The 66,626-nt window shown below is 40.8% G+C and overlaps 4 protein-coding genes across 4 annotated transcripts; 2 read left to right on the top strand and 2 right to left on the bottom strand.

The window, feature by feature from the left end:
- Nucleotides 1-1,635: 1,635 nt before the first annotated feature.
- On the bottom strand, nucleotides 1,636-10,827 carry SAMD7 (sterile alpha motif domain containing 7). Its single transcript, XM_009280563.1, has 8 exons — nucleotides 10,725-10,827; nucleotides 9,885-10,011; nucleotides 9,607-9,743; nucleotides 8,397-8,475; nucleotides 5,165-5,844; nucleotides 3,730-3,851; nucleotides 2,846-2,956; nucleotides 1,636-1,908 (listed from the first exon to the last, which is right to left on the bottom strand). The coding sequence occupies exons 1-8, from the start codon at nucleotides 10,825-10,827 to the stop codon at nucleotides 1,636-1,638; spliced, it is 1,632 nt and encodes a 543-aa protein (XP_009278838.1).
- An 18,413-nt stretch (nucleotides 10,828-29,240) lies between these two features.
- Nucleotides 29,241-42,119, top strand: LRRC31 (leucine rich repeat containing 31). The gene is made up of 10 exons (XM_009280545.1): nucleotides 29,241-29,253; nucleotides 30,941-31,198; nucleotides 32,466-32,615; nucleotides 33,015-33,182; nucleotides 35,656-35,823; nucleotides 36,705-36,872; nucleotides 37,641-37,808; nucleotides 38,926-39,093; nucleotides 40,293-40,460; nucleotides 41,643-42,119. The coding sequence occupies exons 1-10, from the start codon at nucleotides 29,241-29,243 to the stop codon at nucleotides 41,960-41,962; spliced, it is 1,749 nt and encodes a 582-aa protein (XP_009278820.1). The 3' UTR covers nucleotides 41,963-42,119.
- Nucleotides 42,120-45,751: 3,632 nt separating this feature from the next.
- LRRIQ4 (leucine rich repeats and IQ motif containing 4) lies at nucleotides 45,752-50,577 on the bottom strand. Its single transcript, XM_009280561.2, is given in 7 exon segments — nucleotides 45,752-45,967; nucleotides 46,991-47,126; nucleotides 47,128-47,185; nucleotides 47,906-48,044; nucleotides 48,372-48,545; nucleotides 49,473-50,175; nucleotides 50,177-50,577. Coding segments are annotated over 7 exon segments (1,827 nt in total).
- A 1,718-nt stretch (nucleotides 50,578-52,295) lies between these two features.
- Nucleotides 52,296-62,187, top strand: LRRC34 (leucine rich repeat containing 34). The gene is made up of 10 exons (XM_009280543.1): nucleotides 52,296-52,411; nucleotides 53,322-53,446; nucleotides 53,605-53,669; nucleotides 54,449-54,532; nucleotides 56,121-56,249; nucleotides 58,022-58,117; nucleotides 59,711-59,865; nucleotides 59,957-60,112; nucleotides 61,572-61,698; nucleotides 61,984-62,187. The coding sequence occupies exons 1-10, from the start codon at nucleotides 52,296-52,298 to the stop codon at nucleotides 62,185-62,187; spliced, it is 1,257 nt and encodes a 418-aa protein (XP_009278818.1).
- Nucleotides 62,188-66,626: the final 4,439 nt, after the last annotated feature.

The following is a 66,626-nucleotide window of genomic DNA, read 5'->3' as shown; positions in this document are numbered from 1 at the left end:
GATAGACGCACGCACCCCAACCCTGCCGTAACTGGTGTCAGTGGCAGTTTTCAGTGAAAGCAGAATTAGGCTCTACTCCTTTTACAGAAAGACTTTGCTAGTTCAGAAAAGGAGTACTGTAGATATTTGCCCTTCTTCTCAAGGCTGCAAAGTTTGGACAGTATAGTAAGATGAACATCTTAAGTTGCTGTTGCAAACATCTAAGCACATATTATCTACTGCACAAATATACCAAAGATATAAAATAACTTATCTCAGGCTGAAGTAAAAGAACAGGTGCCCACAGTCTAAAATATGAAAATACTCCCTCTCCTCATGTGTCTAGACGCTCACCATCTAAACAGCAGTGTCCCTCTTGGCTTTTAAGTACTTGAGGCCACACAAACGGAACTAAGGGGAGAGAATCTAAAGTAGCAATATACAGCAGATCCACAATCAACCCACCCTCAATTTACAGAAATTAATTTTATCAAAAATATTTGTGTGTCCTTTGGAGTAAAGAAGTGTTCTTGCAAGAAGGAGAGTGGAAGATGGCACTGTAGTATACGGACTTCCAAAGCCTAAGTCGAAGACCAGTGTGTGACCAAACCCCTAAAGAGGGAACAAAGCTAATTCATACAGCAATCATAATAAAATGCTGGGGATTTATCCCTAGCTAAAAACTCTATTTTGTGGTTCTTGTTTGCTGTGAGGTAATGAATCATCAGTAGCAGAAGTGAGGGGAAACCGTATTTTTACGGAGAAAAGGGAGGTTTCAGGCTAAAATTGATGGCCTCTTCCAAAATGAAGAACACTGAGCATGCTGCTGAGTGAAGGGCTTTCCATGGCTTGCCCAGGTGAGCTGAGGGGAAGGATGCTGCAGCAGAGGTTGGCAGGAACCAGGTGGCTTTGAGCCTGCTGCCTGCAGGAACGTTACTGTCCCAGTGACTGGTCTTCGTGGCGGAGCCTGCTGATGCTTCCTCCTAACCTCAGCTCAGCTCAGCTGTGCCATCACGCAAAGCAAATTCAAACCCCATCAATAAGAATGCCTCAGAATAATTAAAATTGCTGTTACACACGCAATATTTTCATGTCCAGGGTTTAATCCGTGTATCTCATCTATACCCTGTATACCCTTCCCAGGCACTTAGAAAGGCTTAGTTTTAAAATAGCAATGGAATTAACTCAAATTGCTGAGTCTAGGGTATATTTCTTTATATTCTGCAGGTAATTCCATACTCTCCCAATGAATTCCATATAAATTTTCTGTATAAATTCTGTTCAACAGAAGCAGAAGTCAGCTATGTGTGGAAGCTGTAACTTTTCCTTGTAGTTTCTCAGCAGGAACACACTGTAAGACAGCGCACTCTAAGTCTGACAGATTTCAGTGATCACACTGGACTTCAGTGAAAAATCAAATGTACCTGTTAACTGTACTGGTATTCTTTTCAATGAATTGCACTTGAAAGTAATTGCACTAACATGCAGTTGCATTTTTTAAATGCTTTTCAGATACCATACTTCCTCATGCTACATTTGCAGCTTATTTCATTCAGTCGCAGTCGCACAGAGGTTTCAGGCTGTAGCTATCTTCTCAAACACTTTGTAACTAGAGGTTCCTGTATTATTAAAAACATTTTATGTCCTCGACTCAGCTTAACTTTTCTGAAAAGTGATCATCTGGAAGTCAGCCTGAGATCCAGCTGTGTCACATGGATTTTCCCTGCTTTCTGAAACGATCTGTTCCACTGCTTTTGAAGTTTCTGGGTCCTGAGAGCAGGGACTATCCAGCATATCACCACTGCTATTGCAGTGAAGAGGGGAGGCTATGTCAGAGGGCTGATCTGAGGGTTTGCCTGGAGCAGGTGGCAGGGGCACGGGCAGAGGAAGATTCATCATGTAGAACACATTGCCCAGACGTCGAGACACCTTTAAAGACAAAAGCACAATTGCAGCAATTGCTTCTTGAGATAGTGTTAAAGCCATTAAAGATCAAGGCTGACTGTCGTGTAGCAATGCCAGGGACATCCAGGAGATCCCAGCCATCTCAAAGGGTTATCGATGGTGAGCAAAAGTGAAAAAAATCCTCTTTCATTTTCCCCCTCTCATGTTTTTCTAGGCCCAGGTTCTCGTGGAAGGAGCTTGGCAATACTCAGCTTGGGAAACGGCCCAGTGTGCTGGGCCTGACAGCAGGTTCTTCTTGCTCTCTAGGTGCTGTAGCACCCATGGGACAGAGGGGAGGCAAACTGCCAGCCAGGAGCGGGGAAGGTGCATTTAATGGGAGAAGAGTAAGAGACAGCAAGGGGTTAAAGAAAAGGAAAAGAACTGGGCAACAATAGAAACACACAGAAAGTTGATATTACTGGATGAAATTAAGAGCAGAAAACTTTAAACATAGAGGGACAGCCTGCCCGTGAAACATATAAGATTGTATTCCCAGAAAGGCTGTAGAAACCTCTACTTGGTATGTTTTAAAAGTCAGGTTGGAGCAAAAGCAAGTATGTATCCGAGCAGTTCTTACCAGCTGGGAAGAGAAAAGATGAGTGAAACTGAATTAATTCATCAAACAAGTCTTTTCCATTTCCAACCTCAGCCTAGTCTCCAGTGTTGTGGTATCCTAACTCCACTTTAAGTGTCTCAAACTGTCAGTCCTAACCTCCCCTTAGTGTCTCCCTGCAGGCTGTTGTAACACACAGAGAAACAAAAGCAAACTATGCTGGAGTAATTTCTGTTCTCCTAATATTATGGTAGTTACCTTATGAGTGAGAAAAAATGTGTTTTAGTTTGGAAAAACTTCATCCTGTTAGCTTCTGACTCTTTCACATCTCTGTGACTTGCCATTTTGTCATACATTTAATGATCATACCTGAGAGCGGATTTTTAATGCTGGTCCGAGTTTTAATCCCATTGTATCCAGGAGATGTTCCTCTGTTAGCAGTGGGAGGGTTTCTCCATCAATAGCGTGGTCTTTAAATATCTTACGAAATGATAAAACACATCATGGTGTGCTAAAACAAACTTCACTGGTTATTTTTTATTCTTAATCCTGAGGCATAGACAATAAAAGGAGGAAATAATAATTTTAGTGTTTTATCTTCATGTTTGTCTCTTAACTGCAGCGTGAGGTCTCTTGTTTAGGTGTGTGGGTATCAGTACATTTGCCTGTAGCTTATCTACTTGTTCTTGGCAAGTGGGAACTTTGTAATGTTTCAATGTTACTTAGCTGGTTTTTTTTTAGGAAGTGAGCAACCTGCTACCAATGAAAGAATAGTGTTGAACTTATTAAGGCTTTACCAGGAATATACAAGATTTCAACCTCTTTGTTTGCATTTCTAATGATATTTCATTTTTCAAATGGAATGATGCCAGTAAGAGCTCAGGGGCAGTAGGTGGGTTATACCAATATCTAAGAATGCAAAATTGCTTTAATCTGCATTAAAATTGTCCAGGGCATGTGGAGTGAAAAACTTAAGATACTTTTCTTATACTGTTGTTTTGCTGCTCGTCCTCCTGGTATGTGTCATGACCAATGACTCCAGATTGCAGCAGAAGTGCATGTAACCTCTCAGAGCATGGACTGCCTTTCCTTTCAAGAAGCAAGTGGCTTCCTATGTTGAAACACAATGAAAACTACTATTATGTTTGTAACTTTGTGACAACCAGTTAACCTCTAGCATTTACATTTGCTTGATGACCTTTAAATCTAGATGGTACTAAAGACCTGAAAATGTGATGAATGTTTATAATCACCTGGGCATAATCTGAACAGCCTGGGAGGCTAATGATGAAGTTGTATACATCATCAACAGTCCACTTGCGAATGTCTTCAATGGAAGAAATGTCTTCTCCATTCAGTATCAGGCCATGTGCTCCTTTGAGGAGGAAACACAAATGTTATGTTTGTAGGACTTTGCGGCCAAATCAATAGGAAATGACTGCTAACATGAGCATTTTTACACTTCTCCAGAACTTAATATATTAACAGCAGTGTGTAGCCACAGAGAGATACAGGAGTCCTAGACACCAAAATCACCAGATAGTCAGTAGTAGCTGATTCTGGAGCATTTTCTTTTGGTGGCTTCTTTTGTTTACTGCTGACACTGTACGTACCAGTCACTACACATACAAATCATACTGCAGTATTTTCTCTAATGAGTACATTATCCAATGCTTTTGATTCTTTAGACTTTACTGTTATTTTAACTTTACTAATATTTCAGTAGAACAGAACCAAGCCTTTGCTAGCCCATAGTGCCTACTGTGAGTTAGAAGGACTGTAGAAAAGTTATGGGCAGAAGAGAGAGGCTAGCTCACCATTTCATTCACCAGTTTTATTTTAATTGAAATTCCTTTTGCAGATAGAAAATGAATATTTAATGTGCATTATATATTTTTCAGTGATACAGTATGTCTTTGGTAGATGATCCTGGACAAACACCCCAGCCTGTTCTCATTTCAGGTAATGGGAAGTTTTGTAGGGCTCATCTGCTGGCACTGGTGCATTTAACAAGAGCTGCAAAGCTTTAGAAACAATGATTCTTGCACAGTGTCTGGAGAGGTCTGTGTCTTACGCTCTGTTCTTGGGGAGGTCAAGTCTCAGGGATAAGTTTGTTCCTAAATGAGTGCAACTTCTAAGGGGATTCCTTGTCCTGTTTGACACACACTGGGATTATGATAAGTATATTGTGTGCTGCTCCATTTCCCCCTGACTGCCAGAAGGAGAGGAGATTGAACAGAATTGCAGAGAAACTCAAAGTGCTGCTAACTTGACGGCTTAGGGGTGACAAGTGTTTTGTACACAGGGACTGATATAAACACAGGATGACATCCTACAAAGGTATAGTGCATGGCACAGAGCATTGAAACAGTCAGGAGGCTGCTTTGTGACTTTTTGCTGTGCAATTGCATTGTCCTGCAAAGTAAAGCACTGCTACCTAAGATGCTGAAACCTCCATTATGCCAGCAAGCAGCACAGTTTGCAGGTAGGGAAAACCACTCTTTACCTTTGCTGACTTGGATTTACCAAGTTATTACTGTTTGCAGCATATGAATTCTACATTTAGTTGCCGTGACTTTATCATACCAAAAATTTACTTAAAACAGAGGGAAGAAATAAGAGAGCAAATCAATAAAAATAAATAATATCAACATGCCACTCTAACTGTAATCTAGAGACTTCACAAACCTGAAGGTAGCAATGGGTTGCTGGGTACTGGAAATCCATATGGTAACGCTGAGAATGGGATTGCAGAAGGGTACATGTACTTGTCATCAAAAGCAGCACAGGAGCTATTAGATTCCTTCTCATTTGTGTTGCTGCAGCTGTTGGTTTCAGCAGAAATTTCATGAGTAGCACAGTTTTTTCTCAAGCCTTGTTCAAACTCTTTACAGTTTTTGGCAACTGCAGATGGCTCAGTCTGGTTTTTGCTTTGTTCATGTTTGTTTGGTGTCTCCACCTCTGCTTCTTTCTTGTCTTCTTTCTCATCGTCCGCTGCAGCTGAAGCAGGGTCCGTAGTTTTGTCATCAGCTTGGTTCTTTGTGCCATTGGCACTACACTCTGCAGTTTTGTGATTTCCAGCTCTTCTCCCTGGTCGACGTCCCCTCTCCCTTTGCAAAGTGCTGACTGGAGGGTATGGGCTGGTTGCCATGAGCATAGCGTTGCCATGAATTTCATCAAGGGTGGTACGATGAACATATAAGTCGCTGGGAAGATGGCCTTCAGGTAGTCTGTGCCTGCCACGGAAAGCAATGGGACTAGCTGGCATCCCATGGTAAAGGAAGGGTGCTTCCAGGCCCAGTAGCCCTTTCCGATGAGCTTTCTCCATTTCTTTTTGCTGAAAAATAGCACTCATCTCCATTTCCATTCTAAGAGACACAAAGAGCACAAGAAGTTAGGGAAGCTCAGTTCCTTCATCACCTCTTTTTTTCAGTGGCAAATTAAAACTCAGATAGTTGAATAGGTAAGAGTACTGCTTTTCTTCTCTCTCCCCTGTATTGCTATGTGTGAGAGGTCACAGACTGCAGATGGAATGGCAAACCTGGCTATATTTAATGTGCTGCCAGATACATATAATAAACTAAAAGGAAGAGAAAATATATCTTCCATTTGATGCCTCTGGATAATATTTCAGACAAAAAAAGTGTTATTTGTATATTGGCAATTCAGGTATTATTACAGTGATTATGCTCACTTGGGATTTGGAAAATTGTCTCCAGGGTCATAAGGGTCAAAGATTAAAAAAAATAAGTGATTTACATTACCAATCAGAAAATTATACTGAAAACTGGAAAATGGCAGTGATATTGTAAGTGATAAAGAACTAGAATTATATTATCTATGGAACCTGTGCATACATTCAGAGTAAGCTAATATGAGTAAGTCTCTTGAGTAACTCTCCATAGTGCCTGGCACTGGAGTATGGCTCTGAGAGTGTGAAAGGGTGAGAGCCTGCTGGTCTGTGTTCAACCAGTCTTCCTGCTGGTAGATAAAGGTAACGCTCCAGGGTCTGTGCCAGCTTCCTGCCACTGGTATAGTGGGTAGGAGGGCTTACTAGTGAGATATGGAGGATACAAGGAGTAGTATGTGTCTCCATTGTACCAACCTTTGCTAGCATCAGCTTTCCCTGGAGCCAAGCTAGTGATCAAACAGAAAGCTATAGCTTCTAGAGCTCCACAGCTTCAGCTGGAGCTGAGAGATGTGAGCCAGTCTACCGGACACAAACCAGAAAAGGTTCAGCCTGCCTTCCTTGCTTTGAGGAGCTTTCAGTGGGACTTCCACATTCTTCTTTGGAAAAGGGCTTGTGAGGGCAGGCAAGTCTTTAAAGTGCACCAAGGTAGCTTTCTTAACAGTGCAATGGGGATAACAGGTCAGAAAGTGTCTGACTTTTAGGAGACTTCTCATTAATGTAAAATTGTCAGGAAAACAGTTTGGGCAAAAGGTACCTATTCAGATGATTGTTGTGAGGAGGAATTAGTTGATCACTCCATAACATTCAGGGCTGCTTCTCTGCCCTCTTTTCATCTTTGCAACAACCTCTGAATTACTAGTTTTCTGCTTTCAGAGATCCAATGGAAGTGTTTTGTCTATGTACCATGTCCTTGTACATCTTGCCCAATATGTCATTATTCACACACAGCTCTTGAGGTGGAGATAAACAGCAAAGAGCGTTACATTCCTGACTACTCCTCCAGATAAGATAGTCTGCTCCTCTGAGGACCGGCAGACGGGGATCACTAAGCTTTGGTATGAGGCAGAGTCCCTTGGAGAACAAGGATTTGGGCCCAGGTGCTCAGCAGCCCAGCTGCAGCAAGTGCAGGAGATTGTTTGCCAGCACCTGATTTCTATAAAGGGTAAAAGGAGCCAGTGCAGCTCTAAAGGTGACATATGCTGCAGAAAGCAATGTGAGTGGAAATTGCCAGGATGGCAAAAGACTGGGATAAAAGGTTATCTCATGGATTTAGGCTGAGCTCTTTTATGTTGGGGTTTTCCTGGGTTTGGTGGATTGAGGGAAGAGCTTGAACAGGTAGGATTAACTCTGATGTGGTTGAGAGAATATGTGCTGGCCTTGCTTGCTGCTAGCTATTTTACTTGTTTTTCTCAGGGTTTTTGCCATGTGGCAGGAGCTATATGAAATGCATTGTTGATGCAAATCTTGTGCTTGGAGGAGTTCAGTAATCAAGCTTTGCTGAATAAAGAGCTCAAACCACTTCTGTCATAATTCTCTTGAGATGCCTACTCAGAATTTACCTGTTCTTTGCTCTTAGTCTTACTGTGTGAGGGGTGCTGCCACCCAGTACTGTGCTGAAGCCCAGTGCAGGTGTGGTTGAGATTAGAGTTCCTCTATGAAAATGGTGTGGCTGTGAGGCAGGGCACTGGTGGTTACTTAACCAGCTACTGATTACACTGAAACTGGTACAAAAAACTGGACTCTCTATAGTCACCCTGACATTCAGACTATTTGGTTAAACTAGGAAAGCTGTCCACCTTGGTAGGGTGGAGATGTAGCTAATCATCCCAATGGACCAGCTGTAGGGGCTTAAAATGTGTGTGTGATAGCACACAGCTGTAAAGTTTCAATTTGTTTCCGACTTTCTGTAACTTCAGCGTGTTTGGATCCAGAGTTCAAGGGCTGGGGCTGAAGTTTATAGCTTGTTTGTTTCTTTAACCAAGCTGAAGGGTTTGTTTCTTTTTATTATATTATTTTAAGCCTAAAAGCAGAATAGGGGCAAGCAGAAAGCTCAGTAGCTTCAGACCTTCAGAGATAATTGAGGACCCTCTGCTTCTCTGGGGGATTTGAAAAAGTATCTCAATCACTATAAATAAAAACCCACAAAAAGTCTGTGACTTAATCATTTCTATCTGCCTTTGCTGCCCTAATCCTGGCATGCACCTCAGAGCAAAACTTACTATTGATTACCTGGCAATGTTTTGCTTTTGAACCAAATCCTGTCTTCTGGCCACAGCTTCCATGGATTCTGGTTGCAGAAAGCTATATCCTTAAAGGGAAGGGGGGAAAAATAATCTTTTAAAACTCATTTGTTTCCTCAAACTAATACACAAACCCCAAAGCAATGCAGAGACACTTTAAAAGGCTTTTTAAGACTTCAACTATGTGCTTCGCCAGGAAGCTGATATGACTTCAAGTTAAATCCTATTTGTGTTCATTGCTTTGGTGGGAATATGTAGTAGAAACGTGAAGTCTGGCATCAGGTGTTTGCAGGATCTGATCTGTAGTTAGGTATACCTGCCATTATCCATAAAGGAAAGAGACAGTAGGGTGGTTTTATTTGGTGACTTTTTGTCTTTGAAGTACATATAGCTGCTCAGAAAATAATAATCAACAGTTAAGCAAAGCAAACCTGCTCCTTCAAGACTGTTTCCAGCCTAGATGCCATGTAATTTTAAATTACATTTCCTCTTGAGGGAATCTTTTATTTGAGATCCACATTAGTGGGGGAAAGCTGAAGCCAGAAATTCGTGTTTATAGATCTATGTGGCATCAAGAATTTATTCACTCATCTCAAAGAAGGAGCTTTAAGATATAACCTCTTCCTATATGGTGATATGTAAATTTATGTGCAGCATGACATGCATGCCACAGTTGTGTTGCCATGCTGTGATATCCAGCCTTCCCCTTAGAGCTGCGCCCTGTAATTTTGAGCCTTTATTAAAAGGACTTGTAGTTGCCTTACATGAGTAAAGTGGCATGTGATATTATGATTAAAGAATATGATCAGTAAAGTAGTCTTTTAAAACAGCCAATGCTCATACATGAGCAAGAGTTAAATGTAACAAGAAGTGTAGTGGATTGGACTCCTTTGTTTAGCTACAGCCTTCTGTTTGGGTGTGAAAATGCTTGAAAAATACAAAAGGAAAAGGCGAAAAGACAAACATGCAAATGATTTTGAAAACAGTGTACTTAAAAGCTAAAATGGATGTGTTTAGACTTAAACTGGCACAGTTTAGAATCCCTGGTAGGCAGACTGCCTCCTTTTAGTGAGACTTTTTTTCCAAAGAAAATAAACTGTTACTGACACTACTGATAAACCTATGAAAAACTAGTAGGTGCAGTTTGCTTTCTCACTTACATGCTATCACTTTTCAGGATGCAGACAGTGCTTCATTACCTGGGCCTGGGTAAACACGGTTGGACAGTATGTTCGGCATGTTTGCATGCTGTGGGACTGTGGGTCCAAGGTGGGACGCTATATGGATTTGTCTTGGGTCAGCTGATGCCATCATTTCAGTTGAAGGTAACAGATCTCTGAGAGGAAAAAAATACATTCAGATATGCAAAGGACATTGTTTAGTTAAGAATAATCTAAGGTCTTTATACACTCAGGTACAGCACATGCACAGTTATTCTTTAACTGCAGTGTTATAATAGAGAAATGGTGCAAAATACCTGTCTACCAGTCGAGGCTCAAACTGGGAGGGAATCGCCTGCATTCTCTGCTGGCCTGCGCCCATTAGCTGAGGGTTTACTGCCATCAACTGATTTCTCATTAGCATCTCTTGCCGCTGCCGCAGTTCTGACACAAAGCATATACAGTTCTGTTGTCAAGGTAGCAAGCGATTCTGCAGACAGAATCACTTTCTAACTTTACCAGAAAAAAATAGGGTTTTTTTCCTCAAGTGCCAGCATTTTAGTATGAGTTAGCAAATCACACCTTTTTTTTTTTAATAGCAACAACTAAAAAAGAAGACATTTCCACTGCCACCTTAACCACGTTGTTTAAATAATGTAGTAACTGCAGTAAAAATAAACAGGATGTGCACAGTAAAGGGTACCAAAGGACAATTTACAATCAACAATAATTCATATATCACTATTAAACAGAATGTTATGTTCTCTGCTTGAGAGAGTTTTCATTTCTAGTACGGTTTTATTTTTAGAAAAATCTTATTAGCTGGAACCTGCCTTGTCATGAGACAGCAGCTCTAGAAAGAAGAGCCTGTGGTGGTGAGCCAGAACATCATGATGTCCAGCTATGGCTTTTGTTGCTGAGTTCCTGTGTGACCTTGACTCTCCAGATGCTTAGCATCTCTTGATCAAATTCTGAATGCCAAGAATCCCCCATGTTAACTTTTAATTACCTTAAGAGAAATGTTTCTCCAGTTACTCCTAAGACGAACTTGAGATACCTTTAATGTCTTTAAAACCCGTTGCTGGCTATTTCTTGTACTTTGAACAGATACTAGCAATCCTATAACCAAATGCACAGTTAGCTTTCTTCCTGCTTACCTCCTGCTGCCATGCCACTTGCTAATCGGTATAAGTGCTTTTCTTCTAGTGTTCCTTGTTCCCCCAGGATAGACATTTTTCTCATGTGATCTCGTGGAGTCATGCTGCAACGAGACAGCAACAACTTTTCTGTTGTAAAGAACTGAATCAGCAGGCCCAAAGAAAAGAATAAGACGTTCAACAATGTAAGAAACAGAGCAGGTTATACAAGTTATTTCTCAGATAAGCAGGTAGTCCTGCCAGTCAGAGGTGTACCCTTCAGTGCTTGTGGATTATATCGGTTGCCATATAGAAACTTTCAGTTTTCTGGACAATGCAAATGTTGCCCTTGTTTATACTGAGTTGTTCGGTGTCCTTGGGTCTTACTATGCAAGGAAAGTCAGGATGTTGGGAAATATCAGCTGCTCAGAAGGACGTAATTAACCCAAAGTCTTTTGCCTGCAGCCCCTAGTATATCACAGCAGCCCTGAGAACAGTGACATGTGCTTCATACTCGGGAAGGCAGGTATCTTTGGTTTAATGTGGAATTGTAATAGTTTGGAGCCCTATCTACTGTAAACTAAGTGAAACAGATGGAAAGAAATGGTAGAAATAAGCTGTTCCAAATGACATTGGCCCCTTAAGACTGCCAAATGAAGTATAAAAGGTAAAAGAACATGCTTTGTTGTGATGAAAACAGTGATAAAAACAGCTAGGCTCAGATTAATTATCCATATATGTACAGGTAAATAAAGCCAGATGAAGAGTAGAAATCTAGACTAAAAACTAATACACTACAAATGCATAGTTGCATAGCTGTAGTGTCATTGAGGTGGATTGCGTCAGCAGATTTCTAAGTCTGTCCAAAGAAGCAGGTGACTAGATTACAAATGATCCTGATACCAGAGGAATGAGTAACCACAGTATGCTGTGCTCAGGATTTTGGGGGAACGATCTACAGCAGGATTATTTGTGCAGATAGGTCATAAAGGAAATTAGTCCTGTAAGCCACAGCCTGGATGTTAAAAAGCTATCCTATGTGGGAGGCTTTTAATTGAGGGGTCGGCAGACGCAGCAGGCTAGCTTAAAGGCAGCAAGGGCATCTGTACATTCATTTCAAACTAGATTTGCACAGCAAATGATTGATTTTTTTTTTTTTAAAGTTAGTTGAAGTTAAGGAGTTGAATTTTCTTCCCCATTAGCTCTGACAAAATGGATTCTTTCTCTCTTCTGAAAGATGGTAGATGTAATGCTTAAGTGTTCTCATCCTGTAGATAGAGAGTTACAGCTCCATGAGTTCAGCCGGCATTTGGTATAGATAACAGTGAGGGACACCTTAGAAATACAAAGAGAGAAGCACAGAGAATCTGCCAAAGCCAAGAGAGCTCAAGTGAATTATGCCTTTCTGAACCTTTCCATGAAAGCCAGCAAACAGGAATCATTGAGAAACAAGATCTAAGAAACAGAGGACTGACTGTGTTGCTAAGGGCAGCAGACTCCTCTCTGCTGGGTCTAGTTTGGGACGTGAATCTCATGGCAGGGAAACCATCACTGACAAATTCTCTGACAGCAGCTACCTTCCATTTCAGCTGAGTGCTGACACCTGCTGAAGTCGTATTAATAATCACTCCACAAAGATGTGATCTCTGAAGCACAAATGGCCAAAACCATGCAGAGCTTTTGATGGTTTGACTTTTTATGGCTTACTTCCCAATTTGCCTTTAGCATGTTGTGATAAAGCTATTACGTTAAAATGCCAGCTTTCTCCGAGAACTCTAACTACCTTTTGCTCAGGTCTTTCTCATGTATTTTCACATTTATGCCAATCTTGCTTACTTTGCAGGCTGAAACATATTTTCATTTTTATACTATGTGGCCCCTGCTTCTAGCCTTACAAAGTCAACGCCTGTGATTAATGGTGTTGGCATGATAAAATCCAACTGTGGGACCAATTGTGCATATGTAACCACTGCAAAGGCAGTGGTGTTGTACAAGTACTAGTGAGATCAAATGCAGCTTGAGATGTTAGCATTGTTATGAGTACAAGACAGATCCAATTGGCAAGTGGTTTGTTTACCTTTAAACCAGCTACCTAGGATATGGAAGTTCCTTAGAAATAGTAAGCAGGAACAACCAAAATTCCCTTTTCACAGCCAGTCCTTCTCCAAAACAGAATCAAACTTTAAAAACTGTTCATTATCCAAAATTTGATGGAAGCCAAATCCTATATTTTGTTACCCAAGCCATTTATAAATTAATCATTATAACTCCTTTTATTGCCTTTGACCTACTGATGAGTTACAAAAAATTTTAAGGGAAAGCTATCAATCTAATTCACATGCTTCAGGAATTTACCATTTCCTTGATATGGTGAAGATACTTGGTCTCGGCCTCAAAATGAGTTTTCCAAAAGGTAGGCAAGTTAGTAATTTCAGCCATTCAGACTGAGAGTAGAGGCTATACTTGGACCACACCACTGGTATTCCTTCAAAATAAAAAGTTCTTTACATTTGTAAGTGTTGTAAATGCTAGATTCTGTGTTGGCCAAGATTCAGGTCTTCCTGGAAGCAGGAAGCCTGTCAAATCCAAGAACAGCACCATGTCCTTTGTTCTTGACATATGTATCTGAACATGTGCCACTGGACATGTTTCCATTTGCCTTTTTTTTTTTTTTTTTTTTTAGGATACTTTAGTCTTAAAGCGGTTTAGGGTGCTGGGTGCTTCATGAAGAGCATTTGAGCTGCCAAAGTGCTTCTGAGCTGCTAAAGCATTTTAAAGCTCAGTACTAAAGCGATTTAGTGCTGAACTAAACTTTACAGCAGCTCAAAAAATAGATGGCAACTGGGATGATGGTATTTGCCATACTGTATTGGTCCAGTGGTTTCCTTTCACGGATGAGTGGCCATGTATTAAATACTCTGGAAAATAAAGTTGCAATTTTAAACTTCATGCTAACCTCCTTACAGCCTGGCCTTTGGCCTTTGCCTGGTACACCTGACTAGAGAATATGAAGGTGCAAAGCAACCAGCAGAGGTCCAGAGAGACATAACAGAAAAAACAGGAGGTTTTAACCTTTTTATTCCAGTAAATCAGAAACAAAATTTCAAAAGCTAGTATTAACACTAACAAAGTTTTGTCTGTCAGATGACTGACAAGCTAAACCACTTTTGCTTTTTAAGATCTGCTAGAATGCTTCCATGCCCTGTTCTAATCACAGATGTGAATGAGCTTATTCTAGCAAAGCTGTCCCTGTGTGGGAAAAAGACATACAAGACACTTCTCTTTATCAGGCCTACCTAGAACTTCTACACTCCCCCAAATTACACCTGTGACTAAAATTATTTTATACAACTTTAAGTGTAGAATCATGGAAAACCCAGTGGGAAAAGACCCATCTATTCTGACCCAAATTCACCACCTCCACATGGGAACCCATATACCCTGCCTGTTCTGACAGACATCCATCAACAACCAAGTGGCAATAACTGTGGTTAGAAACCAGTAGCACCAGTATCGCTGTGGTGTTCTCTCTATAGTTTGTGCAGTTCCCAAAACAAGTCTGGATTTTGTGTTGGATGTGAAGTATGTTATACTGTCTGTTGACAGGTAGTCTCTCACATAGCCTCCTTTCAGAGCTGAAGCAGAAACTATTTAAGAACTTTCTTAAAATCTTTCTTTTAAAAAGTGAGGTTTTCTTTTAAATGCTAGCATTTTCACTGAATGTAGGGTACCGAATACAGCAGCATCTACAGTGGAGTTGATCCATATTTATTGATAGATTATTATCCATTAGATGACCGAGATTCACAGAGCATCACTTCAGGCAACATTCATTGCTTCGGGCAATGTGTATCACATAAGCAACTTATCCTTGCAAAGGTAGACGAGGTGGTCTGCTGGTTTGACACAGAAAAGATATAGTATTGAAAAAATCGTGGAATAATATGACTTGAAAGTTCATTGGTATCTTCTTCCACTAAAGCTGTAGCTTACCGCTTCCACTGACCCAGTTTTTGAATCATCATGAGCCAAAAGGCGGGTTTGATTCCTTAATGAGGTTTTCACTGGAGTTGCTTCATGAAGTCATTCTGTTTTTTTCACTGGTGTGCCAGTCGATCCTATCTAACTTACCTTGGATTTCTTCTCAGATACATAAAAATAACTCTGGTATTTGTGGTAAAAATGTTGAGATGTTATTTCCACCAGAATTCTAATCTACTTTCCCAAGTTGAATGTCAAAATATCAGTATGGTTTAAATTTAAGGACACATTTTGTATGTATATGTTATCTGCATTAAATTACTTGTTTATTTCCTCAAATTTCCTGTTCAGGGAGGTATTGAATTGATCAGGTAGGATAAACAGTTATCTTAATAACCTAATATAAAGACTTGTATGTAACCCTGTGTCAGGAGGAGATACTGAACTTGACTAATCTATGTTATTACATTTGGAAAAACACCTTTTTTGGTTACTTAGCTGGGGTTCTGACTTGCAGGTCAAATTTAGGGTACTTAAGGTTCATACTATTTTCATAACAACTAGCATATTAAAAACCAACATCAGCAAAAAAAGGTCTCTGAGGGAACAGGGAAAGTATACTTCTGATACATATATTAGCTGGGATTTGAGAGGAGCTCAAAATCTTGCATCAGGGTTCATATAAATTCATACACACCAGCTGTCCAGTGTTACATTCATATATGGCTCTTCTCTGATCCTATTGCACAAATCCTGGCTGTACAGCACATTACAGGGATGAAGGCAAGTTAATCTCTACCTTTAGAGTCTTACCCTTAGCAAACCCTTCTTGGCAGCAGGCAGAACCACTCACCCAGTACTAATTCTGTCTCAATTTATTAGATGAGAAGTGGCAAGACACGAACTTCATGAACCAGAAGCATTTGCAAATCTAATCATGCTATATGCAGTTTCAAAATGTCTATAGCAGTCTGTGTATCTATATTATTAATTGCATTGGCAAAATACAGTATTGTCTTATCTATAATATAGACTTGTTGGAAGACTTTTTTTTTTAGTTAAATGCATTAAGATTTCATTAACTAATACTGCTTTTATTTATAACAAACACATAGCATTAGCATTTTTTAAAAGCAATGTTCAGTATACCTTTGCAGTGGATCCACAGATTGTTTGGAAGAAGCTGAGTATTGTTTAAAATGCTCAGGCAAATCTGTGTTAGAGAAATCAGTTAAACATATAATATAAACGTGTATACATGCTTATGGGTGAAATACATGACGAAACTCATGCATAGTCTCATTTTCGTTCCCATTGGCTCCCTTTTTAGAAAAAGCTCTTCTAATTACTTCAGAAATCAGATGCTGTTTTAAAAAATAGACAAATATTCCAATATTATTAATACTCTAATGTTATTAACTGTAGTATCAAGGGTTCTTGCCCTAAATCTATGCTAAGAGTCATAAAACTAGAGATTGTACTTATTCAAGAACTCACAGTCGGCAAAATAAATGACTTTGGGAAAGCAAGAAAGCAATTATACTGACATTATGTCATATAGGAGCATGAAATGTGTCATCTTAATTGGGGTAAGGTACCATTGGAGAGGCTGTAGGGCTAAATTCTAATCCTAGATACGTGGGCACAGACTGCTCAGAGACTGAGATTAGAGTGTAATCCTAAAACTGGATTGAGAACGATACATTCCCTAAAGAAAGGAAAATAACTATATTTATACTGTGTGTGTCAGCCAGTAGAGTTTGCATTGCATGCCTTTACACTGAAATGAAGACATGGATGCTTCACCATTTTTGAGCTAGCTAATTGTTAAGATTGCAAGCAGCAAGGCACTTATATTTCTTTCAAATACACAGGTCTCAGGAAGAAATTAAGGCCTAGTATTGGCAAATTCAGTCCTTCAGGAACTAAGTTAGGTTCATAATAGGAGTTCATTCATCTTGTTCCCACCAGAATGGCTGAGGGCACAGGGAAACTGTTATTCCTGTGTGCTGCTAAGGCAACAGTCAGCTTAATGCATTGACTAAAACCAAAGGTGGAGATGCATTGTGCTGAGCACAAACACACAGCAAGAGCCCTCAAAGCCTACTAGGTGAGACAGACAGATGGTGGAGGAAAAAGAAGCAGTCCTGCCATTTGATATGGTGTTGGAGGCATAGAGATACAGGACAGTAAGCAGCTGAGGTGTGAATTGTGCTTAGCACTTCTCCCTCTCAGCTCGGTGCTGTAACCACAGGACCGGTTTCTGCAGAACCATAGTGCTAATATTATTCATTTGTATTTGTGGCGCACCCAAAGGCTCCAGCTGGGACCATGCTGAGTGCTTTAACTATGCTTTTTAAAAAACTAAGTAAAATAACTCATCAGCTACTAATGAAAATAATGGTTGTAGCAAAGCAAGTGTGTGTGTGCACACATATATGTGTATAAAATTGTACACCCACCCCGTATCCTGACAAACTGGTACATGGAGAAGCTGTTTACAAGGGATGAGTCTCTCTGTTACATCAGTTATATACACTGAGATAAAAGCATGATGTAATTTCTTTTCCGCGTGGATTTATTTCATAATTAGGGATGACATTTGAAACATTATCCTTTTGGCTTTGATTCTTTTAGAAGCCTAAAGATTGCAAAATGTGGCATAAGTGGGATCGTTTAAAGAGAAACTAAATTCTGTATTTTTTACTTTTTAATGATTTTTACTTTTAAGTCATAAAAAAGGAGTTTTTTCATTTTTTATTTTTAAATACTGGAAATGGAAGTCTTGGGATGGAAAGCTTTCTGACGATTGGAGAGCAAGGATGGTATTTCCAAATGAAGTACAGTTGAATTTTAGTGGGATTTGTGTCTCACTTTAACATGAAATACTAGTGCAAATGACAACACTCCCAGTGCCAAAAGAAACCAGGTAGTGGAAAGAGGAACGGGTTTTAGGAAGGCTATTTAAAACTATTTTTATTTAACAACTCTTTAACTTCACTGGCTAAATAAGAGTTTGAATCTAGAAAACTTGTACTGAATCCTCAGTACCTTCCCTTTTTAGTTAGGATATTAAATATTGAAGCAGTATCCCTTGGACTTCCCAAAATCCTCTGATAAAACAGAAAACTGCAATTGATGTGTCTTACACTACTAAGGTAAAACAAGATGGTGTGGGTTTTTATCATTAGTTGTTTCAGGTTAGGTTTCTTTATTACAAAGCAAAAGACAGCACACACTTATCTTAAAAAATATTTGCAGGTATATTAAAATATATGTAAGTCACAGATATCAGACACTAAAACCACTGTTATTTTCCAAACTCATATATGAAGTCACAAGTTTTAATACAAACTTTCTCTCCTTGTGAGATTAACACAAGAAATTGCACACCTGATCCTGTAAACAGACTCGGGAATCAGCATCTTGAACTGACTGAACATTTTCAGCTCCAGTTTGCAGGATCAGGCCATGATAAAATTGCTCCAGTCAGGATTGCCTCTCTCCCTCACTCTTTCCGTATCTCTGGGGCACCAGGGAGATAAGGAAATTCACATACTCTGTAACTGAGGAACTTGAAATTTTAGCTCCAAAGGCAATATAATAGTGCCCAAGCCTTTCTCAGTCTACAGTTAATTCCGCCCACATATTCAGATAATAACAAGATGTAAGGAACCCTCATCATGTTACGATATTATTTTTACAAAATATATCACACTGCATACATCGGTGTTCCACAAAGCTGCTAGCACTGGGATTTGTTACAATGGCTACGCACACAAGCAAAATTTTAATTAGGTGAATCTAATGTAGGTACATCAGACTAAAACAGCCAAATATATCTGTGTGATGATAGCCTTTATTAATTCTGACTGCACACTGATTTAGAAAATCCACTGCTCCAGGAAGTATCTGTAAAATATTGAGGTTTTTCTATTGTACTTTAAAAAGATAAATTAGCACAAAGATTAAGCTATACGTATTAACAACCAGTTAGCTTTTAAGAATATTTTGTTACAGTTAGACAAGACGGTGAAACATTTGTGCATGTGCATTAATCAACTCGATCTGTATCCAGAGTTTTCTAGAAAAATACTGAATATGCAATGACAAACATTCTTAAAGTAAAATCCTCCATTTGTGAAATAGATCTTTAAATGTTTCCAAAATGATCAAGCTTGTGTCGTAAAAAATCCAGTGTTTCAACCTGAATATGTAGGATTATTTACCCATAAGAATACATATAGCAGATTGCTGAGAAATCAGAACATAGTTAATCACATACTTTACTTTTTCTGTATCACCCCTGCCTATTCCTAACTTTACTCTCTGCAGTCCAGTGCTGCTCTTAAAGAAAAACACCATGAAGAAGTATGCTTTGATCTGTGCTGTTTCTATCGTGAGGTCTTTCCTATCAAAATCTGAAAAGTCATATACCTCTTGATATTGCTTAGCAGATGTTGCATTGCCATTTACATTAAAAATTAGCACATTTTATTTTTATTTCATGTATACTTACATCTATTGTGAAGACCTTAGCTTTGGGTAAAATGAAGACACCATGAACATCCAAGAGTATGTGCCTTCACTATAAGTCTTCCTTTCAAGCTGTCTCAGTAACGTGATTGGCAGCTTTTAAAACACATCAAGATTAACATGTCAAAAACTGCCTTAACTAACGCTGACTTTACCTTAAATACAAATTGAACTTATCTTGATTAGCCTTCATCCTGCTTCTGAGCCCTACCCACTCTGACATCACAAGCCCTTCTCCAATACCATCCCCTAACCAGTCTGTAAAAACATAATTACAAGAAGAGCACTACACTGATCTGATAAACCTATTTCACATTTAACCTGCTAAGCTGTTGTTAGCTTTTAAGATGCTTAATGCATTCACTTAAAATCTTCCTGTTCCAACAAGAAATATGAGAGAAGGTTAACAATTGCCTAGCTCTCACGCATTGTGTTACCTATTGATACTGATTTTTAGAAAGGCCGTACTTCTGACCGTTGGCAAGCAGTTACCCCAGAACCGTGTTACCCCAGAACTGTGTATCCAATTGGATTGGGGGGAACTAGAAGATGGAAATCCTGTTAAGCATATTGTGAGGCTAACACAGGGATCAGATGGTTATACTGCTCAAGCTGGCAATTTACTCTTTAATTCTCACTGTCAGTGAGTTAGCTCTCAGAACGAATGCCTAGTAATTAGCAGATTTTAAAATGTCAGGGAGTGGTTAGTTTCTTCTAATATCCATGTCAGCTGATGGGACGTCAGGGTTGATGTTTGTTAATCCCTTATTCACCTGCCTAAAGTTCATCAAGTGCTTGCTGCAACAACAAAAAATTGTCCCTCGTCCTCTCTCAAATGCTAACACAATGCCTAAACCTGGAAAAAATTGACTCATTCCTATTGAAAATCACCCTCAGGGAAGTGTTATCGTTAGCAAAGGGATGTAATTCTGCTATAGTTCAGCATGTCCTTACAGAAAACAAACTATTTTTTTTTATAATGTAACACAAAATACATATGTAGTATCTAATGTGGGATTATTTTTAATTTTTTTTTAAAGTGACTGTGACTCTCTAAATATTTTTGTTGTAAATGCTATCATGGCTATTTTGTTGCTGTCTGGACCTTCTTTATAAAGAAGAAAATCACACCCAGAATCATTGTTTAAAAAAAATTCCAATACTAGGTTTTAAAAATAATTTTAGGACTTCCTTTAAAAAAAAAAAAATTAAAGACCAGCTAAAATAACCCGAGAATAATTTTCCTGTGGTTGTCCAAATCTTTGCATGTGCAGGCAGACAAGGAATCAAAGGAGCATTCTAGGATTAAAGATAATTTTCAGCTTGTGTTCAGTCCACTCAGTCTGTAACTGCCTACAGAAGCCTGTGACTTGAAATGCAATGAGTAGATACAGTCTTGAAAAAAGTTCCTCTGCTGGGATTTTTCAAGATTGTCTAGATGAGGCTGAAGCAAATGCTTTGTGAGATATGGGGTTGCCCAAATAAATTAAAAGCAAAGTCTTGCATCAGCATCCATTTTTCATCAGATGTTTTAGTCCGTGTGAATCACATTTCAGGAAAACCACAAAAAGTTTAATACCAGGAAAAATTACTTCCTGAGGTAGAAACAAAACCAGCAATATAATAAGGATTTTTTTTTTTTTCCTGTTTTACCTAATGAGGGAAGTTTGGAGAGAGAGCATACTACTTCACAAGACCCCTGGCATCTAGCCTTTGGTTTCTGGCACAGAAGCAGGATTGCTGTGTGCTGTAGTGAAGTGTGACAACTACAATTCATGAAGATGCTTTAATGGTCCCTTCTCCAGAGAAGACCTAGTTGTTCTCGACTGGATTTCACAGGCATCAGGCAGGGGTGTATTTCCGCAGTGGTCTGCGTGTCTCTCAGCAGTCCTGTTTCTGCTGGTCATCTTCACCAATAAGAAAAATGGCAAAGCAGCAAAAGAGGGAGAGAGAGGGACATAGGAGATGAGTTATGAATAGAACAAAGCAACATACAGTATATCAAATTGATCTGGGCCTTGGTCTGTCAATTAGTATTACTGTTAGCTAAGGTGGTTTAGGACAGTGTAGTGCCACGTTATCCCCTTTGCACAGAGGGATCTGAGAGTGGGGAAACACCGACACTCAGATTCCTCTGTGCAAAGGGGATAACTGTAGCCTGATAGCTCCCACCCAGTATCTGGTGTTTGTAGCCTGAGCTACTGACACCAGATATAACTAATGTGAAAGATGGAGCTGGAGACACACCACCTTCTGTACACTCTTAACCAGACTTATTGCCTGGGGTTACCTCTATAGCAAGCAGTGCAGAAATCTCAAAACTGGAATTTACCCATCTGGTATAGGATGCCCCAAAAGAGTATCACTTCATCATAGACCACAAGGAGTTGGAAGAATGCTACCAAAAACCCAACAGTCTTTGGCAGTTTATGTACTATTCTAAAGCTGAACGAGGAGGCTCTCTTTCTCAATTCATTTCAAAAGAAATGGACACTACTGTCACATCTTTCACAATTCCTGAAGTGTCAGAAAGGGTTAGCAGTGTGGAATCAGCTCCATGAGCTCCAGATCTAGTCTTACCGTTGTCACCAGACATTTTGTCACCACTGATTTGGGTCAGAACTTTCTTTGTTCCCTTTTGACAAAATCAATGACAGACATGGCTCAGCTGATGGGATTTGTGGTCTTCAAAAACGGAAGGCAAAAAATTGTATTAGACAATTTTATTACAGTTCGAGAATTATGTTGTTTACCAAAATGCAATGCTGGAATGGATTTGTATAAGTAGAGAACCTGCTAAACTAGAGTCTAAGCAGGTTTTAATCCACTGTTTCTAAACAGTCTGTCCTAAGTGAGGAATCTGTGAAAGAGTTATAATCCTTATTTCTTCTCCTTATGAAGTTCACTGAAGCAAGATGCACTTCAATGGAGACTTATTTCTGTGTAATGAAATGAGCTGGACTGATACAGAACTTGGCAGATGGCTTCTTTATCACAGATCACCCTATCTTTTTCCAAAATGAAATCCGTGTTCAGACATATCAAATTCTTTAGCTAAATCTCACTTCCTTCCATGTTTCCCCCAAAACGTTTAAACTAGAAGAGTAGTGTGCCCACAACTGGCAGCATAAGTAAGGAACAGGGTGGTCTGATGGATGGGTTGGGAAGTCCGGGACCGGTAGGCTGCGAATCCCAAGAATGAGCTTGAACAAGAAATGGTGTCCTAGAATCCTGGGACTAGAAGCAATAACCAGATGCTGCGGTGGCACAGCTGGCTTAGAAACACACAGGAGTCTAAGCAGGTTTTAATCCACTGTTTCTAAACAGTCTGTCCTAAGTGAGGAATCTGTGAAAGAGTTATAATCCTTATTTCTTCTCCTTATGAAGTTCACTGAAGCAAGATGCACTTCAATGGAGACTTATTTATGAAATATGAAATGAGCTGGACTGATACAGAACTTGGCAGATGGCTTCTTTATCACCCTATCTTTTTCCAAAATGAAATCCGTGTTCAGACATATCAAATTCTTTAGCTAAATCTCACTTCCTTCCATGTTTCCCCCAAAACGTAAACTAGAAAAGAGTAGTGTGCCCACAACTGGCAGCATAAGTAAGGAACAGGGTGGTCTGATGGATGGGTTGGGAAGTCCGGGACCGGTAGGCTGCGAATCCCAAGAATGAGCTTGAACAAGAAATGGTGTCCTAGAATCCTGGGACTAGAAGCAATAACCAGATGCTGCGGTGGCACAGCTGGCTTAGAAACACACAGGACCTTGCCTTTGGGTCCACTCACAAGAAATTGAAAAATAACTAGAGAAGGGAATGGGCAAAGCTGTGTGTCAGTGTCACTGTAATCATCTGATGTCTGGGTATGTAGAATGTCCTTTAAGCTGTAGCAATCCTCGGGAGTTAAATTTTTTTTCCAATCCTCAGCCCTTTGCTTGGTTGCGGGGTAGATGCTCTAGTTCCTTCCTGAGTTGCAGGACACTCTGAAGAGGGAAGTGCCCAACTTTGGTGTTCACCTGTACTAAATACACACTGACAAGATAAGCAAACACTCACTGGAAAGGTAACAGGTTGTAGCACAATTGGCTGTTCAATGGAAAAACATTACATTTACCACAGCTCTTGAGAGAAGTTTGGAGAGACTAGGTGGATTACATAGCTGTCTCATTCCCAGTGGAAATCTGGGAATTAGTCAGAGGGAACTGGACCCAAAAAGGAACAAAACTGAAGCTACTGAATTTTACTTACCGTGGCTCATCTCAATTCCAAAATCCAATGAGTGAATCTAAGTGATGAAATATGGCTAACCATTAAGTTCCTTTGAAAATTAAATTGACCAAACATTGTATGTTGAAAGAAGACTGGATGTGTCCCTGAATCAAAATGTTTGGAAAGGTCTGGATTTAAAACCATACAAGTGGAGTTTTCAAAGACCTGATTTTTTATTTGGCTAACAGGACTTAAATGTTTTGGTCAAAATTTTCAAACTGGCCGCGTGCTGAAAGAGCAAATCAGTTGGTAAAATTGTATTACCATTTCCATGCACACACACCAGACATAATGGAAGCTGCACTCTACCATGTTTGTGTTATCTATGGAATTTCACTCTTTTCACTCTGGATGTGCCTTTTTACATTGGACTAATAATTAACAAAGCAAATGACAACACACACACACACTTATTATCTTTAATTAAACCATTTTATGGCATTTGTTCATATTTGCTTGTTTGGGGATTTTTTTTCATTAGCCTGTGTATGGATTTAGGGTATTTTTGGATGTGGAAAGGTGAATTGTGACTGCATTGGTATCGCATTCAAAAAGAAAACTGTTGAGTAAATACTCTTACTTGAACTAACTTTTGAAATAACAACTAGAAATACAGGGACTCAGATGCTTTCATTTAGGATGACCCTAAAAATGCTTTACAACCAGCTCATATATGAGCATAAACTTGCTCTCTCTGGCAACACATATTGAAGTTGAAGTTTCGCAGAATGCAATGGGGAGTTTTGCTGAACTATCCAGACCCATTGTACCAGATGGTACTGTATGGAAGTAACACTGATCCTTTGACTCCGATGATTTCTAATTAGGTTTCTAGTAATTAATATAGTTTGCAGGCCTTGCATGAACTCTGAAGATTACCCATTCATGTAAATGCTTAACTGAAAGGGGATTAATCCTGGCATAAGTTCAACCAAAAAGAATTTTCCGGCCTGAAAATCTTCTCCATCAGACTAATATATTGCAATAGAGAATGAAACATTAAGTTTGTATTTGTGTAGTTCCATTTAAAAAAAGAGTAGCTCAATATCAGAGTGTTAAAAATATCTGCATTGTGTATATAAATATACATTTGCTGTGATAGATCTTTTAGTCATGCTTTTTATGGAAATCAAAATGCATATTCAATATGAGATAGTAGTTGGGAAAATTTACTTATCATTGCTATTATTTTATAGTAGGTAAGGTAAATTCTGGCTTTGAAAAAAGGAATATGTTTTAGAATTCTACAGTTCATATTTAGCAGCTCGTGCTGGTATATGCAAGGCTGAAATTCTTATGACTGTAATAAATCAGTGGCAACAGGGGCCGGCACACACCTCTGCTCACAATCAGTTCATCCAGCACATGCACTTGCAAGATTGTCCTGCCAAGTGTGCAGCCCCTTCAGGTCAGGCAGAGAACCAGAGTTTCATAACTTTACTTTTTGTTAAGTTTTAAAGTGTAAAAGTCCAGTGAAATGTCAAAATCTTCCTCAGCCTTTCCACCCATGGAAAGTCCCACTGAGTTTAGAGAACTGTTTAAGGTTACTCAGAGGCGTATGCATTTCTGAACCCAAGGTTTTAGCTGGTTTTGTATGTTCTCAGTGTCTCTTCGAACCCCTCCTGTGATCAGTCTATGGTTGTACATAAATATGGAATGAGGGGGTTGGATTTAGTTTTCATAACCCAGTGAAATGTATTTTAAACAGCTGCCTCAGGAACTACTGTAGGCTGATGGGATATCAAAATCAGAAGGTTGAATATTTTGTGGGAAATTATGAGGATACTCGGATACTTTGGACCCAGTTGAATCCTCAGGCATGCACACTGATCTCAGTGTAGGGAAGTCTGGAATGAGTTTGCTCCGGGGAAGTGTCAGTGTTGCACAATATTTCTGAGGGTATAAGAATATATGGAAAAAGTGTTTATCCAGATGGCAGCACACTGCTGAGCTCTACCTGGAAGCCCAAGCTACGTTTCCTAACCTAGGTTCTGCAGAGCACTTCCTGCTAGTGAGTGCAGCTGCATCTATTAATTCATCCTTGGGGAATGGTCCTTCCAGCCCATCGTGAGTGCAGTCTCTTCTGAAGGTTTTTGTCTGGCCCTAAAGTCGATCCCTGCTGTTCTGTGAATTGCCTGGGTGTAAAGAGAGTCAACATCAAATTAACGGATGACACAGATACTGTGGCGCTAGCAATGTACCATCAGTGCCAGCTGAAGGTTTCTCAGCTATGTAGGCAAGACTGAATTTTGCTGCTTCAGTTATAAGGGGTCAGAACTGGGTCAAAGTTCGAGGATGAAAGAAAGGGACAGAGCAGGAGAGAGAGGATGGTGAGAGCTGTGGAGGGCATGGTTTGATGTACGTGGCTGGGAAAGATGAGGGCAGTGAACCTGGTACCGGAGCAGGCCACTCTTCCCCTACCCTCATTTGACAGCAGCTCCTGGCACATGTATTCTGAGTCAGCACAGCCCAAGAGCAGGTCACCTGGCTCTGGCAAAGTCAGCAATGGGGCAATAAGCATTTTTCCACCCCCAGCAATTTCTTGGCCCGTGCAACTGCCCACTTCACCTAGGCAGCCTGCAACAAATCGAGCCAAGCAAGAGAAGCCCACGGAGGCTGCTGCAGGCAGCGAGTCATGCAGAAAGGGGAGACAGAGCGGCAGAGGTGCGTGCTAAGGAAAGGGAGAAAAAGTAACATGGCAGTGATTCAGTCTCCTTCTCCCACAGAGAGGAGAACAGTGGCTTCACTGGGTGTGAGCGAAGCTGGGGAAGGGAACTGCCTTAGAAGCAAACAAGGGTCACTGTGTTACTGCATGCTACAGGACTCAGAATATTAAAAATCCCTAGCAGATAAATATCCAAAATCTTTAAAGTCTATATAAATATTGGGCCAAGTGCCTCCCTGGTATAACTGCAACAATTGTACGACAGCGAGGATGGGTTTAGTCCAGTGTGTTTAGATTCTGTATTATTTAACCTGATGCTTGGGGTTTTGTTTTCCTTTAATGGATAATAAGGGCCATCAAAACAGAGTTGCTACTTTGCTTGGATTTCATTGGAAGAGACACTACTAAAGGGAGAGGAAATCCCCAAAATGATACTCAGTGATTAAGTACATAGAATATAGGATTTCAATGTTTGTAAATCCTTTTTTTCAAATGAACTTGTGGCACTAATCCTCTAATGGCATTATTTCTTTGGAATATATGCCGGATTAAGGAGTCACAATGAGGCAAAGTACAAAAATCCACATTAATCTCTCACCAGTGGATGCTGTGTGGGATGCAACTTTAACTATTGTGTTCCAAAATTGATTCTGTTCCTAACCTTGCCCCAGGTCTACACAGAGGGAAGGATAGATATAAACAAGTGTGACACTGAGCACTCGGCAGATGGTCACAAACCATTTAACTGGATAGAAAGGGGAAGGCATTCATTATTTTTAAACTCCAAAAGCTAAGCCTGCCCTGTGCTGTCCATGACATACTGCAAGAAGCAGACGCACAGGTCCGCGAGGCAGGAGCAGGACACATGTTCAGAAGTATGCCATGGAGGAGACAGCAACTGATGCAGCGAGGCCCAGTCTAGCATTTAAGAGGGGCATGGCTGGGCCTGGCTGTCGTGATACATTGCGTGTTCATGGCACAGCCTAGGCTATCGCAAAGTAATGCTCATGTTTTCAGCCCAGTGCAGCTGCCTTACTCTAGTTATCCTGCTTTGCTTTGGGATAACCCTGCTGTCCCCTCTTCCTGCATAGCTGCTATAAAGAAAGGTAAAGATTTGCTTTTTAGGAAGAGGAAACTAGGTCACTGGAAAACTACATTTCCCTTCTCACTGGATTACAGGGATGCTGTCATGGTGCCATGAGGTATTTTCACTATCATTCAACAGCCTAAAGTGGGGAAAGAATTTCTGAATGAGCAACATACCACCTAACACACTGATGTCAGAGCATTCAAGTTAGCCTAGCCTAACCACTGTAATCGGTGCTTAATGTGCTTAAGGGTTTCCCCAGTTCCAGGGAGTGGAGATTATCAGATATTCCCATTCCACATTATCATTGAACTGCAGCAGACATCAAGTGTCTTGGGCCAGCAGAGCCAGGCACATGTTCACAAACACGGGTTGTCTTGTCTGTGTTTCATCCCTGGCCACTCCGTTGTTAAGCACAAGAAGTAAAGTGGAAAAGAGCTGTCAAATTGAATGAGTTCCTTACCGACAGAAATGCTTGGGGTTTTCGACCGTCTGCATAGCTGAGATGCCTGAACACGTGAAGTGAATTAGCATACAAGGAGGAGATCTTTCCCAGCAGATACAGGTCTGTAGTGAGATGCTAGTTTCAGAAATTGGGACAGGACAGCCATGCCGGTTGTCAGAAAACCCTAAAACCAACTTGGAGATCCTTTCTGTTTGGGAATAGAAATGCACCCTCCATTCCTGCAGGGCAAGACGGTTCATCACAGTGTTTTTGTGCATTTTTTCCTACTGTAAATGTTTCCCAGCGTGGTACTTCTCATGGGCAGGAGGATTTTCCTGGTGTTCACTTTAAGTTTTTCGCCTCTTAATCTTATCCTGTTGACGCCTAGCAGCACCCCGTGCCTTATTCCACCCTGTCTGAATCATTTGTACGTTGACACACTGAGTCAAGCCTGTCCTCATGGCTGGTGTCTGCTCAGCTGCTTTCAGAGGAGTTGTTAGTTTTGTTGACCAGCTTTATCATTCCCCACCGAAAGCACTCCAGTTTGCATATGTCTTTAGTGTATACATATCGGTGGATGGTCCCTTGTATTTAAGGAAGTATAAATTATATGGCAACAGGTGCAGACAAAGGTGAGCAGGAAATGATAAGGGAAATGGAGAGTTTCCCACATGAGGGGAGACAAGAAGAGTTTGGTTGGTTTAGCTTACAAAAGTGAAGACCTCATAGATTAAAAAGAATCATCAAAGCTAAAGAGATTCAGGATAAATGGCCATGAGTACGTTTAAGCTAGAAATTGTAATGTTCACCATCGTGGAAATCAGATTCTAGGACAGACAGACAAACAAAAAAAGGTATAATGAAGTTTGAGATATGTATACGATGTATGACACGATTGCATTGTAATGTTGTATCATGCTGTTGCCTACAAGTAGATTGTACTGATGATGCAGTAGGACCTCTCCTCTCGTATCTCCCATGGCCCTAAAATGAATGTATTCCTTTTTCTTACTGAACTATGCAACATCCTGCTGACAGCACGGCTTTGCTCAGCCTCCAGCAGTATTTCTGACCAGTATGGACAAAAGAGGTGGGAAAACAAAGAGCTTTTCTTCAGGTAGTCTTGTAACCTGATCTGTAAGGTGACTCAGCCCCTTCTGACAACAGCTGTTTCAGGGACATGCAGTGGTTAGCCTGCAGTGTCGAAGTCTGCGCTGCCACTTCCTGATTTCTGCTTTGTGAGCTAAGCTGGGACATGATCAGAGCATTTAAATGGACGTCTCACCCCCCCACCCCCCGAAAAGAGAGGCCAGGGACAGCAGGCTGACGTTAGGAGACAGTGCAGAGGACTAGAGGTGTCAGGAAGACCCCACAAACCAACTTGTGCAGAGCTGCTGCTATCAAACTGATGAAGACAGAAACTCTTGAAAGAAAAGTATGTGGAAAGTCCTGTTAGGGGAAGAAGTGAGGTTTTGTTTGCATGTCATGGCTCACTTCTGCAAGCCCTGAAAGTGCTGTACAAGGTGAAACAGATCCGCAAGTGTACCAATGGAAGAGACAGGTATGTTTCTTTGTTTAAAATAATACCATTCAACAGCATGAAAACACAGCCAGGGTAACCAGCATTGCTTTACAGTTCAGTAAATGTGCATGTACAGCTATGTATATTGTTTTGTATAATTTTTGTGCTTTACTCATAAGAAATACAGCTGTGACAGGCTATTAAAAGCAAGACTAAACAATGCATCAGCTTTTCGTAACTGTAAGAGCTCTGCCCTTGAACACTTGTATCATGGCAGATAACTTCCAACACAATAAGAAAATTTACATACATATATATAGATACATCAGTGTATATATATCCACATTTATGTATATACACACACACACAAAAAGAAAATTATGTGTATATAAAAGCTACATTTGCTTTATTTTGACATTTTCCCCCTGACCTGACTCTTGCTATAATAACAGAAAACTATCTGTGAAATTCATAGGGTTACTGATACTTCTTCACGTGTTTCTCTTTTTTGGAAGGTTGATGCTAGTGACATTATATATAACAGACTATTATTAAAATGATTGAGTTCATCTGCTCTATGGATGATGGAGAATTGTGGAATGAGTTCTGTGTGGGGGTCTGTACTGGGGAAGGGGGAATCTGTGTGAGCACAGAAATCTGTTCATGAGCTCTGGTGTATTACAGGATCGAGGTCTGAGCACAGCTCATTCCCCCTGCAGTCGACGGCACACAGTAGTACTTGATACATACCTTTTCCACACAGTCCTCACAAAGCAAAAGTCAATGAATGTCTGCTTAGTTTTTATGACTGATTGCATGGTTAAAAGCATGTGTGTGCGGGAGAATGCTAGAATTAAAACTAAAGAAAGAGCATTAAATTAATGTTTAGAGAATAACAAAGCAGCTTCAGAATCATCAGATGATGCTATAGCTTGTGTAGTATAAACAGCAATAAGGAAAGAACGTGTATAAATTATTATAAAGTCAAACTTAAATTTACTTGTGAATTAGCCACTGAAACTGAGGTCACAATAGTACTGAACTGTTCCAAACAAGCTATCTGGGGGTCTTGTTTTCTTCCAGCGTTGGCACACTCCCAGTGTTCATAGCTATGATACCTGGTTGTTTTCTGCACTGTCACTTCAGCTTTGCTCTAAGGTTAATAGGGTTTCGCTTGCATGTTCCACCCTGAGCTTGGGAGCCTGTGACGTTGTTCAGGCAAGGATGTCCTTGTACTTCTCCTCCTCTCACTTTCCTGACTGCCAGACTGGTCTTTGGCATGAAGAATGACTTTGGTGCCAAACTTAACCTGGTTTCCTCTCAGAATGGGGACATCTCAGCCTTGCTTATTTAATGTGGCCACAAGACTTTGAACTGAACCTGGGGATTAAGTGACAGGGGAAGCAGCAGGTTAGCCCTTCAGCGCTCGGTGGCCACGTGGGGTGGCCTTAGGAGCAGTCTGCGTTAACAAGGCAGCAGAGAGTGATACTTGTACTATTGGGAGAACTGGGACCGCTGAGTCTGCTGTGCTAATACTGAGCATTACCAGTTCCTTTTGAAGGAGGAGAAATGAGTTCAGAGTCTGGTCTACTAAACTGTGCTTTTCTCATATTAACATAGAGGGAATGGTAGGAGATTCTCAGTGCATCTGCCATTGTGAAAGAAGGTAAGCAAGAGCAAACGTTACTAAAACTAATTCTTTCTATGTCTGCTGATCCCCTGAAAGATGACGTTCAGAGCTGCCAGGATAAGCATGAAGAGGACATCCTGAAGAGTTCCCCATTTCACTTTGTTATAAAACAGTTCCAAGAGAAGAGGTCCTCTCCTGGAAAAAGAAAAGAGCAGCCTTCAGCCCTTAAAAAATTCTTCAGGGGCTTTGACTTTGGGAAATCTGAAGGCAAGGACAGAAGGGAAATTGAAAAAAAAGAAATAAACAGCTCCGGAGCTGATGATCAGAGTGAGAAGCAAGATCTCTCTGTAGAAGGTAATGCTGGTACAATAATGAAATATATGTGCATGTGTATATATTTTAATTTCATAGAAAATCAGTTGCTCTTCTTGCTAGCCAAAATCCTGTATTTTGCTGCCTACAGTTTATCCTTTAGCCAGGATTTGCTTCCGATTGGAACATTATCGAGGATGTGCCCTCTGATTTGATAGGTGCCAAGCAAGAAGTGAGATCCATGTTGCTGAGGAGGGATAAAGCTTTTGGGTGACCTCTCTCTTGATCTCCAATGTGAGAGGTCAGCGCTGGAGTCAGCTCATTAGTTGCAGAGCTTATTTGGTTTCAAAGCCAAGCTTTGAGCAGTAGCTTGGCTTGTATTTAAGATCAGTCTCTGTCCGCCCTGCTGCTAAAGCAATCTGAAGACAAGAGCAGATGTGTCCTACCGCTTGACACTGGTGAGGGGGACGGGAATGGCATGGAAATTCATCATGTATGTTATTTTGTGCACACAAGAATACTCTTTACATCCACACCAGAGAAAATGAAGCTATTTTTAAAAAGGAGCTGGAAGGTGAGGCTTAGAACCCCATCCTTTGTCCTAAGAGTTTTGGGTAGGTTTGGGGAAACAATGAGGGGACAGATACTGAGAGTGGCATTGCTATTTTGTGTAATTTTTGGCTGCTTTTTTTCCAGCTATAGGCATTAGATGAAATTACGGATTTGTTAAAGGGTTTAGCAATGAATGTAAATGCAATTTTCCTTGCTGTACAAACTGCATGGAAGAAGAAGGTAAGTGGGGGTTGCTTTGCAAAGCCAAGAAAAGCAGGAAACTGCCCTTACACAGACAATGTATGAAAATGAACACAGACTGTCAAGAAGGAAGCAGCAGGTTCACCACACAATTGCAGGGCCACTCGGTGCTAACTGATCAAGTACAGATGTATTGCAGCAGTGTGGCTACAGTGCAGGCACACAGAGGTGGTTATGACTTGTGCATCCAGAATAGCTGCAGTTCAGAGTTTTGCACGAATTTCATGTCCTTGAACTGGTGGTGCAAACATCCAAAGTCACTGGCATAAGGTAGCGTAGAGATATTCTTTTCTCACTCTGCATCAGGAGCTTTGTAACAATCTGATCTGTAGTGATCTTATCACTCAGGTTATTGGCCCACATTGATCAAAAATAGAGCCCGGTTTACTGACAGATTTAGTTAATTTCCCAAAATCTTCACCCAACAGCCACAGACAGGTTTTACACATTGTGTTAGTAGCAGAGGTAACCAGGGCACTATTTCTTTGTTACTCAGATGGACTTTCACATCTCATTTCTGAAGCGGAGTCACCATCTGGTGAGCAGAGATTTAACCAGTTCATGCAGAAACTGGGAAAGAAACCCAACAGCAAGAATCTGGATCTAAATAATTGTGCATTAAGTGCAGCAGATGTAACAGAGCTGGGTAAACACACATTTTATTCAACTAGTCACTTCATACATTTCTTTAATTCTTATTTGCCTATTCAATTATTCACTCTCCTCTTTTCCCTTCCCTTTCTTTTAAACAGGCCTGGCTTTATTTAACATTTCATCTGGTGGTTACAGGTCCCTGAGAAATGTTAATTAATAAATTATATAAATTATGTAATATATATAAAAATATAAAAATCATACAGGTCTGTGAAGCAGATGAATGTCCTTACACTCAAACTACAGATAAGAAAACTGAGGTACAAATTGTCATGGCTTTATAATGCTATATTAGTTGTAGAAAGCATCTCTGTATTAACATGTATTGACATCCAGGGTGTGCAGATAACATGCAAACAGAATACGCTTTTTCTTTTCTTTTTTTTTACAGCTGCTTTACTGCCATTTCTCCCAAAGCTGCAAGAGATCAGCCTGTCCTGGAATGGTTGTGTTGGTGGGACGTTGAAAGCTCTCACTGTTCATCTTCATCACGTGAACCTGTTAAAAGTCCTTCGACTTAACAACTGCAGGCTGACAGCTGAGGATGTCACCTCCTTAGGTGCAGGATTTCATTTACATTTACTTCCAGACAGCTTGGGTCTAGTGTAATCCAGCTCATCTCTTCGTACATCCTACCCCTGCTGCTTCCACACTGGGCAATGTAAACTCCCGCTGTGAAACAGTAGAAAGAACTTGGGTTTATGAGTGATCTGATACATTTGAGTAGCTCTGCCGAGTTCATTCCTCAGGGCATGAAAGTTTCACATTCAGAAGGGAACTGAATTCAGTCCTATTTGCAAGAAAGCATGTTTTCAATTTAGATTAGTATTTGTTTGGCTAGCTTTCATATCTAATAGTAGACAGAAGAGCTGAAACAGTCAGTCACAATAGGGTCAGCTTAGGTCTTCATGCTGCAGGACAGATGCAGTGCTCAGCACAAAAAAATGGGTGGTCTTTTGGAGGAGACTTAAAACCAGTGCTGCCTTGGAGCTTTATAACTTGTTTTTGCAAGTCTGGGAGAAGTTTGTTCCTCTGTGTACTTCTTTGCTTGGAGTGCCTGCAACCCTGCTTTCTGCTAAGCATGAGATTTAAATATTTTAAAGGTGGTGTTATGCGCTCAGGTTCTGACACTGAGTCACTTACCTCTGGGCCTGAAGTTTACTCTGGGGTGGGTCTGTGATATGTATCTAAAAGAAGGGCAAACTCAATCAACTACAAATTCTAAAAACCTGCTGCTTACTTTGCAAGTTCTAAAAACCGGTCTGAGTTATAAAGCTGGATTTTGTCATTCATATCCAGGCTTTTTGCAGGAAAGGTTCAGAAATAAAATTACATATATGATGGTAGCTCAAAAGTGGGTCATGCTATCTGTTGGGGAGGAAAAATGCATCTCTACAAAAGCTGGTGAAAATAATTGGTCTGTTTATGATGAGGCTAAAATCTGTGTTTCATTTTCTATCAGATTTTTTCAAATTTGTTTCATCCTTTTTCAAACCCTTTTCTCATACATTTTTTCTCTTGAGTTTTATTGGTTATATTTCCAATTAATTTATTTTGCCTGGTTCTTCTGTGCTGTTTCCTTCCCCCTTCTGGCTTGGCTTCTGCTGGGACAGACACAAAACTGATCACAGGACTTGAATTTCCAGTCAAAATGTGATGCCCTTGGCATGTGGAATAGCAACAGTCAGTTTGCATTGATTTTGCCTGCGATTTTGGAAAACAGCAGGCGTATTTAGGCCAATAGTGCCTGTTTGACTGTGTCCACATCTATCTGTGGAAATGTGGCCACTTGTGGACTCAGTGCATTCTTTTTAGAAATCAGTGCTTCAAATATAACCATACTATCAACATCTCCTATGTGATTGCTCAGAGCTGTGACTGTGAGAGGTGGTAGGAAACCATTCCTGGAGTTATAGTCCTTTATTTATCTTCTGGGTGGAAAATGTGTCTGGAATGCTAGTCCCCATGTCAAACAGAAACAAGCTATACTGCAGAGGCAAAACCACTTCTCAACTGTAGTGCATTGCTCAGTATTCAAGACTGAGGCAATAATTTAAAATAAATGCAAAAATAAAAATTAAGACATGTCCTTTTCTCTCAAACCTGGATATTCACTTACAACAACAGAAATAATTATTTTTCTATTATAAATCTTTTGTGATGAATTAATTATGAAAACACACAGACATGAGAGGGTTTTATTATTAAAATACAGTTCTCAATTACTAGGTTGATGACGAGACTTTAGATCAAAAATGTGTATGACACTTTGAAATTGTATTTGCATATGGTCTGATTAATTGATCTTTCTTGGGAATGAGTTTATGCAAATATACATCTGCCTCCCTCCTCTACAAAGGAAGTTAGGAAGCTGGATTTTGCAGTGGGATGTTAGTATTACAAAGAAGCACTAACACTTCACATTGGCAGGTGTGTCAAGCCTGGAAAAGGCTAATTTTTCTGACTGTAATCAAAATCAGTGCTGTCTGCCTTGAAATCATGGGAAAGTTAGTTTGGGTCAAAACAATGTTCATCTTGATTCCTTACTAAGTGAGTCAGAAATTCCTGTCAGAAATGAAAGTTTTAAGTTTCAGAAATAGCTGTGAGAGGACTTCTTTCATCTCCTCCAAAATAACCTGTGGGCACAGTACAGAGGACGTTGGAAGTTTGCCAAATAAAATAGAGCAGAACTATACAGGACAGTAAATTCAGACTTGTCACTTGTATTGATTTCCCTATAGACTAGACTTTCTGGGTCCTGGCACAGGTCTACAATGATGGCTAAGCAGTCTGTGTGTGCTGTGACAATGACTTGTGATCTATATTGCTCCTTAGACAAGGTGAGAATTTATACAACATTGCTGCAGTAGCAACAATTCATGGCATACACCAATTTTCCTGGCAAGCCATACAAAATACAGTAATTTGAGAATTAAGTCGCTAACCTTCCCCTTTAATATATTCAAAACCTGTATTTTTGTCTTGCACTGAAATTGATACCTAGAATGAATCACCTTAGACTTCTGTTACAGGAGAGGCATTTGAAATTGTCACTCAACTTGAGGAACTGGATTTATCATGGAACAGTAATATAGGTGGAAAACTATCACTCCTGACAAAAAAACTCCAGAAAGGATGCAAGATAAGACTTCTGAAAATTACAGACTGTAACCTGACGGCAAAGGATGGAGAATCCCTTGGTATGTGTATCCACATAGCTGGACTGAGAGACTGGCTTCACAAAAATGTAACTTGTTTGACTTAGATTATGGCTGTATTGAGCTCAATAGTAGTTGAAAGTTAATTTATTTCAGGCTCTGCATTATAATAGTATTTACCACACAGCATTGGGATTTAATGCACTTTCTTCCAAAGAAGAATGTTGTTCTCTCTAATCGTGTGAGGTAGGGTTAAGAAGAAGAATAGCTAGATCTAAACTGCAGTCTGGCTGCCTCAGTGGTCCAGGGTAGCTGGGGCCTTTGAGACCCTGAGCAAGTAATGTGTGTCAGAATTTCCAACACTGATTGCTTAAAATTAAGCAGCGGAATAGGTAGTTAGCCATGGGATGGGAAAGAAGGCCTGAGGGATGGGAATTTAGGCTGAGCTGGCAACCACTGATCACCCCTCCCCTCTTTCCTCTCATCATAGCTTAATCCTGTGTGGTGTTTTGATCTGATTCTGTGTTTTAAAAGATATTTTCTCCCTAAGGAGAAGCCCCTGTGCTCTCATCTCTACTGCAGGAGATGGCCGTATGCAACATACAGTCATAATATCTTTTCATTAGAAATTTTTCTTTCTCTTTGTATTCCTGCTTTTTATTCCCCTGTATTTTTCTAACTGTCCTTGTATTTTTTCACCTTTATTTTCATACAGATTTTTCACTGATTTTCTTGATTCCTATTCAATCTTTGTTTTGCTGTATTTTTTAGGTAGAACAGGAACTTAGTAAGCCTAAACCACACATATAGGCAAACCCAGCCTACCTCTTCCTGTTTGTCATGGTGCTATATTTTTCTAGGGTTCATCTGTATATATTCCAGGCAATTACCAATTCTGGTTTTCTTTTCTTTTTTTTCCCCAGCTGAAATTCTAAATGTGATCCCAAACCTCGAAGTATTAGATCTCTCTATCAACAAACACATCGGCTGCAGCATGAAGGTTATTGCTCAGGATCTGAAAAATGTGCCAGGCTTGAAAGAGTTAAACTTGCACATGTGCGGATTAACGCAAGACAGCCTCCAGGGCTTAGGTTAGACTTTATGTTCAGAAAGACTTTCATTCTGAATAAATTATACATCTGAAAACCATTTAAGAAAGGCAATGAGGTGGGATTTTGCTGATGGTTTGGCAGTATTAATGGGCAATCGTTATTTGCTGTTTGAGGATTGATAAAAGACTACAGAGACTTTCAGCAGGAGTAGCATTTATCTTCCCTGAGCTCAAGCATGTGAAAGTCAGTGGGGAGAGTCACCCTCCACACCATTTCTGAGACACATCTTGGGGTAGATTAATGGCTCTCTGGACATGCTTCCTCTCTCCTCAGATAGAACATAGACAAGGGCACAGACAGGCTAGCTAACTTTTAACAAGCTAATCCTACTCTCAGAGGGGAATCCAAATTCACCATTAGCACTTAATGAGTGTCCAGTGAAACCATATGAAATGGGCTTATTATCTGTGTCTCTCCCTAGTGGAGGTCTTATCCATAAGACAATTAATTAATTGCACTAATTAGCACATCCAGTAGTAATTTCAGCAAAAGGCTGAGGATTGAGTGGATCTGGGGGATGAGCTGGCCTCACCTTCACCTGCTCTTCTAGAGAAGAATGGAGTTGCATAGATGGGGAAGCTTTGTGATATTACTGTATGTCTGCTGTGATTTTACGCTGAAGCTTAGCCTAAGAGCTTTGCCTACAATACCTTGTGCAAACTTTGATGTTAAAGTAAATAAACGCTAAAGCCGTGACCTGTGCTATTGTAGCAGCCAGTGACCAGCATGCTCCCTTTTCCATTTCAGACACTGCTTTACAGCACCTTGCCGAGCTAAGAAAATTAGACATATCATGTAACAAAGAGATTGGTGGTGGCTTTAAAGACTCAACAGCTCATTTGGCCAGCTTGAAAAAGCTTGAAGTCCTTGATCTCCACCAGTGCTGTGTAACAGAAGAGGACATGACCATTTTGTGTAAGGACATGTTGAGGAAATCCATTAAGAATGTAGGTTTTGACTTCTGAAAATATCTCAAAAGGCGTAAGAGGTTCTGCCTAACCTAGTCTAGCAGATCTCAGTACATCTTCCTTAGGCAGTTCTGGAAGTGCAGTGTGGAGGATAGCTTTCTTGATCAGTATGGAATGGTTTTTTGCTGTATCAAAGGAAATCTCATAGTGTCTGATCCCATGTGGAACTAAGGACCTGAATCCGCCATGATTTGGACCCGTGATGTGAAAGTAGGAACTGCCACCTAGCGCTACTTTTTTTGATAATCAGTAATTTTGGAAATACCCAGAGGCAGTTCCCACACTGGTATAAATTGGCATGGATCCAAGGTGCATATGTGCATGTAAATGTAACTGCCTAAAACTCCCTTGGTGAACTTTAAGTCAAGTAGAGAGTGATGTTAGGAGATCTTGCATTGCTGCTGCTCTCTGTTTTACAGAAAAGCTGAAGACTACAGTCTCCAGGTTGAATTGATCCAACTCATAAATACTATTAGAAAGAAAAAGACATTTCCTATTCAATCAGAGAGACAGTTTATTTTTCCGTGTGCATTATCATAACTTTTTGATACTGTTCTTTACTCTTTAGAACAACAACAACAAAAAATCCTATATTGTCCACATCTTATTTTCCATGATAAAGAAGATAATTTGAAAAGCTGCTGCGGAAGCATTGGGAAATATTAACTATTAGTAATAGCAATCATGATTTATTTTTAATTTCTTGACCCATAGAGAATAATCACATTAATATAAAGGAGTTTCAGTTAGCAGTGAAGACATTTGGAGGTAACCCCCATCTCATTTAACGTTAAATTCCCTACTTCACCTAGAAAATTTCAATAGGAAGCCGTGTTCTGACAACCTTCCACACAGTATGTAATACCTAATTTCTTAAACATTCCTACTGAAAATGACAAGGCTATTTATGGAGTAAAACATTACTCACCATAAATTTGAGTGTCAAAACTTGGCCTTGACTTTTGGATTGATTTATAAAGAAAAGAAATGATGTCAGGCAAATATACAACTACATATTTGTTCTGGATCGGTGACTGTCTAATAAATATTTCATGTTTTCATAGCCCAAGAGATACCTTTACTCTCCAGTCTTCAAGAGCTGAATTTGTCCTCGAATAAAAATGTTGGAGTCTCATCTGATCCTCTTCTGGGCAGGCTCAGGTTTTTACCGAAGTTGAAATCTGTGGCCATCAGCAATTGTGGTTTAAGCAAAGAGTCATTTTCATCACTAGGTAGGAATGTTTTTTTAAAGTGTGTCTACTCTCTGTGTATCCTTGTGGGACAAAGCACTTCATTCTCCTTTGGCTGAACTCCAGAGATGATGGTTACATTATACCACAGGTCCTGAGTGAAAAAGCCTGTAACGAAACCAGTGCTTCATGGGACCTGGTTGCAAGGGAAGTCTGTTGTATGTCTTCTCTCATTATACCTGACTGGATGAACTCCTTTTAGTCCTTTGTCTGATAGTGAACTTTTGAATACTCCCTAATTTTGGAAGAGAAAGCAAAACATGATTTTGTATTATGCTGTAATTATAGTTTGGTAGTAACACTGCATTTACAGTTTAGTGGGGTGGAGTTTTCACTGAATGTTTTTCACCTCACTGCTGGTGAAAGTTTCAGTAGAAACTTTCTGGGATAGACTTAAGCATGGGGCAATGGAGGAACTGAGGCAATGACTGCAGTAGTGGAAAAGATATTGCACAGCCATGAAGAAAAGTCCAGTCTAACACAGGATATGTAAATTCAGCCTCTTTTGCCTACTTATTGCAAATCTCAGTGGATTAGTGGCTACGCTGTCCCTTTGATAGGTGTTCCATATGGCACATGAAATCTAAGTACAGAGGGATCTGTTAGTTACTGTGTATTGTGCACTTATAATATCTTTTGTACTGTTTACTAGTGACATTGAAACCTATAGTAAAACTTGACTGCCTTCAGCAGAAGCAGTAGCAAGCTAAACTGGTCTGAGGTCCCTGCAGGAACAGTACTATATCATTACAATTATGTAAGAGTGACATCATGGAAATTGGTGTTGTCAAAAGATACAGAGCATTTCACCTTGCACGGTGAGTTCACAGCAAAAAATTACTGTCTTTAAATTGATATAAAATGGTTTAAAAACAAGCTGTTCTATTAAATTGACTTCAGTGGGACAAGGTTAAGCCAGTGATATAAACAGAAAGACAAGAAACCCCTCCTTGGGGGGGTTAAGAGTCCTTAAAGATTCTATAGGCAGGCCATTCTTATATTCTTTAAAGAGCACAGGAGACATTTTTTGTCCGACTTTTATTAGGATAAAATAAGTCATTCTAAGCACAAGTAGGCAGCCTGTTAGGAGCCTATTTACAGGTGAATTGCCGGTGAGGTGTCTATTGAGGCCATGTTGTTTTCTCCTAGTAAGCAGAAGTTGCTGGTCTTAATCTTTTCAGCTGAGGCTGCCCTTCACCTTCCTGAACTGGAGATATTAGACCTTTCTTGGAATAAGTGCGTTGGTGGGAACCTAAAGCTGCTTTTGGGAGCACTAAAGCTTGCAACGGAGATTCAAGTGTTAAGACTGAGCAGCTGTAACTTGGTGGCTGAAGATTTGGCACTTCTAAGTACGTATAACATGGTATTTACTAGCAGTCAAGGAGCCAGGGCATTTAGACCACAATTCAGAAGGGACTTGTTCCACGGGCTGAGCACGTTTTTGCATAAATCAAATGAAGAGATGAAAAATACAGCAGTATTTTTCCCAGATAGGGTTTTCATTTTGCTGAAGACCGTGTGTCCTGTGCATGCACAGTGCAAAAGCTGAAAATGATAAAAATGCAAAGAATCATTTTAGCAGAGTTTTATCTATTAATACAAAAAGGCAGCACTTAGAAAAATGTAGGGTTTATGTCTGTTTTTTATATCAGATATTTAACACTGCCTCTGAGGAATTTTATTTTGCTCGGTTGCTGGTTTTGGGTTCAGTAATTTATGGGAAATGTATGTGCTGACAGCCAGTAATACAGGCACTACCAGCTTTCCGTCCATTAGGTGTGTTTCTGGAGTCAAACTATTATGGAAGAATTAAAACAGAAATATTTTAGCCCACCTCTTAGCAGCTGCTGAGAAATACTAGAAAATAGGAACCCAATGAAGGAATAAATTCTAGGATCCTCTTAAAAACCTGTTTATTTTATAATCATCCTTGTGATTCTGTGGGTCTGACTCATGGGTTTTGAGTGTCTGAGATTGGCAATAGCTGTGTGACAGCTATTAAGGCCCTGTAATCTGAAGGCTGGTGAGATGAAGCCTGAATATTTTTGACTTTACAAACATCACCCTTGATGGGTGTCTCCTTTGCCAATCATACATTAAGGATCCCAGTTCCCTTTAGGGTATATTAGGCCCATTACCCTCCCACAGTGAGAGGTGGCTGTTGTAATCATGCAACCCCATCTAGTTTTGCTTTCCTGTTTCTAAATCTCCCTGTAAAGCCTGTCTGCCTATTTTAATTGGCACTTAATATAACCTCCTTCCAACTGACTCAAAGCTTTTCAGGTTGCCATACAATTTTAACCGCATACTTCTGTTCCTTTTGAATTGCCTGTGTTTTAAATGTGGTACACTCCTTCAGCTGTGATAAAACGATCTTTCTGAGATCAACAGCAAGTGATTTTATGTTGCTGAGGAATTGAATCTTGCTGTTTGACTGCTGAAAGGCCTTAAATAATATGGTATTATTGAAAAAGCTTTTAAAGCAATTGCCAGGATGTATTAATTGTGTTTGTGTCTGTCATTTCTTGCAGCATTACTGACACAGAATGGCCATCTAGCCAGATTACGGAAGCTGGATTTGAGTTATAACAACAACATCTCTGATGAAGGGTGGGTCGTTTTCTGTCAAGGCTTAGCAGTAGTCAAAGAACTCTCAGAGCTGGATGTCAGCCTTCGCCCATCATCCTGCCGTGACTGTGGGATGTGGTTCAGTGAGTTGTTAGCAGCACTGACAAAGCTGCCTGCCTTGGCAGAGCTGGGGATGCAAAGATGGGTCCTTTCAGAATCGCAGCGGAAACGACTGGAAAGCTTTAATCAAGACCACAAAAGAAAAATTCGTTTTGACTGTTGATGAAGGTTGAAGGTTTCTGTAAGGCCTTTCACAAGCAGCACATGAACCAAGTATTATGTATCTCTGACTTAGAAGACTGGCCAGTTTTTAGTGATCTCGTCTCATGAGAGCTCTTGAAATAGTTCCATAATTATATAAAACTGTTATTTAACCTTCTACATGCATAGATCATTCAATTTAATAACATATTCTTTGAGATTCTCTGGGCCATGCTTACACTGCTATGCTGACACTACTATATATGCTTAATCTTCATGTTCTGAATACAGCAATGACTACTGTCAAAAGAGCAATGATGATTTCAGATGGACACACTGCAGGTTTGCCAATGGAGGGAAGTGGCTGGGGTGTGTGCTAATGCAGGTGGGTGGGCAGTGTGAATGTGGCCTTGTGTATATAAGGAAAATGCCTTTAATGTGAAAATACTTGAAACCCCTATGTTTTAAATTTTAGTTTCTTCTCCCCCAAAACTTTTGCCTCTTTGTGAATGTATTAAAACTAAATAATTGTGAGATTTGGAAAGCATCCCCACAACTCGGGATTATGTATTAGTCCAGTAAGGAGAATACAGAAGGATCTGTTCTGCCTCTGCTCTGGCCCTTGATGCCATCTCATAGGGTAAATGACTCCTGTGTACAGAATAAGCATAAAATCAAGGTAAGAAACAGTTGATTGGTGTCTTTGCCGGTCTCAGGGGCAAGGGAAATGCTGTGGTAGGTTAAATCAGAGAGATGCCCTGCTACCTCAGCAAGGATTTTGGATACAGAGAAATCCATAAGCGTTCTGGTTAAGGCTATGCAAAGACTTCAGGATACTGCAGGGATGCTCCTTCTCATCCTGAGCTGTTTCAGCCTTACCCAGACTGGGCTTTCTGTATGGACCCTTTTATGACATGCAGCACAAAACCAAACTTCCAGATCTGAGAAGTCTGATCTAGAGCATATGAAAGCCAGTGGGAGTCCCTGCAGTGCCTTCATGCTTCCTGCATTCAGGATTAATCCATTAACCTTCACAACACCTTGTGACATAGACAGTGTTCTTATCCTTACCCTAAAGATGAAGGAAATAAGCAAAGTCTATTATTCAAAGCCACAGGGCAGCTTCTAGCTAAGAGCAAAGCACCCTGCTCTGTTCCGAAGACTTGTTAGAAAAAGGACCAACTTGGGACATGTAAGTGGCTCCTCCTTTTTTCATTTGATAATTTCTTATTTGGCATTTTATTGTATTTGCTTACACAGAGCCAAATTCTGGCATATTCACTCGTGTCATGGAGCATGTTAACCCACACGTGAGCTCAAAGACTGCAGTGGGATTATTCATTGGTAAGGTATTTTAGGAAGTAAAGATACTAGATCTGCCTACTGAGTGAGGAGTCTTAGAGAAATCCTGAGGCAGCTTGAGGGATAAAGTACTGCTCAATTAGCCCTGAGTATATCTACATGCTGCAGCAATCTCCTGGAGGAGAGGCACAATAGGATCATTCAGTGGCATTTTCCTAACTTGCTAGGACTCCTCTCAGCAAGTTCTCCCATGCAGGTGCAGGTCAATATTCAGCTTTCAGTCCGGGTGACCCTTCCAATTGGGGTCAGGGTTATAACCAGCAACTGACCGTGCTGTGCTGATACCTCTTGATCATTTAATCCATGATTTCATGTGAGGGTCTCTATGGACTTCCTGGTTCCAGTTTCAGTTCCACTTGAAAAGTGCACTTGGCTCCCCCAGCTCTGAGAAACATGAGATGAACTGGTGTGTCTTGGTCAGAGGTAGCAGGGAATTGCTGCAGTGTGGGATCAGTTATTTTCTAGAGAGATCCTCAACCTCTGAAATGAAGCAAAGAGCCCCTGTTTCATACAGGGCTAACAAGAGAGACTTTCAAGCAGTGACTCAAGCCAGGAGAGTTATTCTAATGTGGAAGTACCATCATCTCTGTTTAACAGCAGCACACCAACCTCTTCTCTTAATCACTTGCCTTCCTGTGACTTTCCTCCTCAAATCTGCCTTTGGTCCAACTGGGAAATTGATCCTTTACCTGTTCGGTGAGAATCTCTCTGAATCACTCCTTTCCCACTTGAACCTCTCTCTCTAATTCAGTAAAGTAGCTGGCCCGTGTTTAATGTCTGGTATCTGTTGTAATCTTACTGACTGAACTGGACTTCAGTGTTGGGGTTTCTCGCTTTGTCATAGTTGGGTTCCTCATTTTCAGCTCCAGAGCACAGTACGGACTCACTGCAAGCAACCTCTCCGCTTGCTGTTCACGATCCCCTTCTCAGTCCTTTGCCCTCTCGTGATTCTGTCATACCTGTTGTGCCACTAAAAAGCTTTTATTAAATCGCTTCCATTAAATGTCCTGTCTATCTGCCAATCTTCCTGGAAATCTCTCTCTTCCAGTGATTGCCTCCTCGGTAGTCTCTGAATCATCCTTCTCTCTGTTCCTCTTTGCCTTCACTTAGGGTGAAAAAATTTCATAAGACACCTCCACACAATCAAAACAGCATCAGTTACGTAGTAAAATGGAAAACCAAAACTGAGCCACCCCACTTTTCTGCACTACCAGCTCTCTCCGGCCAACAAGCATATTAATGAGATTTTCGGTATCAATTGATTCAAGAGCCAAACGGAAATAAGATCCGTACCCTGGATGCAGATGTAGCCGCAGCATTCAGAGAGCACTACCTGGAGGTGGAGCTCTGGGAAGAGCTGGGTGTCAGTGACCCTGCCTTCACCACCTCCTTCCGGATACCACCACCTTCTCTGAAGCAACTCAGACAAGGGGAGGGAGAGCAGGACTGTGGTTCCGACCAGCCAGTTAAACTAAATAAAGGGTTCTGCTCCCACCCACTCGTGCATTTTGGATCTGCACAGTGGCCGGTCCCAGTCCAGCTCTGTGCTTTAGGTATGCTGCAAATAAAACTCTGGAGGGGTTTAAGGCGTAACTGAGCAATACAGAATAAAAACTAGACAAGGATATCAGATGCCTAGGACAAACAGCTATCTGTAAAGTGCTGTGGAAAGACATGGTTGCATATAAATTTGGCATGCTAGAAGGAGTGTTTGTCATGGTTCTTTTGAATAACAAAGCTGTTATGATATGCCAGGACCCAGAATCATTGCAGAATATTGCATTCTGCAGACTCTCTGCTTTCAAATAAGCCTGTCATATGCAGACATTTTACAAACTGTCACCAAGCTATCTCAGAGATGAGCTATAACACTAAGGATTTGACAGCTTCAAAATACTGTAACTACAGATTGTCAAAACATCAGTGAACAGTTTTGTAAAAGTGTAGAAATACTTACAAAACAGCTTTTTACACCTCTGTAAGACAGGATGGTAATGCAGGTTCTGGTAGAAGTGCATATGTTCTGACTGGCTAGAATCCTCCTCCATATTTCCAAACAAGGTATTGATAATTTCTGAATGTAAAACTCATTAATTAACTGCTAGTAGGTGGGGCCACAAATATTGTTTCACTCTAGATATGGCTGTACCTCACTGACTGGAAAACAGATTTCTAAGAATTGCATGTAAAATACTTCGGGTTTCAGAACAAAGAACACTTAATTACACCAGATTCCTACAGATTAGATTAATTTCCAGTTAATCAGCTGCCTTTATGCTTTGAGACGACAGACATTCAGAATGAGACATCTCAAGAATATTTCAGAATCTGCCTGATTCAGCTGGAGTCAATGTTGACAAAAACACAAAAACAAACCTCAAAAAATCATCTGTTTTCATTGTAACGCTCACTGATTCAAATGCTTTAATACTGCTTGTCTCCTACTCACTTATCTCTTCTCACATTTGCCCTTCTTGTAAATGAAAAGAGCTCTGTGCAGTTTACTGCCCAAATATAACTTTTTGGCTTCTGATCCTTTTACAGGCTTCTCTTTTCCCTTTCCTTTTCCTTTCTTTTCCTTCTTTCTTTTTTTCGTTAAATTCTTAAGTGTCAGGAAAGTTCCAATCCCCTTTTGATTCATCAACCCATGCCACAAACTTTGGATCTGAAAAAGAGAGAAGAACAATCTGGTTACCTGGAGGAAAAGGGTAAAAGCAAACAGTCACGTGGAACAGTATTACTGGTGGATATTCTTGATGCAAAAAGCCAGGCAGATTCTGGTCTCCAGAAAACCCTTTTATTCTGTATTAGACTACACTGTTTGCAGCTAAGATAGACTGCCAGCCACCTGACTTTTCTTTTACTCTGTGTTATTTTTTTCAAGAGGAATTTCTTACCAGGGAGGACACTAACACTGTAGTCTTTTTGACCCTTTGATTAGAGTAGTAAATGACTATATCTAAATATCTTTAAATGTCACCTTTTACTTCAGAAGAACTGTTTGGGAGAAACACATCAGTTCATGAAGAAATTACAGACATTACAGAAAGAGAGGAATAATTTAGGTTCAGAAGAATCAAGGACTGAGGATTTGCCTTTCCTTCCTTCTTGCCCGGTATTTTTTCTGAGCAAATTAATTCCGTGGCCCACTGGTGATACAGACTGATGTTCTTTTGGGGAAAAAAACCAAACAAAAATACACAAAAAATTGTTTTGTGCAATGTGTTTGCACAATGGATCTTCAACTCTCTACAGTCAAAATACAGTCAGCAAGAGTGGAAAATGCCACCTGCAGTTACTTTCATCTATAAGCAATGCCTTGACTTAGAGGATCTGCCTTGGTTTTAGACACACTAACCATTCCGCTTCCACTGGACAAGAAACTAAGGAAAGCTCCATTGCAAGTTGTAAGGGCTGTTCTGTGCCTGCTGACTGTGACCCGGCGGGGCAGTGACAACCTTCTGCAATCTTTTTGAATGATGCCCAGTGCTGTATTGCCTGATGGTTCCCTATATCTTATCTTAACATGATCAGTGATAGAAGTACTGCTCTGCCATAGCTGATGCAAACTGTGGTTTAAGACATTTTTGATGTTGCATAGAGTGCCCTGTAGGTTGTTCCGCAAAGTATCTATTACTAAAAACACAGCTTTGTATGTATATTGTGGTGGCTTTCTTAACACCCCTACCTTTAAGTTCATGGCCTTTTTACGCCTTTTTTCCCCTAAGTATTCCCAGATGGCAGATGTCCCCTAGCAGCACACTTCAATCGGAGGGTCTGTAGTAGGGTTCCTATCCACAAGGACCAACTCCAGTTGCTGAAGAATCCAAATCCTCGGGCAGCTGGGACAGGTGATTGTTCTGAACGAGCAGTTTTTGCAAACCTGAACACACAAAAGCAAACAGCTGCAGCACAAAGAACAGGAATGATGGGGAGCATTCCTGCGTGCTCCCCATAAAGAGCACATGGATGAGGCACAAACAATTCAGTCTGTGCATGTAATGAATGTGTGTATTGAACATCTCATCAGAGCGTTTAAAATTCAAATTGTCTGCTCCCAAATATAGAAGGATGGGACTCAGGATCTCCTAGCAAAGCATTTACTTCACTAGATGAAGACTATTCACCTGGCAGCCAGGTGGCCAAATCCAGCTTTCAAAAGTCCTGCTAATTGGCACACCAACAGTGCTAGTGAACTAAGCCACACAGAAATGCAATCAACTGGGGAAGATGGAAAGACTGGGCTGGGGAGCACCCCCAGAGAGCAGGTTCCTCACCGCTCCCCTGGAGTCACTGGTGCTGACCCAGCGGGTCTTCTCACATCAGGGGGTCTGCTTGGAGCTGAGCTCTGGGAAACACACTTTTCCTTGGACTCCTGAGGTTGAGATGGGTCACAGGGCAGGACCTCCTGTCCACTTGGCTTGGGCACAGCGCTTCCCCCACCCTCCCAGTTCCTAACTTTTATCCTATTTGGCTCCCTTACAATTACAGGATGAGCCCTGAACGATGCACTGCATTCCTTCCTTCCCTTCTCCCCCTCCTTCTTCCAAAATACTTACTGGTACTTGTGTCCTTAAGGCCACAAACACAGACTATTTTTCACCTTGTATTTGGCATACAGAGTCTGGGAGCTGTTTGAGGAGATCGTTGCGACAGTCAAGTATTTTCAGGTGGATCAATGAGCCGATGGCTGCGGGCAGGTACTCCAGACAATTATTCTCCATATGCAGTTCTTTCAGATTCTGGAAAATACGTGTGCATAACTTCTAATAATTAAAGGATTTTTCCTTAGCTTGATTTTTAATCAATGTACAGAGAATATCAGTAAGTGCAGAAGTAAGGTTTATAAACTGACCTACCATTGGGATGACTACTAAACACAAAGAGACAACAAGAGTTTCAAACACTGAGTTTTGATATTATTCCTATTCTGACAGCCCTGGCCTGATGCTGCACCATGTACCTAAAGAGATTAGGAGAACCTTCAGCCCTGCATTTGGGAGCAGCTGAAGTCCACGGAAGTGCCATGCTGCAGCAGACCAAGATCTTCCCCCTTCTATTGCTCCTACCTGCAATTTGCTGATGTCTTCTGGCAGACTTGTGAATTTAATTCCTTTATCTTGTCCCGGGTATAATCTCTCTAATGACTCCAGGAGCAAGATTTCCTTTGGAAAGATACTGAATTAGTTTTCAGACAGGCTAAGGCATTTCAAATTTGTCAGTTCTTTCACCTCCACAGGTATCTAGACACAGTCATTAAAAAGATACATTATGTCAATTAAACAGTAATCTTTGGGATTTTGTTTTTAGGGAAAAATCTCCAAGAAAATGCTGTGGAGCTGCATTACTGTTGATGGATGAACACAGAATATTCTGCTCATTAATATAACATTATACCTCACAGTATGGTGGAAATTTTGGCAAAAAAATCCATGTTGTTTCCTCTGCTGGAAAGATTTCTTATGGGGCTAATTTTATTTCTTAGCAGAAACATTAGTCTGCTTCTTCATTTCCTTTGTATGCACAGTGCAGGGGAGAGTAATTTAAATGAATGAAATCTGAAAATGATTCTTTTGCATAAATTATTACTTCTTTAAATGTAACCTTCCAGAAGAAAATTGCACAAGTGAAAATCTCCTTGGAAAAGAAGCATTGCATTATATAAAAAGGAAGGTGTATTCTGAGCCCTAAAATTAGTATGTCCATGAAAACTGTTACACTTATAGTAGCACAGCTTTAGGGTACATAATTGTTCATTATCAAATGAACAGCAAATGTTAATGGTGTTAAAGGCATTAACAATATCACATCCATTTTTAAATTGCCCTCTGCTCTGTTTCAGTTTGTAACGTATTGATTCTACACAAATGTAGCTCTTATTTTCCAGTGTACACAGAAAAAGATGCAAAAAGACTGAAGCAGTCCCTCCAGTCAGTATTTCATCTTTATGAGTCAACACAAAGGTCAGTGTTTCCACATTCTTGCTTTTTTCTCCCTGCCTGAATCCTCAGATGTCAGTGATAATGAGTAACCCAGGCTCAGGCGCATACCAGGTGGAACATGCCTTCTCACTGTAGTAGGGAAAGGTGGCACTCAGTTGTAATGAAGAACTTAGATTTTGCAAAAGGGAGGTATCAATAAAATAAGAATGAAAACAAAGGAACAAATACCTCCTGTATCTGATTGCCATCTAGGGCCAATACTTCCAGATTTTTCATAGTACGTATTCCTTTAGGAATCTCATCAAAGCAATTTTCACTCAGATCTAGTATCCTGACACTAGTTAATCTGGTGAAGGACCTGGGTACGGTGCGCAGTCCGGTGTTCCTCAGATAAACACAGGAAAGGGATGGCCAGCAGCAGATCTGGTGTGGGAACTTCTTCAGGCTGTTAGCAGACAGTCTGAGTACTCTCATTTCAGTGAGATTCTTCAAACATAGGGGAAGCTTGTGCAGGAGATTATAAGACACATCCAGCACAGCCAGCTTCTGGCAGCGTTGCAGTGTAGGAGGACTGGAGGATAAGTTATTAAAAGCTAAAAATAGCTTAACTAAGTTTGTCAAAAAGCCTACCTCTTCTGGGATGAAACTGATTAGATTTTGTTCCAGATTGGTTATTTCTAAATTAGCAATATGACAAAGCTCCTTGGGAAAACTTTTAAATCTATTTTTCTGGAGGTAAATTTCCTTGAGTTTTGTCAGGTTCACTATTTCTTTAGGCAGACACTTGAGATTATTGTCAGGAAGGCCAAGCAGTTCAACACGATGGAGGTATTCACAGATCTGTACTGGGATTTTGTACAAGTTTGTTTTATAGAGCCTGAGCTGACGAAGGGACTGCAACTTGCTGCTAACTAGCAGCGAACTACAAGAGGGGATTGTTACTTAAATCTAAGCTCAGAAGACATTTCAGGTCCCCTAGTTCTTTGCATATGTCCTGTATGTGATTCTATTCCAAGTAGAGGACCTTCACGTGCCTCAGGTGATTGATGTCTCTGGAGATGCTTACAATCAGGTTCTTTTCCATGTGAGGCTCTTCCAGATATTCTAGACTCAAGACCCCCGTCGAGATGGTTCACAGTTGCTTGTTGGCTAAGTCAATGAAAAATATCCTGTCTGTGACACATGTAGGAGAAAGAGCTTCATTCTCTGGCACTTCATTCACTGGTATTTCTTGTGCAGTTTGATCATGGTCATCCTCAAAACCAACAGAGTCAGCTTTGGAGCAGTGAGTGCCCCCTGCACTGGCCTCCTGGCTCTGCTGAGACTCATCCATCTCTGCTCCTTATTTTTAATTTCAGAAGAGAACAAAATTAAAAATCCACAGTACTCAAAGACCTTTCTATGCTAAATAAATACTGGCAGAATTCAGCATTTAGGGACAGGTTCTAGACTCAGTTGTACCCCTGCAAAAAGCTGCCTGTGTTCATTGAGATCAAATCCTGTAGTACATACTGCAGGACCATATCTTTGAATCCCAGTGCATCCTGAAGTGCCCCAACAGCCAAATTCGGAGTGTGACCTTATGAAGTCAGGGGAGCTGGCCGAAGCAACCTCCTTGAGTCTTGAAGGTCTGTATTTACAAACACTGATTGAGATCTGTCTTCAGCTATGCTGATTGTAAAAATGGAAGAGCCCTATTGTAAAAAGGTGGCACCTTCTTCTGTAACACTTAGTGGTTTCTGAGCCAGACAGATGCCAGTGAATCTGATATTTGATAACCCTCGAAGTTGTACCGTTGCTGATAGCGAAAGAGCAAGAGGTGGGAAGGGGCGACTACCTGAGTGACCTCTGATGTCTGGACAGAAGAAACCTTTCAGCTGGCATTTAAGGAACAACAAGAGAGAAAGTGGAGGTCGAGAGGCAGCTGTCCATTGTCTCCCACCTGACGCCCTTTTCTCTGCTGCCGTAACCGCGCCGGGAGGACGTCACGTTTCCAGAGATGGGTGGTTTCCAGGTGCCACCGGGACAAGGAGGAAGAACTGAGTGACCACCATGGGGAGAGACCCATGCTGGGCTTCCCAGTCTAATTCACATGTTGCACGAGGGTATTTTCTTTTTTATTGGCTCTGAGTTCAGTACTCGGGTGTGAGCCCCACACACTGTGGGACAGGAGACCGAGCAATCCCAGCCCACCCCCTCCTGCGTATAAGGGCAGTAGTGAAGTCGGTAGAAGGATTTATTTGGTGGAAAGGTCCGGCACAGGCACCTTTGAAGTAGCTGCTAATCTGTGTAACCACGGAAATTTTTGCAAAGGCTCCTTGGAGACCACGGGCAGACCACTAAGTAAATCCTGCGGGGGCGAGCTGCTGAAACTCCCCTCCCCGCAGAGGCTGGGCACCACAGATGCGGCCAGGCCTCCACCGTGGGGAGGGCCCAGCACGGCACAGGGGTGGGGTGGCGGTGGGGCCTCCTGCCAGGGCTCTGGGCTGGGCCTGGCTACCTTCACCCGCTCCCTCTTGGTGGGGCCTGGGGCCTCCTGCCAGGGCTCTGGGCTGGGCCTGGCTAACTTCACCCGCCGGTGGGGGGCCTGGGAGGCCCTCCTTGGAAACAGGCTCCGTTACCAAACATTATTAACCTTGGAGCAGCCTGGCTCGGCCCTGGGGCAGAGCTCGCCCGTGGGCCCGTCACTGCGGGTTGACGTGGGGAGAGGGTGCAGGCGTTGATCGCTCAGGTAGGCCTGTGGAGGTTGGGAGCCCCACTGCTTTACAGGGAAAAAGGACCTCCCTATGAATATTAATTCTCTGTTAGCTCAGATCCTATGTGATGGCGGATCAGAAACACATCCACAAATCCACATTTTTTCCCCATGCTTTTCCTGTCTGTCTGTATCTATGTTATTCTTGTGTTGCATACCAAGAGTTGTAACCCTTTTCAGACCAAGCCCATTTTTATTGTTATGCAGAGCCCAGCACAACAGCGCTTGGGGCCATGGTGATGTTGCTAGGCTGCCATAACGATGCAGTAACACTTTGTTTTGTTTTCCAGCAGGTCATGTCAGTTCATCCAGATCTTCACCAGCACTATGTGCGGGCCTGCCAAAAGTTGGGCCAACCTGAAAACCCCTTCATTGCTCACGTGCTTCAAGAAGCCGATAAAAATGATAAAATGTAAGGAAATAACAAACAGTGTGTCTCAGATGCTTCTGAAAGCCTTAAACGAGATAGCAGGACAAGGAATTGAACAATGAGAAAGTTCATGCAGTTTCAGGCTTAAACACAAATCATATTTAGCATTTACTGCTGAAGTTCTGCTTTGACTCATCTTGACATCATCTTGGCAGAAGTTTGTAGCTATATATCCCTTCTGGGCAGCTTTACAAGCAGTGAAATTAAAAAAAAGTGAAAAATGTACAGGATGGTGCCTTTGTGTCCCTTAAAGAAGCCAAACCCAGTGTCTAGTCATCCTAACTCCCTTCCTTTTGTCTCGCTCCTGTTTAAAAAGGCTCAGCTGCATCTAGTTAGCTTCCAGCTGGTAATGCTTCCCTGAACCGTCTCTGAATCCTGCCAAAGTATTAGCCACCCAAATTCTCTCTCATTATATGGCTAGGTAGGGCTTCCTCTCATGGATGCTCCTGGGGTCAAAATTAATTGTCCTTTGGAGAGAAAACCTGAGAAAATACAACCTAGTGAAATGGTTTGTGTTAGGTTTTGATCCTGAGGGCAGGATAGAGTAAATAAAGGAAAGGGAACAAGTGAAAAGGAGATGATGAAGTAACCTCCAGGATAGTCTTTATTTCCATCTGCCTTCCCCTCATCTTGCTTCTTCCTGCTTTCTGTGCATGTGTGCTAAGCGTGGTCTTGCAGCTGTGCAGTGTCTTCAGAATATCAGAAAGGACAGTGCTGAGATACAGCTTGAATCATGTCGTCTGTCATGGCGTTACCAAAGGTAGCGGCAGCAGCTAACTGCATGCAAACACATCAGTGAGGGCAAGCATGGATACGCTTCCTATCTGGAGAGACAACTCATTTTTCTGTATCATTTTCCTTCTCCCCATGTGCTTACATTTTTATGTTACAGCAGATGGACAAAAGGGATCACATTAAAAATAGCTGGAAGTAATCATCTAGTGCCTGTGCAGAGAGTTACAGATGACGATCTTCAAGTTCTTGCCTCTGTCTTATGCAATACTGTTTTTGTCACAGGTAAGCTTTTTCCATATATGTTTGACATTGCTGTGCTAATATAAGAAAACATAAGCAGTCTTGATTTCAGCCTTAGTTCATCTTTATTTCTTTTTGTTTAGAGGTCAGTTAATTGTAGATACGCATCTGTCACATTCCTCATTCTTCATCTTTTTCAGGTTTGGATCTTAGGTGTAATGTATTGACTGATGCTGGAGCAAAGCACATGGCAACACTCCTCCAGGTGCCAAAATGATGTTTATCATTCAGCAACTTGTAATTTATTTGGCTATGATAATATTTATCTGTGGTAAACTGGAGACAAGAATGCAGTGGTTTGGCAAAATTCCATTCATTTCGACTGTCACATCCAAATCCATCCCACCAGAATCTCAGATTGTATTCTCTGGGGAGATTTTTAATTTCTGGTAGAAAACCGTCAGACGTTTGGCTGGGGTGTCATGAAGAAATAATGGTAGAATAAACTGTGGGGCTTTTAGGCTTACAGTCCAATTCAACAAAGGAGGTAATGGTAGTGTCAAGTGTGCCAGGGCCTTGGTTTTAGATACTTTATCATCTCTGTTATTAGTCTTTTTGTAGGTCTAAACGTAGGAAACTTTAATGCTGCCTTTCTGTCATTGTAAGCACCAGAATACAGATGGAAAACGGTGAGTTGCACTCAGTGCCTGTGTTTCTGGAGCTCAGGGAGGGCCATTAAGTTCACAAAATACCTGAAGGTCTATGTCTGAGCTTGACCACCTGCCTCATTTGGTCATGCTGAGCACGCGGGTTCCTAGGCGGCCTCTGTAAGCCCCATGAGGACATACACACTATGTTTTTCTGCCTTTCCATCATCATCTGACATACTTTGGCATTCTTTAACTACTTCTCCAAATCAGGGGCTGTCTGAAAGGCAGTGAAGGACAGAGGTTTTAAGTACGTGTATGATGCATCTCCTTTTTGAAATATGCAGGCATGCTCTGGAAAAAAGTCTCATTGCTTTCTGCTTTGTTTGTTCCTAAGGAAAACTCCGCTCTGCGGGACCTTAACCTGATGTTTAATGATATTGGCACAAGTGGAGCAGAGCTGATAGCGAGAGCACTCCACGTGAGTATTTGTCTGGGAGATTTAGACAATGGCATCTAGTTTGATATTTTTGCTTTTGATGAACTGTACTAGCTGTCCTGCCAACATCAGAGCTGGCTGAAAGGGCCCTCTGTCTCTAGTCCATTCAGCATTTTGCTGTATCACAGGGATTGATTGTTTTCCCAAGGCAGACTTCAGAAATCAGATTTCACACAGAATGGCACTGTGCTGCCATTAACACTTAATTATCACACCTATCACAGCTGGATTTTTCTGTGTGAAAAATGCTATGCTATGCTATAGGATATATAATGTCATCAGGTTTTTTCCTTTTTTTTTTTTTTAAAAATTGTATTGAATTTGCCTGTACTTGACCTTAATATTTGTCTTGATTCAAGATGTCTGAGATGTTTCCAAAACTTTGCCTTACAGCAGCAGCATAAAAACATGTTTGTTATTTTTAATGTGGTTTCCTAAGGAAATGAGGCTTGTGTGTAAGATTTGTTGTGTTTGTGAAATGAGGCTCACGTGAGCTCTTTCTTCCTCCTTCATAGTCTTTGAATTCTGAACTGATTTCGACTAAATTTGACAGGCCTCCAAAACGCTAAGGTTGTACAGTAGATTGTACAACACTGGGCTTGCAAGCAACCCCCAAAGCTATTTGTGCAGCCTCCCGGCCGCGATTGCTGGGTTTGCTGGGCGGGTGGGCGGCGGGACCTGACCAGCCAGGCAGCCCCTTGGCTGCGTGGGCTCCTGCTGCCAGGCCAGGCAGGGGGGATCCAGGGGTGAAGGGGGTGTGTTATTGAGGGAGGGAGAGGGAAGGAGATGCTGTAGTGAGGTACCACAGCAGGGGAAGGGGTACTGGGGACATGTGGAAGACATAAAAGCCGTATGAAACCAGGCTCACAGAACTACTTGTTTTGTAATCACTTAATCAATCATAATCTCTGGTAATGAATGCTTACGGTGGTACTGAGGAATTAAAAATACAAAACTACTCTGCATTGCATTTAGGGCTTTAACAGTGAATAGATATTTCATATCCATTGAAATTCTGTGGAGGGTGAGGGGAAAGATGCTGGCTTTTCTAGACCTCTGATCAGAACTTTATATTGCCAGTGAAGTCTCCAGTCCAGCAAAGACTTACACGCTGGTTTGACTCTGCACCAAGTAGTCCTTCCGAAGGTGACTGGCTTCACTGAGCTTTGACTGGTCATGTGATTTAAAAGATCATGAAAAATAATGCAAATTATATTATTGTTTAAAATACACTTACTAGATTTAAATCGGTTTTGATATCATTTCCGTTTCAGCTGCCAATTTAGGCAGAAATATCTGCCTGGATTATTTTCATGAGTCTGCAATTTGTGAACTTGGGAGAAACAAAAGTTTTCAAATACTCAAGTTTTGCTTCCAGACTCTCACGTGTTTGATTCCACTGTGGGGAGCTTGAGCCAACTGCTTAGTCAGTGTTATCACTTAGAAACAATTCTTCTGGAGGGATGTTTTGTCTTTGAGTGACAACCAGAAGGACTCACAGGAAAAAGAACAGTGTTGTTTTTCAGGCCATTTAAAAGGAATTGATTTTTTTTATTATTATTTTGTCTAGAGGAATGAAACTCTTGTGTATTTGAGAATGACTGGAAACAAAATAGGAAACAAAGGTGGGATGTTCTTTGCTTCAATGCTACAAATTAATTCAACCTTAGAGAAGCTGGATCTTGGAGACTGTGATATGGTGAGTAATCCAGTAAAATTATCAGCAATGACATAAGTCTTTCAAGGGTATTATAAAGGTCCTGCAGTGCTTAGTTAGGGGGAAATGCCGTCTGTTGTCATTGATTTTACATTTTGTGATAGCTGGAGGTAACACAATATATAATATTGCAATGCGTACTTGGAAAGACATGTTGCATAAAACACCTGTGAAGTCATAACTGATGATATATTAGAGCCACTAGAGCCCTGGGAATTCAGGTGCTTGCCTTTCACATTTTCCAAGGTTTGTTTCTGCTGTTCATTTTTGTTATGCTGTCTAAGTAAGTCCTGTGTAATTCATGTTGAAGAAAGGACTTCTTATTCCCTGGAGGTTCTTTTCCTTCTGAAGTGTGCAGTGCTATAACGCCTGAAAGTCACTCAGTTCCATAGCTCTGTTGCTCCTATCAGAGCTCGATCCATAAAGGACATAGGCACAAGAGTGCTGAATTGAGTAGAAAGGCGCCCAATTTGACCTTAGATAACTTGCCGCCTCCTAGACTTGGGCGCTGAGACTTCTTACGCAGTGCACAGGGGAAATCGGGAGGGTAGAAATGGGTCAATACACTAAGCAGGGTGCTTCCCACTCCAGCCAGTAAAAAACCTGTGGATGGCTTTTAAAAACCTGTGGGGTACAGCAGGAGGTAGCAATTGGAGCTGTGAACCTCCTCCCAGTGCAAGGTCCCAGCACCTGACTGATGGTGTGTCCTTGTGTGGTCACATCAGAGGGGCCGGAAGGTGGAAGTGGTTCTTCTCCCTGCCTGGGAGAATTTGGTCCTGTATCTTGCCCTCCGGGAGAATGCTCTAACCAAGCTAGAAGTGAAATGAAGATGGGCCACTCTCAGCCTTCCTGTTAAGAGTGTTCATCTTTTCAGGAGATAATGAAGTGTATGTTGGGCAGAAGGAGTAAGTTTGACTGTAACCTGACAGTTATGAGTGTCACCTGGAGGCAGGGAGAGAGCTGGGGTGAGATGAAAATTTTATTATATTTGTTTCCCGGAATTACAGAATTGCTCCTAAACTAGAGGGGGAATACTTCTCAGAAACGGTGAAGGGTGTTATGAAAACATAAACAAGGGAAATGTAGCCAGTGTAGGATTTATTTGAAAGCTTAGTATGTTTATGCTTGGTAGGGAGTTGATAGAAAACTGATTTAAAATGAAATAGCTTTGGGTGTAGACCAGCCTAATTGGAAAATAACGTAAATATAAATTAGTGAGCAAACGAGAAGGGAATACAAAAATCTGAACTGGCCTGTATTCTAGACTCTCACTACTCTGTACCACATTATTTCACATTTAGTATGAATTTACCTAGTGGATAAATGTTACCGAAGACTTTTACCAAAGACCTTAGGGAACACACACAAGCTGGTTTTAATTCATAAATCAGGACAACCAAAATACAGGATCAATTAAATGGACAAGTATCTTTGAGATGCATTATTCTTGCTTTTTATTTTCTGAGTTGCCAAATTTCATGGCCATTTGTACTTCTTAGCCTAATTCCACTCTATTATTGCACAGGGAGTTGGCATTGGTATTATCAGAAAATACATGGGGTCTGTAAGCACTTGCCTGCTGCACTTGCATCACTCCAGAGTACATGGAGGCAGAAATAATAGTATTTCCAATCTGAGCCCATTTGATGTCTTTGATCTTCTGACAATCGATTCTAAGAAGTCATGGTAATTTGGTAGCTTGATCTAGACGTTGGACAGGTTTCTCTAAAGAGTTTATTTATTTTCATTTCCAGGGTACGCAGTGTCTAATAGCAATAGCAACAGCCCTGACTCAGAACAAATCAGTTAAAGCAATAAACCTAAATCGTCCTTTACTATACAGCCAAGAGGTATGTAAGTAGACTGTAGTGTCAGCTCGGTCAAAGAGAGAAGCATAAGTCAGTACTGATGTATTATGGACAGCTGAACTACACGGCGCTCTGGGTTTCCTTACGAAGTGAAGTAAATGGTTGCAGAAATACTCTTTTCCTCTTTCTGTGCCGAGTTTTGTGCAGTCACAGGCTGCCCCGGTTTAACTAGAAGGTTAATTTTTAAAAAATTTCTTTCTTGGTACATATGCATTTGTTAAATAATGGGCTAATGGAGAGGGCTTGGTATTGGAGAACCAAGTATTCCTTCTGCTGTTACAACACAGAGAGTTTTATGCGTCGTTCAGCAAACTGAGGGAGAAATGCTGTTTAGCAGGAAATGAGGGGAAGAACAAAAGACTGCTGTTTATCCGAGCAGTGCAATACATGGGCAATTGCCAGAGCCCGCAGCCTAAAGAAGAAAGGCACACTTCAACAATATGCCATATTCACTGGGCTGTGTGGTTTTGTTGTTTCACTATGTGAACTTGAAGCATGAATTTAACAAGTGAATGAACCTCGTTAATGTAAAACCTATGATGCATTTGTTAGCCAAAAAAAAGACACAAACCCTCCAAAACAATTGAGCACCGAAAAGAGAACCTGCAAGGCAGTGTTTGCTGGGGGCAGCACCACAGGCCACTGGATGTGCACAGGCACACAGAGCTGTGGGGCTTTTGCTTGCAGGCATGCAGCTTCTGCGCATCATCGCCCTGCTGAAGTCTTGGCTATAGAGCTGGTTGCAGTGGTGGTTTCACCAGCCTGGCAGCTGTTGTCAGATGTCTGTGATAGGTACAGTGTTTTCCTGATGGCAGGATAATGAAATTAAACTGTCACGAAGGCCAGATCTTCCTAAATTCCCAAAGGTGAATTTAACAGTTTAAACAGATTTTAGTTGTTTCTTTTCCACTAAGACAGGGCTTGATCTGCCTAAACCCAGTTTTAGAAATAAATTTAAACTACTGCTCTTGAAAATATGGGCCATTAAGGGCCTGGTTTGTATCCGTGGGAGACTCTTTGCCATTGTTCCCACCTTCAACTCTATCATTTTCTGAGGCCTCTGGGTTGCTGCCTTATTTTTGACTCACAGTATTCACTCAGTTATTTCCTTAACTAAACGTGACAACTTCAAAATGAACTTACTTTGTGTTACAGTGACAGGATGTATTTTTTCCCATAGCAATCCTGTTTCTTTTTATAAAATAATAGATTAGTGTCATGACAAAATATTTTAACGTTAGTGAAGACTGACTCAAACATTCAGTTTTTTAAGAGCAATGACTGGGAGGGAAACTGATTAGACAATGATTCAAACATTGATGCTCCTGATATTTGCAGGGATGTATCTAGTACTGTCAATCTGCAAAGATATTTCTGGTATTTTTCATTTTTTTACGTTCAGCATTATCATAACATATTGTTTCCTGGCTATTTTTAATACCAAGCTGCAATATACAAAATAGGACACTACTGACAACCAAATCTTGCTGTTAGTTGCGCATCTCCCTTTTACTGAAGCAAGACCATATCTTATCCTAAAGTACAGCTTAATAAAAACTGAGTGTATGTTTTTAGGAAGAGACCACAGTTCATGTAGCTCTGATGTTGAAAAATAACTCTTCTCTTGTGGAACTACATTTGTGCAAGCACGAAATGAAAAATTTTGGTGTAGAGCGACTGTGTGAGGCATTGTATGAAAACTCCAGCCTGAGATACCTTGATCTTAGCTGGTAAGAGTTATTACGTGACATCGCCCTGACTAACATTAGACACTCATTTTCTTAGCACCCTTTTAAAAAAATGTGTGCATCTCTCTTTCAGTAATAAAATAACCTGTGATGGTGTAAAATTTTTGGGAGAACTACTAAAACGGAACCAAACCCTGGAAATCCTAGACCTTAGTGCAAACCGAATAGAAGATGATGGAGCCATCTACCTGAGTGAAGCCTTGGCTTTGTACAACAGGATTCTTCAGGCGTTAGTATTTACGTAACTTCCCCAGAGACTGCAGGTGTAACGATTCAGAGTATAAGAAGCTCGCACTTTGCAGTGGCTGAACTGACAGCAAAACCGTGTGCTTTCATGTTACCGATCAGATTAGAAGTCAGGAGGTTCCAAACTTCTTAGTCCATTTTTCTTTCTCAGGAAAAAAAATGTGAATGATGGATTGGGTGGGATTCCTTTGCCTAAGCATAGGCGTCTCCCACCATTGGAGATGCCGCAAGACCTGTGAGACATCCTAGGGCGCTGGCAGGTGGCCCACAGGTCCTTTCAGAGCCCAGCAGCTTGGAGACCAGGCAGGTCAGATGGCACAGGAGGCCTGTGTTTGGGTAACTGAAGTAAGTCCCCTGTAGCTTCACGTGAGCTAAAGGAGTCAAACACTAGGCTAAGAAATGACATTCAATCCCACGTGCTAATGCCTCGTGTTCACCTTCCTGCACCGCCAGGCCTACCCGTAACTCATTTTATCCCCTTTTCCTCGTACTTCCTTTTTTTCATCTTGTAACCATTGCTGTGTGGCCTGACATATGCTTATTCTTCTTTTTCAGGGTTTTTTGGGGTTGACGCTTAGATCAGTTTTGTAGTGGTTCATCTTACATGTGATTCACAGCTTTTACAGTCATTCTAAGGAGGGGGGAAGGCAATTAGATCTTATTCGTTCTTTTTGCATCTTTAAAGCATCGGTCCCTGTGGTGCACAAACGAAAACAAACCGAGAGCTGTACATCTTCAGAATTTTAAGATAATCAGATTCCATGCAGGGATAAGGCACTATATTTGTTGATTCTGATCTTCAACACTTAAGAAAATCCTCTGTTTAAGTTAGCTTCTGTGTGAACCCAAAAGAGCTGTAATCTCTCCATCAGGGTGTATTTTGTAGCCCGCATTAAACCGTGCGCCGGCAGGATGTAAAAGCTGATCAAAGGTGTTACCTGAAGCCATTAGGTTTAAGTAGCAGACTGAAGAGGTGGCGGCTGCTAGGTGCCTCTGAAAGCCTTCCAGGTTCACTAATATAAAAATAACTGCCACTGCTCAAGATCAAAGCTTAGCCTGGATAAGTGCCAAGGCTTGGGCTTCAAAGCAGACTAGAGATGAGACCTGGCCACCACACAGTAAGTCACCGACATTGAAGAACTAAATGGTGAACAACCTGGCTGCACGAGTCATGAAAATGCCTTGCGAAATAGTACAAGTCCGTAGTCCAAACTGCCTTTAGCAACCTGAAGAAGATTTTATAGTACGACTGGGCTTGATACAAATGAATAATTACATTATTAATAACAAATATAACATTTCAATATACATACAATATATGATATATAACAATATATAATGATAAATAAGAATAAATCATAGTTAAACTCTTAGTTTTAACTAAGAGATGGGAATTCAGTGGTTTGGCACACATTTGCGTAACTATTTTCTCTGTTTATTAGGTTGTCAGTAGTAAGCAACAATTTAAGTGGCAAAGGACTTGTAGCTCTTTCAGATGCAATGAAAACAAACATGGACCTTTCCTATATTTACATTTGGGGGAACAAATTTGATGAAGCCACCTGTATGGTAAGTGTTTGCTTCTGAACTCTTCTAAGAGAGTTGTTTTTTGTTTGTTCTAATTTGTTTTTACAATCCTTGGGAAGACTACAGCAATTCGTGAGCAAGATACCTGATTTACTCTGGTTTTTTTTAAAAATAATTATAATACGGTGGTGCTGTAATGAGACTCACTGAACATCAGCAGCATACTGAAATGATCAAGTACTTGCCTATTGTGTGTTTTCTTCTAGAGCCTTCACTGCAGTCAAAGCGGAATATTCTATGTCAGATTCTTGTTCTTACTCATTTCAGGCATTTTCAGAATTAATTCAGACAGGCCGCTTGAAACCTAACTGTACGGACGTGGAACCGTATGAAGTGGATGGGCATGTTCACCTTGCAGAGCTCTCCCATGGCCTTAAGAAGCATTACTACTGGACACCAAGTTGTGGGGAGGTGACGAACAAAGATGCTAATGCCAGTCTGGCAATTGCAGCGGTTTCAGAATACTTGTGAGTGAGGTAGCAGCTGGATGCGCTCCATAAGCTTGAAGTTTTCCTATCTTGTTTCTAGTAAAATAGATTACATCAGTATCAAACTTGCTGCATGTTGTTTCTTCAGGGTCTTTACTCTAGAAGGAATCTAAAAACACTTGAAGTAGCATTAGAGATAAAATATTGAACCAGTGATCTTAAAATTTGTTGCTAAAAATGCCCAAGCTATTAAAAGCCTATTAGTATGAAAATGCTTGAATTTTGCAGCAGTCGTTTCTATTGCACACTATCATCTCCTTCGCCTTACCATGATTAGCTGTAGTTCCAGGGTTCCCAGGTGATAGATGAATTTAGTGAACTAACATGCTAAGAGGAAAACATTTTCACCACCGCACAGTGCACTAAGAGTGACACTAGGTATTCTTAGCAGTAACAGGGAGTAGAACAGTCACTGATGAGAGGCATGTGAAGAGTTCAGACTGCAGCAGTGCAGATGCATGAATTGAACTCCTAGCAGCTGAACTACTCCGCTCTATTCAGGAGACCCTCTCAGATCAGGATTTTTATCAAGTGCTTCTTATTTTAAAAAGATGCAGGGGCTGGTTCAGAACAGCAGCAGAGCCTATGGATAGGGTATCATGACCACAGGGTCCTCTTCCACAGGGCAGCTGCAGAGGAAGAGCTGTCCTTGCCCTTCCTGGGCTGTGGTCTCTGCAGTCAGGTTTCCACATAGCAGGGAGAACCCACAGGTAATGTTATTGCATCTCTGCAGGCTGGAGTACAGCCAGGCGGATCAAACTGACAAAAACTTACACCCGGGACTGCCGCTGGGGAGCAGCTTTGCTTGACAGCAAATCAGATATGGTGTAGAACAAGGTTCCTGTTGAAGCAGAGAGAGGTTTGGGTAAACCCATTTGTTGCTACTGTGCTCTATATACCCTCGCCTTTTACTTAGCAATGGCATGCTTTTGATATTTATCCAAGAGTGACTTTTTTTTTTTTAACCAAGTTAAACAAACTTAAGCAAACTTAAGCGTTAAGCCACTATAATGCTGGAACTTTAAAGCTAGTGAACCTAGTTTACTGGTATATAAATGGTATTTTGATGAACTTGCAGCATGGACTTGTTTCTTGTACTACAAATGAAAAACACCAAACTTGGTTTCATTATTTCTTCCTGTCTCTTGAAAACTGTTTAGAAAGATTTATATTATAGCCATGTGGCAACTCCTACACATGAATAAGACAACATACGCGTATAATGGTAGTCAAAAATTGTTTTAACGGTTTGGGCACAGACTTCTTAGAAATTTGGGAATCACTCAGCTTGTTTCCTTTGTACACCCCCTCTGCTCGTACCTGTAGAAGTGACTAGATCTATGTTCCTAAATAGAAAAAGTCACCAAATAGGACAGCAGAGGTTTGCCCAAAGGCTTTCACTAGTGCAATTTTGTGCATGTCTAAATATGCCTGTTAAAAATTAGTATAGCACAAGTAACAGAGTAATCTTTGAATGTATGTGCATGCAGGCAAAAGACCTACAAAGTCTAAGTATGAGGGGAAAAAGAAAGTAATTTCAACAATAATACCTAAGAAGCAGTGATGTACCTGCTGATGTTCTGATTCTGTATTTTCACAGTGGTAGTGTAGAAACAGGGAGATGTATGGATACCCCTTACCAAGCTGAAATGACCAAAGTGGTACTGATAGCAAGCGTTGGGGTGTTTTTTCTCTCCCCCACCCTGAACACAAATTAGTCAGGCTCTGTTGGTCCAAAAAGCACTTAGTATCATACAAGGACTTAGAGGTAAGCCCACAGAGCAGGTATGTTTGTTCCACTACACACAAGTTGACACAGAGGTCTCTCTCTGCCTCCTCAACCTTCTTGCCTGCTAGAGACAGTGTTTAAGACCCGATCAAGTTTTCTTCACCCTCCAGACCAGGAGTTCCCCTGTGTTCTCTTCATATAATAGCTTAACAGATGTGACACCCACAAGGTGAGGGCAGAGCAGGAGACCAGAAATGAATTATCTTTGCAGCCTTTTGCACAGGGACATCTTAACCTGTAGTCATCCATAGGTCGCACTGTGAAAATCATATTCTAGAGAGGAGCTTGTATTTTAACTATTGTTGCACAGAAGAACGGAGCCATGAAAACAAAAGTTGAGGATACACAGAACGTGATTGTTTGAGAAGAATCTGCATGCTATGAAAATTTCTAAGTTTTTAAAAAATTAGATAGGCCTGTATTATCAAAGTTGGTATTTTTCTAAGTGTTGCTGCTCTGGAGCATTGCAGGTTATACTCTGATAGTCTAAAGAGAATACTCTCAAGTATTGAGACATTGATGATAGAATTTCTTGCCAGAAAGACCACTACAAGACTCAGATCGAGGTATATTTTTTCCATATATCTTTCTTCCCCTTGTTCTGTATATGAAGTTCAAGCTAATTTCATTGCCCAAATTAAGTCTTAATTTACTTGTATGAATGACATTCGTTAATCTGCTGTGGTAACAGGGAACCAAATCTACCAAGTCAGTCCCAGCTCTACCAACAGCAGTACTTTATTTTTAGCGTAGATGTGGCAAGATGGCAACAATATCATACACAAAATGTAACAGGATAAATAGCATCTACTTTCAAAATTGCTAGTGTATGTTTCTGAAATATTTTTACTCTACCTGAACCCTTGTTTAACAGCAAGATGCTTGGCCCAAAAGAGCACTCTGCATTATTGACAATATCCATAAAAATAGCTCATGTGTTATCGTTTACTTTGATATTCCTTTGTAGGAAAGGGCTGCAGAGTAATTCTCACTGAATTAGGTAGAAACAGCTTCCTGCAAACTAAAATAATTATTTATGCAGAAACCTGTATTGCTTAAAGAGGCCTACACCAGAGTCATTTATTGCTTTCCTTTCTCTGAAAACCAAACCTTGAAATTCTTAAAAAATATTTGTGTTCTTTGGAATGAGAGAATTTACATAGGCTAGAAACTTTTGCCATGGTCTTCCGAGTACGTTATTCTAGTAGCAAAAGCAAGCATAATCCTGCTCTGTAAACCATTGTTTCAGCTTCCAGAACTCGCAGTACCTTGCTGAAAGGCAGCATTTTTGCTCCAATTTAAAGGGAAGGAAAATGACTGATCCAGCAGAACAGCACAGCAGACCAGCGGTACAATGCAGGTCCCCTAAGTCCTACTGTGTGCTCTAGCTACCATACCACCTTCTGTAAAATTAAACAATCTAGTAAAAATAAGATACAAAGTCTGATAAAGAAAATCACCAAATATCTACTTTAGCATAAAAAGTACATCTTCAAAGCACTCTGTAAAAAAACAAAAAAACAACCCAACCCCCCCCCCCCCCACCCCCCCCCCCAAACACCTCAAAACAAGTGGAAAAAAATTAACCTAATAGTCATTATACTAGATTGTATTTAGAATAAAGTTTTTGTTTAATTTAGTTTGAACAGACCCAAAATATCTTCTATGAGAAAAATGAGGTGTGTTACTGCCGAGAAGAAAATGAAACAATCCTTGCTGTGTTAGTATGCTGCGCAAAGGGCTACCCTGTGTCCTTCTGACAGGGTGCTTTGACGGTGGTTATGTTAGACTGCTTCCCTCCTTCTTTTGTTGCTACCCCTTGCAGTTATAAACAGGAGACACAAGGTGAGGGAAAATTACAAAACAAGTTTATTAAAGTCTAACATAAAACACTTCAGGCTAAATATGTACAACCCCCTCCCTTCCCAGGGGATTATAAAATTGAGAGTTGAGCTATATACAAATAACAGAGGAAAAATTGTATATACATGAAAGATATTTTAAAAATAATTTAACAAAAAAATCAGTTATTAGTCCTTATCTGGAATTAATTCTGCAAGGCTTATCGATAGCCTCTCCCAAGATCACAGCCCTGAAATCCTTAACATGGGACTTGTCCATACTCGAAAGTTTTTTGAAACACACGATTTCAGGAAAGTTGTCATGCTTTGTGCCCACTTTTAGGCACACATTTGGAAGTAAGTGTCATACAAGGAGCTATTCTCACATAAGTACTTCCGAACAGCCAATTCAGAAATTTCTAGATGCAGATAACCTGTTCAGGCAAAACTTGCACTGACTTCAGTGCAAAATTGACTGAAACGGTACTGAAACAATGGTGTGACAAATCATGTCGTTTTCTCTAAATTACTGTTAATGGAATTATTAAAATTCCCTCTTTCATTTTGCAGATAGGCAGACGTCTCCTTCTTGAGACCTAAAAAGATTCCATGCTTTCCCACATTAATCCCTTACAGAAATTATCAATACTGTTATAAACCTTGTACCTCCAAAATGAACTCAGAATCCTTAAGCCTAGGAATTAGATGTGCAGCTGATTTCCATGCATCTATTGGCAAAAGGTACAGTACAGACCTGCTTCTTCAGGTCCTACAGCACCCAGCCTGAACACA

Source organism: Aptenodytes forsteri, unplaced genomic scaffold, assembly GCF_000699145.1.
Source record: "Aptenodytes forsteri isolate BGI_AS27 unplaced genomic scaffold, ASM69914v1 Scaffold179, whole genome shotgun sequence".
NCBI lineage: Eukaryota > Metazoa > Chordata > Aves > Sphenisciformes > Spheniscidae > Aptenodytes > Aptenodytes forsteri.
The sequence above is the reverse complement of the archived record's forward strand: the minus strand, read 5'-3'. Positions and strand labels throughout refer to the sequence as shown.

Coding starts and splice junctions, on each gene's coding strand:
- LRRC34 (XM_009280543.1), top strand. CDS start 52,296: ATGTCAGTTCATCCAGATCTTCACCAGCACTATGTGCGGGCCTGCCAA. Junction 53,670..54,448: donor ACATGGCAACACTCCTCCAG/GTGCCAAAATGA, acceptor TTTGTTCCTAAG/GAAAACTCCGCTCTGCGGGA. Junction 60,113..61,571: donor TACAACAGGATTCTTCAGGC/GTTAGTATTTAC, acceptor TCTGTTTATTAG/GTTGTCAGTAGTAAGCAACA.
- SAMD7 (XM_009280563.1), bottom strand. CDS start 10,827: ATGACTCCACGAGATCACATGAGAAAAATGTCTATCCTGGGGGAACAA. Junction 10,012..10,724: donor AAGTGGCATGGCAGCAGGAG/GTAAGCAGGAAG, acceptor GCTTTGTGTCAG/AACTGCGGCAGCGGCAAGAG. Junction 1,909..2,845: donor CATTAAAAATCCGCTCTCAG/GTATGATCATTA, acceptor TTGTCTTTAAAG/GTGTCTCGACGTCTGGGCAA.
- LRRC31 (XM_009280545.1), top strand. Junction 35,824..36,704: donor AAAGGATGGAGAATCCCTTG/GTATGTGTATCC, acceptor TTTTTTCCCCAG/CTGAAATTCTAAATGTGATC. Junction 37,809..38,925: donor AGAGGACATGACCATTTTGT/GTAAGGACATGT, acceptor ATGTTTTCATAG/CCCAAGAGATACCTTTACTC.